This window comes from Salvia miltiorrhiza, chromosome 8, assembly GCF_028751815.1.
Source record: "Salvia miltiorrhiza cultivar Shanhuang (shh) chromosome 8, IMPLAD_Smil_shh, whole genome shotgun sequence".
NCBI classification, from domain to species: domain Eukaryota; kingdom Viridiplantae; phylum Streptophyta; class Magnoliopsida; order Lamiales; family Lamiaceae; genus Salvia; species Salvia miltiorrhiza.
Genome location: NC_080394.1, coordinates 34,167,324 through 34,238,417, shown reverse-complemented (window position 1 = coordinate 34,238,417; position 71,094 = coordinate 34,167,324). Strand labels below are relative to the sequence as shown.

Sequence of the window (71,094 nt, the reverse complement as noted above, 5' to 3'; positions counted from 1 at the left end):
GTGCCCTAGAAACATTACTTCTTTCAACCAAAATTCGCACTTGCTGAATTTGGCGAACAACTTCTCCGTCTTTAATGTTTCCAGGATGATTCTTAAATGATTTTCATGCTCTTGGTCATTCTTAGAATAGATGAGGATATCATCTATAAACACTAAGACAAATTTGTCTAAGTATGGATGGAAAACTCGATTCATGAGGTCCATGAATACTGCCGGTGCATTGGTTAGACCAAATGGCATGACAATGAATTCATAGTGACCATATCTTGTGCGGAAAGCGGTCTTAGATATATCCTCTGGTCTGATCTTCAGTTGATGATAACCAGACCTTAAATCAATTTTTGAGAATACACTGGCTCCTTTGAGTTGATCGAACAAATCATCTATCCTTGGAAGAGGGTATTTGTTTTTAAGCGTCAGTTTGTTCAACTCTCGATAATCAATGCACATTCTCATGGTTCCATCTTTCTTCTTGACAAAGAGTACAGGCGCTCCCCAAGGCGAGACACTGGGTCTGATGAAACCCAAGTCCAAGAGTTCCTGTAGTTGCACCTTTAATTCTTGTAGTTCCCTTGGGGCCATCCTGTACGGTGCCTTTGATACTGGGGCAGATCCAGGTTCTAGATCAATGGTGAAATCTAGTTGCCTGTCTGGAGGTAGTCCTGGCAATATTTCAGGAAAAACTTCTGGAAAGTCTCGTACTATTGCCACATCTTCCACCTTCTTGTCTTCACTAGCTTCCCCGTTTAGGTAGACGAGATAAGCTGTGCTTCCTTCCTTCATCATCTCTTTTCTGGCTTGTAATGCGGATATCACTGGTACTCTTTTCTTCATACCTATGCCGTGAAATTCCGTTGGTTCCTTTCCAGGTGGTCGAATAGAAATTTTTCGTTCACTACAAAGGATGGTGGCGTGATTCTCAGCTAGCCAGTCCATTCCTAAGATTATATCTACATCCCACATAAGCAGAATATTAAGATTGTTCGCTACCATCTTAAGTTCTCCTATTTCAAATTCTACGTTCGAGCAAACATGTGTGGTGGTAGATCTTCCTCCTGAGGGTGTAGTGATTCTTAAGGCACACTTAGCTCGTTCTGATTCGATTTCTAAGGTATCTACGCAAGGGGCAGATATAAAAGAATGCGAGGCACTAGTATCGAACAGAATCATTATGGAAAAACCTTTAAGCTTGCCCATACCTGCCAGGTTTCCTTGGTTTTTCTCGGGCTGGTTTTGGGTGAGAGCAAAGGCTCTCGCCTGCTGCGGCAATGGTTGTTGCCGCCTTTGTTGCTGTTGGCGCTGTTGGTTCTTGTGTTGGTATTGCTGCTGGTATGGCTGTTGTTGGCGGGGCTGGTATTGGTATTGCTGCTGGTATGGCTGTTGTTGGCGGGGCTGGTGTTGCCCTTGAACTGCTTGCAGGGGCTGGGCATAAGTGGCCCTGATTGCCGCGCCCTGCTGTTTGTTGGGGCATTGTGAGGAGTAGTGGCCCTTCTGACCACACGTGTAGCAACTGTCAGTTCCAGCCTTACAGACACCACGATGTGGTTTGTGGCATTTTGGACAAAGGGGAATTTCATTTTGTCTTTGGCTGCCTCCAGCTGGGGCAGGACCCTGTTGCTTCCCTTGTCCTTGTTGCTGATATTGTCCCAACGGCGCATTTCCTTGCCATGGCCTCTTGTTAGTCTGGTTTTCATTTCCTCTATGGTCGTTCCAGTTGCGCTTCCCTTTAAAGTTCTGAGGGCGTGCAGGTGGGTTGGCTGGCGCTGAGGTCTGTGGTGGAGCCAACCTTTCTACTGGCATCGCAGCTTCGATGTCCAGTGCCCTGTTCAAAGACTCAGTGTATGAGAGTCCACCATGACTAGCTAGAGTCATCCGAATCTCGTGCCTCAGACCGGCACAAAATTTCTCCGCCATTTTCTCATCAGTATCCACCTGTTGTGGAGCATAACGCGATAGATCGCAGAACTCTCTGTCATACTCTGTCACCGTCTTCTTCCCTTGTTTCAGGCTATAGAACTCAGCCTCCTTCTTCTTTCTGTAGCTCTTGGGAATATACTTATCATATAATCCCGTCTTAAAGTCTTCCCAAGTGTATGCTGCCCATTGTTCGGGAGTCAGAGTCTTTCGGCGGGCTTCCCACCAAAAGTCAGCCGATCCGGCTAGTTGGAAAGACATACACGAGAGTCGCTCCTCTTCTGTGCAGTGTAGGAAAGTGAAGATACGCTCCAAGGCGCGTATCCAAGCTTCGGCCTCGGCTGGGTCGCCTGTCCCAGTGAATGTGGGCGGATTCTGTCGAAGAAACAGTTCTTCAGTCCTTCTAGCAGGGGGTGGAGGGGGTGGGGTAGGTTCCCTATCGTTTCGCCGCCCTTCAGGTATTTCATCGCGATTTCCATCATTGTTAACGTTTCTCCTAGGGGGGCGACCTCGTTTAGGCGGCATTCTGCAAATTACAAACACCCTTTTTAATACATTCTATACAGGAATCTCTAAGGCAATTAATAAAGAACTGTTTGTTAAATTTAACTTATCATAACTCCAAAACTAATATATTAACAGGAACCGTTGCATACACAAGTCACATTATTCAAAGTTACTACATTCTTAACTGACTCGTGAAGAATAAAACCCGTAGAGAAACATAAAACATACACGAGATCGTCGTAGAAAACCCATGCTAGGGTCATTTATATCTCATGGAAAATTGTCTCATCGAGGGCTTTTACATTGTCAACCCAAATTGTAAGTAAAGTCTATCCAGTAATCCCTATGATGTACCGGCTTACTAGTTAAGCAATCACAAAAGGGTTTTTATTCACGGAACGTCCTAGAGATCAACATTTCCGTACTAATGCTAGCTAGAAACAACATAAATAAAATCATAGTCATTGGAACGAATCATCGTTTCCGGAGTACATCCACAAGCTAAAACTATCAAATCTGTGAACTCTGAGTCGCGGTACGACTGCTCCTTGGTGACGTTAGGGGGTCCTCTTCTGGATCCTCCTCAGGGTCTTCCTCCTCATCCTCCTCGGGGTCCTTCTCCTCATCCTCCTCGGGGTCTTCCTCCTCATCCTCGCCCGGCTCCCAGCTGGGCAACAGAGTCTCTCCCTGGCCCTCGCCTGTCTCCCGCATGATCTGGGCTGAGCGGAAGATGTCGTTCACCATCTCACGGATCGGATCATCTCTGGTACTGATCCTGACCGTGGTGCGAGGCTTGATCGGAGCTGGAGGTGGCACGGGCTCGGGATGAGTACTCCTCATCGTACCATACGGTACTGTACCATCATCCTCCTGCATAGGGGCTTTGCCCCTATCTATGAACTCCCTCAGGTTGGACATGACCCTGTCAGCGTTGGCCATGGCAGTCGAAAGCCTTGCTTCTGCCGTAGGTATCATTGGTGGTGGAGGAGTAGCAGCCCGGGCTGATGAGTCAGGAGGCGATGGGAAATCCCTGCGAGCCCGTGGACGAGAAGGGCCTGCCTCGTCATCGTGCCTACCACGGCGCCCTAGAACTGAGGCTCGTGGTGGAGGATCTCGGGGCAAGGCCATCGAGGGCTCGGGAGTAGTAGTGGGTGCTTCCGCTGGCAAAGGCGTCCCCACCTGTACGTAGTCTCCCGGAAGGATGTAGGGCCCTAGAGGAGCACGGCCCCACAAAGTGAAACAGATCTGAAGCTCCGCAATAAAGCTAGGGAAGTCTCCCACGAGGTCGTGATAATCTTCTCGGCGAAAGATGTAGTGGGCAGAAATCTGCCTAGCCCATCCCTGCCACTCGGAAGGTAACAGTAAGATCAACCTCTGGATACCGTCATAACCTGATACTCCATGTGCACTCACCTCAACCCAGTGTCTGTGAAAACCTGCGAGGAACTGTCCGAGGTTATCCCCGTGACATGGAGCATAGGTGCGGTAGGACCGCTCGACCTCCTCTGGACTAGCCCATGGGGGCAGTGGTCGTCGTCGGGTGAAAACAGTTCTCGCCATCTAACAAAGGAAATTCTATCGTCAAAGTAGCACACGACAAGTAACTTAAGGGGATAAGGTTCTAAATATCTAAAATCGGAAAACAAGTTCGTTCAATAACCATAACGTGCAAAAACACCTCATCATCTAAATCTAGCATTTACACAAGCCATACAGGTTCTTAATACTTAATCACAGATTACCAATTCGACTATCATATAGTTCTAGTGTCGTTGTTTCCCGAACTTAGGGCTTGTTATGTGATGATGATATTTTCTTAAATCTAGCAACGAGCACTAAAAGTTTCAACAAAATAAATTCAAAAGGCCAAGCTAATTCGAGATCTCATCGTAGAAAAACACTCGAATATTTAAGCTATGCCCATGCCATCAACGTACTATTGGCGTTCGTTATGCTGCTCAATCTTCATGCTCGTGGTTTCATCATGCGACCCTTCGTGTGATTCTTCTTTCTCTATTTCGACCGTCATTGTCGATGTCATCGTAACATGAAGAAAAAGTTAAGGCATCTCCCTAAGTTCTCTTCTATGTTCCGTCGTGAGAGTGAGCATATATAACTTAACAGTTCTAAGTTCTTGTGATTCATACCATAGTCATACTTATTCATGCTTCATACATTTCAAGAAATTAATTTAATTAAAACTTGAAAGTACTTACCATAACCTCCGTTGAGCGTGACGAGATGTAGTGCCAAGCTTTTGTCAACTAGTTCAAAGTGTATTTACTTACTTAATCTAGACTCAACTTAGAAGGAATGAGTAGTACTCAGAGCAAAAGAAATGCTCTGATACCATTCTGTCACGACCGCACTTGCTAAGGATAGCAAATTCGGGAAAACCGCGACTAAGGGAGGGAATTTAGGAGCGGGATTTAGAAAGGGGCATATTCGTTTTCTTGATGACTCGACTTGTATAAAGAAATCAATCGAAATATCTAGATATCAATGAAGGCCACAAGGGGACCGTACATAATATTATTCAAAGGGGTACTCAACGAGTTTGAGTACATTATTAAATAGTACATATTGTTTTGACAGATAACATAATGTCTTAGTAAAATCAGTGTTTGCAGCGGAATAATAATTTGAATATATGTATGAAGACATATACTCTACTCTGAGGTACTCATCCTAGATTGACAGAAGCTCCGCTTGCACACTACATCCTCGATCACAGCTCAACCTGCACATTTATAAATACATGCAGGGCTAAGTACAGGAGTACTTAGTGGACACTTGCCGAAATTTACATACATGCATAATATTTTATTGTCAAGCCTTTCAATAGTAGTAAGATACGAGGGTTTTCCTTTAAAGACTCGTATTTACCAAACATAATATCATTTCTTTCATCAATAACCCGCGCAGGTATTTTATATCATTAATTACCATATCAGTAACTCGTGCCGAGAGGGAGGCCTCCCTCTACGGACACTATGATCGGCCAACCCGCTAGATGACTCACGATCACAAAGTGTACACTAATTCCGAAGGGATTTGCGGTCCCATCCAGAATCCGAATTCGATTAACATCAGATAGGCAATTAATAATAAAACATAAAGCATTTAGGCATTGACAATATCATTTAAATTCATAAGCATAAAGTCTTAACAATTCTAATATATAATTTTAGTTTATACGTAGAAAGCCTACCTGAATAGCAGACTCACGGTTTAGCTCTAACTCTGGTGCTTGACCTTTAATCCGAGAAAATAAAATAAGATTCTAATTCTCGAAAAATCTCAATAAATGAGGATGCGTGAAATGATTATGCATGACTCATATTCCTTTAATTAAATTATGAGATGCTAATCCTATTTAAGGAATTAAAGCTCGTCTTATGAGGTCGGATTATTAATCTTTAATAATCTACTCATCTTAAAATAATCTAATTCACTTACTAATTAATAATTAGTAAGTCTTAAAATCTTCTCTAATTAAATTTAATAGAATAATTATGAAGACCCAATTAAAATAAAATAATCAAGGCCCAAAAGGAATTTAATTCGAGCCCAAAAGAATAAATTCGAAGCCCAGTGCATTAATAATATTAGGCCCAACATCAATTAATTTATAGAGCCCAACACATGAGGCCCAAGATAATAAAATCATGAAGCCCAATAAGTGAGCCCATCATCACCCTTAAAATAATTAGTAAATTTTAATATTAATCTTATCTCGTCAAAACCTTAGACTCAAAACATTATCACATACTACCATTTAGGTTCGAAACTATTTATTCGAACATCAACATGCGCATTAATCATAACTCGTTCTATTTATGTCATCAAGTCAAATATTCCGTCATTTAAAAAAAAACAAAACCTATAATATTACATAGATAAATTATATCATCATAGATCATGCTTTCTCATACATAAAACAATTTAATCCTTTTCAAATAATCCATATTAATAAGTCGTTTGAAAAGAATTAATTTAAATGAGAGTTTAACTCAAAATATTTTATTTTATAATCCCTTTATAAATACTTGAAATAAAGAACTCCATTTAAATAATTAATTTAAAGGTCAATATATAATTAAATTAATCAAGCTCAATTTAAATTAATAATTAAGAGCTCAAATAATTTAAATAGATATAAGCCCAAATTAATTAGATAAATTAAGTCTATCATGTTTTTCTTTGAATAAGCCCCAAACAATTAAATTAAAATAGGCCCAAATAAGAAAGCCCAAAATTTTCGGCCCAAACCCGGCTCAAACCCGGCCCAAACCCAGCTGAAACCCGGCCCAAACCCAGCTCCCTTTTCTAACCTAAATATACACACACCAAATACACTCAAACACACACATTAGCTGCGCCCCATCTCTTCTTTCTCACTCTCTCTCTCGCCTTTCTCTCTCGGACCTCTCTCTCTCGTTTTCTGCCGTTCTGCCGCCGCCGCTGCCGTTCAACGGCGCCGTCGCCGCCGGCGAGCGGCGCGGCTTCTCCTTCTCTCTCCCTGAACTTTTCCCCCCTCTTCTCCTCTATCTCTCTCGCTCAATCTCGGCCGCTGGAAAGGCACAGCAAGCGCAACCACGCCGATGTGCCGCCATCGCCGGGCCGCCGCCTGCTCCCTCATCCTCGCGGCAGATCCGCCGCCGCCGTTCAACGCCACGGCCGCCTGGAGCTGCTGCTGTTCGCCTGAGGTCGACGGATCTGGCCTTCAGTCGTTCGTCTTGCTCGGAGTTCCCGTCGCCGTTGGCTTGCCCGGAGTCGCCGCTGGCTGGCCCGCGATCGACGGCCAGCAGCTCGCTGGAGGAGCCGAGCACCGTCTCACAAAGGTAAGCCCCGGATCTCCCTATTCTCATTTCATTTTAAATTAAAAACTGAAACTCCTCTTTCCCTTTCTTGGCAGATCGGAGACAACCGCGGCTCCGTCGCCGTCCGTCAACCGCCGGCGACGACGAGCCACCGAGGCTGCCCTCCCCCTGACCTCGACTCACACACGCAATCAGCCAACACAAAGGGTTTTTGTGCGAGAATCATATACTGTAATTGCTCAAATAAAAGTTTTAACTCTTTCCTTGTAACTTCAGTTCACAAGTACATATTTAGTAACTGTAAATCTATGAATTTGCTACTCATTTTCTTCATTTATCAAAGCATATGTAAATCTGAGTTAATGAGCATGTGTTGGTATTCTGGAGTTGATGTATACAATTGAAGGATATTATAATATATAAATTAGAAATATAAACCTTGAATGATGAAAGATGTGGTGTCGTTTCTTGGCTGCGAGAGAGATGGTAGATGAATGTGAGAGGTGGGAATTGGCTGAAAAATGGTGTAGGTTATAAAAGAAAAAATGGGGTGGCTTGGATGGAAATTCTTCAACTTACAGGTATGAACACTTTCAGCCTGCATGTAAGACTGAAGAATTTCCTTCAGCATGCGCTCCAAATTTCTTCAGCATGCTTTAGGATTCAGCATGCTTAAGATTATTCTAATTAAAATATCTAAGAGATTAATATATTAATTATATGGTTCCAAACTCATTTAAATACATTTAAGACATATAAGCCTAATTCTTATTGAAGCATAAAATCCATTTGAGCTTGCTTCTAACATAAAATAAATTACTCATGGGCTTAAGTAAACAATCGATAAAAGATTCATATTTAACACTTCAGTGTTAAATTCTCCACAATAAATTAATGGACTCAAAATATATTTTGAGTGCATCATCTATTGAAAATAAAAAAAAAATAAATCATCACATATATAAATTATCAAATTTATATAAGTTCGTATTTTATTAATGGAAGCTGAACTCTAATTACCATAATAAATCCTTAAATCAGTAATTAAAAGTATATAATCCTTAATAAAAAGTCGGGTCATTACAAAATTGTATATAGATATAACATAAATTACTATATTTCTTTGACTTTTATATCATAAATATTTATTATTAATCGTTAGAAAAAATGAAAACATATTATTATCAAATTAAAAAGTAAAGTATTAAAGTTTAAAAATCAATTATTAAGAAAGTGTTCGGTTAATCGGACCAACCCACTCGGTTTTCGGGCCAACCCTATCGGGCTCGGGCTATTTTCGGTTCGGGCCATTCGGGCTAAATATTTTTCGGGCTAAAAATTTTCAGCCCTAACCCACCTTTTTTATCGGTCTATTCGGGTCGACCCGTCGGTTTCGGGCTTTTTTGACATCCCTATGGGCTACCATGAAAATACTTTTAAGTGTATAAAATAGGAACAAATCATGGTCATTAGATCATAGTGAATTAATGGCCCAGATCAAATTATATGGAGATCCTAAATTCGTAACTGTTTCCCTTGCAATTTATACGTTTTTCTTATTACGAACCGAAAGTACTTTTGTACGAATTATATTCTATGCACGAATCTGAAGTTCTTTTGTTACGAATTATGTTCTGATTAGGCAAATTTCAAGTCACAAGATCAACCAAGATCTAATGGCTAGGATTTGTTCCTATTTTATACACTTAAAAATGTTCTTATTTTAACCCACCCCAATATATATATATATATATATATATATATATATATATATATATATTGTGTGGTTCTAGAGAAAACTACATTATTTGTGAGAACGTGAGAACCATCAAATCTAATGCATCCACTGTAAAAATTAATGCATTTGCTGTTAAAATTAATGCACTCAACAAAATAAAAAAAAAAAAATTGCTCCCTTCAGGATTTGAACACAGGATCTGCATTCATCCAACAAGATGATGTATCCACCGTAAATCTTGATGATCGAATTGCTGAAAATGGTTCTTCGTTCTTCTTTTATTTAGTGGTTTTTTCTTGAACCTCTCCCTATATATATATAGGGAGAGGTTCAAGAAAGAACCATAAATAAAAGAAGACCAGAGAACCATTTTCAGCCATTCGATCATCAAGATCTACGGTGGATGCATCATCTTGTTGGATGAATGCAGATCCTGGGTTCGAATCCTGAAGGGAGCATTTTTTTTTAAATTTTTTTAGTGCATTAATTTTAGCAGCAAATGCATTAATTTTTACAGTAGATGCATTAGATTTGATGGTTCTCCCGTTCTCACAAATAATGTAGTTCTCTCTAGAACATATATAAAGGGGAAGGATAGGCTAAAAACAGCTCTTAATAAAATAGAAATAGATTTACTCATAATTTAACGATTGAGATTTAATCTTAGGAGGTGTTTTTATTTGTATTTGTGTATATATATTTTAACTCACCCATATATATTTAGAGTCAACTTGTGAGATAGCCATATTGAGCAATGAAACTCAATATTTGGCCACGCATTTACAATTAAAACACAAAATTTGGTCATTTTTTACGTTTTAAGACTGTTTTGCCCTTAATTAGAGCGGATCGGATTCGAATTTGCGCACGGGTTAAGTACACTTGGCACTATTAGTGCCAAAAGTACCAACAGAAGAAAAAAAAATCCAAGTAAATTGGTATTTTTGGCACAAATGACAATATCAGTACCAAAAGTGGAAAAAAAAGTAAATTGGTACTTTTGACAAATTTGGTAATATTAGTGCCAAAAGTATCATTCGATAATGAAACCCTAATTGGGGAATCTAAACTCTAAATGGAGAATTTATAATCTACGGGTAAGTGTTCAAAATGGTCATATGACTGCACTCATCTATATAAGACAAGACAGTGTATCAGCACGAGTATATGACACTATTGGCACTAATATGATCACTAGTACCATTCGTGCAGCACAATAGGCGTGACATACCGGTAAAATGATAGTTTGGACAGAACGCGTAAAATATGGTCAAATTTTGTGTTTTTTAAATCAATGGCCAAAAATTATATTTGCTGATTCAAAATGGCCATATAAGTGCATATTTTTTCTATATATATATATTATGATGATTTGTATTTGTGTACTTTTGAAAGGAAAAAAAATCAAGATTCTTTTTCCATTTCATATTGATTTATCTATTTATTTTGGAATTTTTGTTAAAGTCGAAAGTCTAACCAAATAATTCCCCTAAACAAACACATCATCAAACGAAATTTAAGAATTTTATGGCAGCGTACACATTCATGAATCAAAGCACGCAAAGAAAAAAAAGCATCACAATTTCATTTTCAATTTTAGAAACCAAGAACTACACATAAGAGACCAGAAAACAAACAAATGAACATGCATCCGTACCAGAAATATTGATTCATTCTTTTCAACATTAATTTAAGTGTACTATAATTTATTATAATGATGTACAAATGAGTGATCTGACTGATTTTATTGTTAGAATTTGTCACGCCATTATTGACTTTCATTATTATAATGGGTTTACCCAGTGAGTAGAGACGACTGCGTCAAAATGAAATGGACCTTGCTACGAAACAACGCAGCACCAAACGGTCCAAACCTGGCCAGACCGCTGCATGCGATCGATGATATCTCCCAATATTTTCTAAAGTCGTCTTCCTCTCTCTCTCTCTCTCTCAACTCGGATCTGAAATGAATTATTTTAGGTAGTGAACAGTCACGTTGACGTGACTATAGTGATAGTATAGCATGGCAATGCAATATGCTACATGAATTAATTAATACAAATATTTACATTAATTCAAGGATTATGATCAAATAAAAATCTCATGTAATATTAAAATTACAATTCATTTGTACTTAATTATAAAGTCATTGCCCTTTCATAATTTTGAATTCGAATCCCATAAGGGACGCAATTGAGCCACGGAAATACAATTTCTTTATATGTTTTTTTAAAACCACAATTACTCTATATATTAATACAAAGTTAGTAATTTTTACTATAACCCAACTCATTAATTCAATAGCATAACTACATCAATTGAATATTAATTAACATAAATTGCCTCTTTACGGGGACTTGGTTATGGGTGAAAATGATATCCATTCATTTTTAAATGAAAAACATAAAAAATACTCACCTCTTACAAAATATATAAATTACACTCATTTAAGATTTTTTTACTCTTATGTCGAGCACTAATGCTTGATCATTGATGCTCGACTCGCAGTGGTTGAGTATGCCGAGCATTAATGCATTTTCTAAACAAGCTTGACCATTAATGTTCGACTGATCGACTCGCAGTGGTTCGAGCATGTCGAACATTAGTGGTAAAATCGAGCAATAGTGTATTTACCACTAATGCTTGACATTCTCGACTCGCATTGATAGAGCGTGTTGAAGAAAGTTCGCAATTCGATTAATATCAAATAACTTAAAAATCTATATAAGTAAAGGCAATTTTGTTCTTTCAAACTTAAAATAAATACTAGTTTTTATAATTTTTTATAGTAAATATTTTTTAATTTTTATCTTTGGGGATGGGTAAAAATTACCATAGACTCTTTAGTTATTAGGGTAACAGTTTTAATTATTTTATACGAGCATATGACTTTTGTAAATCTTAAAAATTCCGAAAAATTATGTGTACTATAAATGGTAAAAATTATGTAAATTTGAATGCACAGTACATCTACTTAATTAGAATTGATCGAGTATGTCGGAAAAAGTTTGTGATTCGAATAATATAGAGAAGCGTTAAAATGCAGATATCTATTTATGAAGTAGAGGCCCTTAGAGTTTACCTCTTAATTTTCGACATTGGCCCAAATATCCCCCCCGTCCATAAACATGGTGCATTTAAACCCAATCAAGAGACGGTCGTTTGTCGCCGTTTACTTAATTTTATTTTTGAAATGGGTTTAAATGCAAAAAAAATAAAATAACACACACACACACACACACACACACACACACACACATATATATATATATATATATATATATATATATATATATATATATATCCGCGAGTTCATAAGAATTTAAAGTAAAGTTTATCAAAATGTACTAACTTGTAAATTCCTTCTCACTTCTCAACACATTTGAGCTTCTCAATTGAACTTTCCCCTATATATATATATATATATATATATATATATATATTAGGTTTTATTGAGAAGCTCAAATGTGTTGAGAAGTTGAGAAGCAATCTAATAGATGAACATGTCAATTAGTTTTTATGAACACGAGTTTGATCTGGGGTTCGATCCTTGGCGGTGACGTATTTTATTCGTATGTTCGTTAGTTATATTTGGTATGGTCAAAGAATTTATTGATCTAGGGTCTAATTGCCATGTTCATCAAAATGTACTAACATGTTCATCTATTAGATTGCTTCTCAACTTCTCAACACATTTGAGCTTCTCAATTGAACCACTCCCTATATATATATATATATATATATATATATATATATATATATGTATATATATATGAGTGGATTTGAAAATAGCCACTTCAAAATAGTACATTTAAAAATTGACCACATTTGCCATTTTACCCTTCACATAAAAAATATAAACATTATCCACTCACAACTAGCATTAATTTTAGTTGTGAATTTAAGTTTTAAAAGTCGAATTCACAACTGAAAAACTAATGGTGGTTGTGAATTCGAATTTTAAAGTTTGAATTCACAATTAGAAATATTGTTAGTTGTGAATTCGAGGTTTAAAAACTCAAATTCACGACTAGCATTATTTCTAGTTGTGAATTCAAATTTTAAAATTTGAATTCACAACCGGCAATAGAGTTGGTTGTGATTTACGATTAACACTAGCAATTCAGTTGTAAATTCTAGTTTTAAAACTCGAATTCACAATTAAAATAACTAGTTGTGAATTTGAGCTTTTAAACTTGAATTCACAACCAACACTAATGCTTTAGTTGTGAATTCTACTTTTAATTGTGAATTCATAGATTTAGTTGTGAATTCATAGATCTTGTTGTGAATTCAAGAATATTAAGTTGTGAATTTAAAAATATTAAATTATGAATTTATAGATCTAATCGTAAATTCAATAATATTAAGTTGTGAATCTAAAAAGTGCGTAACAACGTGTCTAATGCTGAATAATACTACACCATGATAAAATTATTAAGAAAATCAATACAAAAAAAAAACACAAAATTACCGACGGAGAAGGAAAATTGAGAGCGATTAGAAATTTGCAAAATAATTTCGTGAATCCCCATAATCATCATTGTTAATTCATGTACCGATATAACCAAGCCGAAAAAGGCAACAAAAACAAAATAGAACCAACAAGCAACAAAAACCGTGAGGGTGAGAGAGAGATAATGAACTGCTTCCAAAGTGAATTAAAATAATTTCGTGGCTATTATCAAATTCTAAAACCATAAATATAACTAAAAAATAGCAATTAGATTAGTTTTGGGTAGGAAATGAACTGCTTCCAAAGTGAATTAAAATAAGCTGCTGCATATGTGTTTGTGTGAGGGTGAGAGAGAGATAATGAGGGAAATGATGTCGTGAGGGGGATAGAGAGTGGCCAATTTTTTTTAATTTTAATGTTAAGGGTAATTTTATATTTTTACATAAACAGTGGCCACATTTTAAAGTTTTTATTTGAGAGGATAATTTTTAAATTTACTATATAAAAATGGCCAATTTCATATATTACATATATATATATAGAGAGAGAGAGAGAGAGAGAGAGCCCGAGGGTTTTTTAGGACATTAACTTCGGTTGATTTAAAAATTATGACAATAACTTTCGAACTTGTAAAAATAGGACACTAACTAATAAGAGTTGCACCCGCAGGACATTTCTCGGCCAATTATCGAATTTTCGGACTTACCTGCACGGAGCAATCACATGACATCCTACCTGGAGCCATAAAAATGACGTGCTTGCCACATAAATCAATCCCTCCGTGCGGGTTGTTATGTGCTTGGGCCGTGCGGAAAAGTCCAAAATTTCGATAATTGGTCGAGAAATGTCCTGCGGGTGCAACGCTTATTAATTAGTGTCCTATTTTTACAAGTCCAAAAGTTATTGTCCTAATTTCCAAATCAACCGAAGTTATTGTCCTAAAAAACCCTCGGGTACATCTACTTAATTAGAATTCACTAATTAATACCTAAATAGAGTTTATTAATTATAATTAAAATTTAGTTAGCAAGTGATATAAAATTGAGTTGAATTGGCTAGAAATACGTACAGTGGAAGTGAAGGGGGGCCTTTCAAGTATTCCATATCTCCAAGTGGGTCAGACAATAATTGTCAACGGTTTTGATCATTGCATGGAAACCAGTAGCTCCCTAAAACTAGCTACCGTTTCAACTTATTTTATCCTATTTTTGCACTCGTGATTCCTTCTATATAAACACCCTTTGCTTTCTTCCTGATCCCACCATTAATTCATTACACATCCCCTTGTGATACTATATTCTTCACGTGAAATTTTTATATCCAGGTGCGCGTATACGTATATATAATAACTCCATCAGTATCACTCTCATAATTAACTATTTATCAGCGTCTAACACTTTGAGTTGCAACGTGTTGACAGATAGAAAATTATAAGCAGTAAAGTAAAGAATGTCTCCGGCAATTGCATTAATGTCGAGGGCGAGGAACGATGATCCGTCGGAAAATTTGTACGAGAAAGGTGTCAAAAACATGTACGAGAATGGAATCGAGCATGTTCCTCGCAAGTACGTACTGCCCGCTTCGGAGCGCCCGAATGTTGTAATAAGCGACAGCCCTGATGACCTCGTCGGTCTTCACCTTCCCGTCATCGATTTTGCTCAGTTGCAAGGCCCCGACCGCTCCCAGGCCCTTCAGTCCCTCGCACACGCCTGCGAAAACTTCGGCTTTTTTCAGGTTTCCTGCCGATCAGATTCTTGATTTCTTTTCTTTCCTTTTTTATTTATTTATTTATTTTAATTAATGGATGTTCGCAGCTTGTGAATCATGGTATAGCGGAGGAGGTGACGGAGAAGATGGTGAATGTGGGGAAGAGGTTCTTCGAGATGGCGTTGTCGGAGAGAGAGAAGTACATGACGGGCGATATAAAGGCGGCGGTGCGGTACGGGACGAGCTTCAATCAGAATCAGGACGGCGTGTTTTGTTGGAGGGACTTTCTGAAGCTCAACTGTCACCCTCTGCCCCAACACCTGCCTCATTGGCCGTCTTCCCCTCTGCACTTCAGGTACTTACTTGAAATACTAGTAATTAACCCCAAATTTTGATTAATTAATTTGAGTAATTAAGTTGAATGACGTAAGCAGGCAGTCAGCGGCATGTTATGCAGAGGAAACAAGAGCGTTGTTCGTAATGGTGGTGGAGGCCATCCTAGAAAGCCTAGGGCTAAACAACAAAACAGAAAAAGAATCAATTTTGAAAGAAATGGAAGATGCAAGCCAGCTAATGGTGGTGAACTGCTACCCGCCATGCCCGCAGCCTGATTTGACAGTGGGAATGCCACCTCACTCCGATTACGGTTTCCTCACGCTCCTACTCCAGGATGACGTGGAAGGCCTGCAGATTCTACACAAACATCGTTGGCTCACCGTTCGTCCCATCCCCGGATCCTTCGTTGTCAATGTGGGCGACCACCTCGAGGTACGTGCCACTGCCCCATTTTTTAAAACTCCAACTCCACAATAAAATAAGCCCAGCTTCCTCACCATTTTTATTTTCAATAGAATGAAAATAAAACAAAAATAGCTTAAATTATCTATAATAATCAAGGTGCTTCCAAAATTTTAGTCAATTAAAATAAACAAGAGATTATCCTTATTATCTATTAGTTAATACTAGCTTTTCTTTATTGCAGATATTCAGCAATGGGCAGTACAAGAGCGTGTTGCATAGAGTGTTGGTGAATTCGATGAATTGTAGGGTTTCAGTGGCTTCTTTACTTAGTTTCCCGTTCACGACGACAGTAAGACCGGCGGCCAAGCTGATTACAGAGACCAATCCGAGGCGGTATAAAGACACTGATTTTGCTACTTTCCTAGAGTATATCAAATCTTGTGACTCCAAGAACAAAAGTTTCCTTCAGTCCAGGAGATTTGAGTTAAACGATGAGTCTAGCTAGGGTAAAAGAATTAAATTAAAGGACATAGACACCGTTTTTGTTGTTTTGACTTTTGTAGCACCAATTATATAAAAATTATTAGCTGGTGGTGTAACAAGTGCCCGCGACGGTTGACGTGCAACATCTATATTATAGAGTGGAGAATTATCATGTAAAATAATAATTTATGTTTTTCCATTAAAATCATCTTTTTATTTCTAAAGGATTTCAGCGAATGAGTTAAAGAGTAAAGATAATAATAATGGTTATTGTTACCATTCCACTTCTTTGTTTGATTTCATTTCTTTTCAATTTCTCTACTTGAACCAAACAAGCACTTATAATTCTAAAATAAATAATTATAAAATATTGAAATTAATATTAAAATATAATAAATTGTGAAATATAGAATCCCATATCTGTAGAACATATGATGAGACGTGTGCTGCAAAGAGTGTATATACGTAAAGCAGGAACAACCACACGAACATAAATAAACAAAAATAGCAAAAACGACACAAGAACTTGGTAGCCTAATTTGGTGATAAGACGCCTACATCTAGAAAGCCATACCAATTGGGAAACAATCCACCTTATTACGTCAAGTAACTTCCCGAAACTCCACCAACGATAGACTGCTAGATATGTATACCACACGCAACTTTGACGTGAGTATTGACACTCACTATATACCCTTAATAAACAAGATACTCAATAATGTTTAACCTCACAAAAATACTCTACTATTTGCCCTAGTACTGGAACTCGTAATAAAAAATACACAGGCTGATAGCACTCTTCAAATATGTGAATAATATGAATGAGGTAAAGTAAATATCAACTACTCCATCTTTTTTGAACATATGATGACTTTTAAATACTATCCAAACAGTAGATCTTAATTTATGGGTTGGGTAAGATATATTCATTGCATAAAGATACGTTCCTTAAATAAAGAAGTTGTCTAGTAGAATAAATTTAGTCCAAAAAAAAAACTGTCATATATATCAGACACTGCATCATGAATATCATACTTCAAAAGGTGATGCGGAACAAAAAATTCATCTACCTACAATGACAAATTTTAAGTCAATGTATAAGCATACATTGACAGTACCCCCATTCATGAATGAAGCATTCTGCATTCATATCTATACTATATTATATTAAAAGATTAAGGTTTCAAATTGATTTCACAATTGAGTGGAAATTTTGTAATTATAATAAAGTTGAAGGTTTATTTGTAAATTATATTTTATCTTTTTTTTAGCTTTTTTTTTTGTTTTGTTTCATTCTAAAATTGTGAAATTCGTATAATTATAAAATATTTAATATGCATACCAAATTAAAGATCACGATAAAAGCATTAATTTAATACTCGCTCCTTTGCTTAGAAGTGTATCACATTTTTCATTTTCGTCCGTCCCATAAGACCCCATTTTTCTCTTTTTAACCACAACCACTCATTTCTACATAACCTCACAATCAATTCAACCACACAACCACTCATTTCCACTCAACACGTACATTATGTACCAACATTTTCTTAAAACATGCGTCATCCCATATGTGATACACACTTATAGGACAGAAGGAGTATATTTTATGTAAATATTTGATTTAAAATGTAAAATTTACATTTAGTTAAGGATTAAAATTTTAAAAAAAATCTCTCATTTGTCATCTTTTTCAGAATAAATCTATTTTTTTAGTTTTACTTTTATTTTCATTTTTTAACTTTTTTTTTTGCCTTTTCATAATATCAATTTTTATTATTGTGAATTCTTTATTTTTATTTTTTCAATATTCAGCTTAAATATATTTAGTTAAAATTAATTTTTTATATATATTTTTCATGTAAATGTTAATATGTTATTAATGTGTCAATATTTTTTGTAGGCACGAAAATTTTATTGGTATAGCGTTGATTTACAAATTACAAGCATGATGATAGCGATAATACAATTGTTACGTACATAGAAATAAGAAACAATAGGGCCGAATGGCCCTATTCAACATACAACATCAAATTTTGTCCACCATTTGAAAAAACATAAATTTTGGCCATTTTTTGTATGTCATGACTATTCTACCCTTCTCTCTCTCCTCTCTCTTTCTCATCTCCCTCTCTCTCTCTCTCCAGCGGCTGCGCGGCAGCGGCGCCGAGCTTGGAGAATTCGTCGGACCTCTCGCGGTGGTGGTGGAGGAGATCCTCCCTCTCTCTCTCTCTCTCCAGCGGCTGCCGCTCTCTCATCTCTCTTTCTCATCTTCCTCTCTCTCTTTCCAGCGCGCCGCCTGGGCAGAATTCGTCGGAGTAGAGGATGAGGCGGCGGCGGCAGATCTGATCTGATAAGGCGGCGGCGGTGGATCTGATCTGATCGTTGCGCCGCCTCCTCCATCGGCAGATCTGATCTCCGCCTCCTTCGATTTCAGCCATGGCAGATCTGCTCTGATCTGTGTGTTGCACGTATGGCACACTTCCCCCTAGGGTTTAGATATTCCATTTAGGGTTTAGATTATCCATTTGAGGTTTAGATGTTCCATTTATGGTTTAGATTATCCATTTAGGGTTTAGATGTTCCATTTAGGGTTTAAATGATGTTGTTGTTTCTGTATTTGTGCTGCACGAATGGCACTTATGGCACTATTAGTGCCATAAGTGCCCAAAATGATTATTTTACTTGGTTTTATTTTGGATTTTTGTTGGCACTTATGGTTCCGTTGGCACTTATGGCACTATTAGTACCATAAGTGCCAACGGAAATCCAAAATAAAATCAAAATAAAATCTTGGCACTTATGGCACTAATAGTGCCATAAGTGCCTAACCCGAGCCGGCACGCGACCCGCGTGCCTGATCCTACCCGGTCCGCCTCATTAAGGGTAAAAACGTCCAAATCAATAAAAATGGCCAAAAATTGTGTTTTTTCAATGTGTGGCCATAAATTGTGTTTTATGCTTCATTTTGGCTACTTCAAAATTTTACTCTAATGAAACAATAGGGCCGAATGGCCCTATTCAACATACAACATCAAATTTTGTCCACCATTTGAAAAAACATAAATTTTAGCCATTTTTTGTATGTCATGACTATTCTACCCTTCTCTCTGTTTCCTCTCTCTTTCTCATCTCCCTCTCTCTCTCTCTCCAGCGGCTGCGCTATCTCCTCTCTCCTTCTCATCTCCCTCTCTCTTTCTCCAGCGGCTACGCGGCAGCGGCGCCGAGCAGAAGTCACCGGAGCAGATCTGATCGCAGCTGATCTGGTCGCAGCGGCGGTGCCAAGCAGATCTGATCGCAGTTGATCTGATCGCAGCGGCGGAGCTGATCTGATCGCAGCGGCGCCGAGCAGAAGTCAGCGGCAGAATTCGTCGGAGTAAAGGATGAGGCGGCGGCGGTGGAGGAGATACGATCCTCTGAAACGCGTGGAGGAGGGATTGGTCAGGTGGCAGATGATGAGGCGGCGGCGGCGGCAGATCTAATCTGATGAGGCGGCGGCGGTGGATCTGATCTGATCGTTGCGCCGCCTCCTCCATCGGCAGATCTGATCTCCGCCTCCTTCGATTTCAGCCATCGACAGATCTGATCTGATCTGATCTGTGCTGATCTGATCTGTGCTGCACGTATGACACTTATGGCACTAATAGTGTCATAAGTGCCATAAGTGCACACTTCCCCCTAGGGTTTAGATGTTCTATTTAGGGTTTAGATGTTCCATTTAGGGTTTAAATGATGTTGTTGTTTCTGTATTTGTGCTGCACGTATGGCACTTATGGCACTATTAGTGCCCAAATGACCATTTTACTTAGTTTTATTTTGAATTTTCGTTGGCACTTATGGCACTAATAGTGCCATAAGTGCCAAAATGACTATTTTACTTGGTTTTATTTTGGATTTCCGATGGCACTTATGGCACTAATAGTGCCATAAGTGCCTAACCCGACCCGGCACGCGACCCGCGTGCCTGATCCTACCCAGTCCGCCTCATTAAGGGCAAAAACGTCCAAATCAATAAAAATGGCCAAAATTTGTGTTTTTTCAATGTGTGGCTATAAATTGTGTTTTATGCTTCATTTTGGCTACTTCAAAATTTTACTCATATTTAATTGACTATTGTACATGTTGGCCTCCCAATTTTTGGGTTTTTTTTTTAATTTAATTTTATTTTATATACATCTATATATGTGTGTGTATAAATAAGTAATACAAGAAAAATATAATAGATTGTTTTAATAATTATAATATCCATGTTAATTGTTTAACATTTTACATTAATTGTCTCCAATGGGACACCAAGCTGTGCAAACTCCTGTCTACGAACAGTGAGGTTCAGGGTTCAAACCCCCTCCCCCCAAAAGTCAAAAAAACATTTTACATTAATTTATTAAATTTATATGTTATTTTCATCCTATTTTTCTTTCTTAGTTAATTTTTAGTATTGAATTTAGATCCTCAAGTTAAAGTAAAATTACGAATTATTAATAATAAAAAGTAGTTTATTTGTTTAGAAGATGAAACAGTTTTTTTTTTTTTAATGCATAAAAATATACATGTCTTTATATGCTTTTAATGTAATTGATGTTGAATTAATTGAATTGCGAATAACTATTTATTATGTTACGTGACTATTAAAAAAAAGAAATACATGAAAATGAATTGTACGGACTGATAAATTTTTTTTGCTTCGTGGACTTTTGCCTCGAACCCCGTGCAAATATTTTCAGAAGCCAGAGTTCAAAAAATTCAGCCCCCCAATGTTCAATTCTGGATCCAGCCCCCTGCGCGTTGGTGCATGGACGAGTTAATCACTACAAAAAATCAAGAGATTATCGACGGCAAAATGCCGTCGGTAATAAAACACGGCCGCCGGTAAATCACGCTACCGACGGTGGTGCCGCCGGCAATTTGCCGCCGCTAATCGACTCGTCAGTAACGACATTACCGACGGCGACCGGCGGCCGCCGGCAATTAACGGCGGCACAGCCGCAGCAATTTCCGCCGTTAAACGGCGGAGCAATGCCGGCGAATTAGCGGCGGCCTATGTTGCATAGGTACGGGGGCGATACGATACGAGTACGGGGATATGGGTTTTTAAAAATTATAGGGTGCGATTCAGCAATGATACATCTAATTATTAAAATTTTATGATATAAAATGCTTATAAAATATATACAATTTAAATTTTCTTAAATTAATTATATGTAATTTACATTTTATTTTACCCAAAAGTTAAGCATTTTCAATTATATAAGTTAATTGAGCAACAATATAACGATTCAAATATTATTAGTCCAATATATAAGTCATAACTGAAAATAAAATTATCAAAATAAACTTGTGTAGGCCTTTCGTGCACGAGATACGTGAATTTCGCCTATGGAATTTGCGAATCCGGTTTATTTTTATAAATTATTTTAAAAGATATGCCACGTGGCGAATCGGGTGCGAATCCGACGAGAATCCGAGAGAATCGCACCCTAAAAGAATCTGATTCGCCGTACATGCTAATTTTTGAAGAATCCGTGCATCATAGGCGGCGGCATTATTGCCGTCGGTGATTTCCACCGGCGTCCGGTGGAGATCGCCGGAGTTGGCCGGACTATTAGCGACGGCGTTTGCCGCCGCTAATTACCGGCGGCATTAATGTCGTCGGTAATAAACCACCGCCGTCCGGTGGCGCATCGCCGGAGGGGGCCGGCCTATTAGCGAGGGCAAATGTCGTCGGTAATTAGCGACAGCATTTTGCCCTCGGTAATGTTTTTAATTTTATTTTATTTATTTATTTTATCTATTTATTTATTTATTTATTGTATATTCTCAATTTATTTCCGTATTTATACGGTATTGCATACTTTAGACGAACTTTCCAGTGGGTCACCCATCTTGCTTGTGCTCTGTGTCAAGCGCGCTTAACTTTGAAATTCTTTTCGAGTGGTCACCAGTACAGAACACTCGTATTCCTGATCTTTGTTCTGGTGGACCAACATTGCAGGTCTTATTCTTCAAGAATGAAGTTTTGTTTCTCCTAAACACATGGTTAGGAGGTAAGAACTTCCGATGATTATCAAACCACGATTATTTTCCACTCATCGGTAAAGTGAATGCTTCTGTATTCTCCATGCAGTGTGGACATGCCAATTTCCCAGCTGTACCCCACCCAGACAACATAGCGTACGCTGGAAAATCACTGATAGTCCATATCAGAGCTGCTCGCATCTGAAAATTTTGCTTCAACGATATGTCGTAAGTGTTCACACCAACCTCCCATAGAGATTTTAACTCTTGTATCAGTGGCTGTAAGAAAACGTCCAACTTCATCTTTGGGTTTGATGGCCCAGGCACGAGGACTGTGAGAAACATGAATTGTTCTTTCATGCACAACCACGGAGGCAAGTTATACAGCGTGACAATAACTGGCCAAGAAGAATATTGACGCCCTGATTGTGTAAATGGGGCAAAACCATCTGTAGAGAGGCCCAATCTCACATTTCTGATCTCCTCGGCGAATCCAGGAAAGACTGAATTCAAGTGTTTCCATGTCGGAGAGTCGACTGGGTGGCGCATTATCCCATCATCTGTGGAGGTCGCATGCCACCGCATATTTTCAGCAGTTGCAGGAGATGCAAACAATCTCTGCAATCGGGGCGTCAAGGGAAAATAGTGCATTTGTTTGGCGGGCACCTGTTCTTTCGGCGACTTCCAGATGCACACAAATTCTCCTTATATCGTGATTGGTCACAGAACATACAATTATGTAGCTCACTAGTTTCCCCCCAATACAACATGCAGTTATTAACATAGCAATCAATCTTCTCTACAGGCAAACCCAAACCACGCAGATTTCTTTTCTTACTATAGAAGTCTTCTGGACAGTTGTTACCCTGCGGTAAAGCAACTTTCATCATCGAAGACATCTGATTGTAAGTCCTCTCTGACATGTGGCTTTCAGCCTTTATGCTCATGAATTGAGTCATCCAACTTAATTGTGTGTACGTGTCACATCCTGCGTACAATGGAGTATCTGCTGCATCCAACATGTTATAATCTATTGAGCGTCATTATTGGGCGGCTGCTCCAGATTTGGAGGATCTTGATAATTACTAGGTCCAGCATGGTCATGCACCATCCTTTCGTAGGTATTGTATAATCCATCATCCTCATCCATTATAACATGTTCTCTCGGCATATACAGCGGTGCTTCGCCGTGAGAAACCCAATTTGTGTAATTCAGGACAAATCCACGCCTACTAACATGTTTTCTGACCGTAGGTACATCTAAATACACTTGATTCTTGCACTTCTTACACGGGCACCTAATGTTACCTTGTCCATCTGTGTATGCCGTTTGATTTCTCGCCCACTCAAGGAAAAACTCAAGCCCCGTTTCAAATGCAGTACGATCATTGTATCTCGCGTACATCCACATACGATTATCACTCATTCTTGCAAATTCTAATTGAAAAAAATAAATAAAATATAATAAATTACTTGAAATCTAACAAAATTTCGACAGCATAACCCCACTATCCTAACTACCAATTGCTCGACTCTACCAGCAGCTATAGTGACCATAGTGGTCCTAATTTACTAAGCCTATACTAGGTCTACCCGGCCCCCCAATGTCGAAGCAATAATACAATACAAATAAAAGCAATAAAAATCAGGGTAATTAAATTAAAAACAATCATTTGTTGGGAGAAGATCCTTAAGAAATAATCAATTTCTATCCCAAAGGGAGAAGATCCTTAAGAAATTGATTAAATCTATCCCACAATATATATAATAACATAACATTTTATAAACACATAGCACATAACATTTAATTTAACAAAATTATCCAACATATATAAATTATTCTAACAAACAACTTAAACTAACAACTTAAACTAATTGATTAAAATTAATATAATTTAAAATTAATCATGTTTAATAATTTAAAATTAAACTAACAACATATATTAATTGATTAATATAATTTAAAATTAATCATGCTTCAATTAATATAATTTAAAATTATTCATGCTTCATATAATTTATTTATAAACAAAGCCAATTATAAATTAATTATTAACTGTATATAACAAATAAATCTATTTAATTAACATATAAATACATAAATAAATTCATAAATAATTAAATAAATAAATAAGAGAAGCGTACGGTGGTGGTTTCCGGCGGGTGTCGTGAAGAAGGCGGCGAAACGAGGTCGTCGAACTACAATAAAGAATATAAGTGAAAATTAAATAATTATATATATATAATTAAAATGAGATATATAGATCTAGAGAGAGAGAGAGAGAAAGAGAGTTACCTGGGCACGGCGGTGGCGGTCGGCGGGTGGAGACCGGAAGCAGCAGCAGCAGCAGGGGGGAAGCGGGGGGGGGGGGGGTGTTATGTTCTGTTGTGCGGCGCAAAGGTGAAAACAGAAGCAATACGCGTGACCTATATTTACACATTACCGACGGCAAAATCGCCGTCGGATAATTGTGTAGAATTAAAGTTTTATTGCAAATTCAAAAATCACCGGCGGCGTCGCCGTCGCTAATTATCGGCGGCGATTTTGTCGTCGATAATTGGCGGGTAATTTCGAAAGTGCGGGTCGCCTGAAATGCCGTCACCGTGCCGCCGATAATTACCGATGGTAAAATCGCCGCCGATAATTTTCGTCGCTATTTATGCGTTTTTTTGTAGTAAATTAAAGTCGGCAGTGAACACGTTTAACAAATAAGAGAGTCTAATAGAGTTTCAAGTGTGAACAACTAAGGTTCAAGCCGCCGAAGTTTAAGGCCATTTAGTTCAGAAGTGATGGCGTCTCAGTCAAGACTTTTAACTCCGTCAAAATAGTCGTTTATAACAAGAACTTGTTGACTCTTGACTTGGAAAGTCTTGATTTGGAACCATAATGTGTTCAACTTCTCTTAAATGCATAACTCATAATCCCATCTATGCTGGGAAGCCACATCCACATGGAGATGAGTTGAACTTTTATGTATAATGGTCAGTGGTTGAAAAATCGATCTAGATACTGAGCAACAAATTTTGATTTGATCCAACATCAAATAGCTGGTTAGGTGGATGTACCCTTTCTTTTAATTTTATTATTTTTTTAAAGATTATTACAATTTTTTTTAATGTTATTTTGGTTTCTTCATTTCGTTATTTATTTTTTGTGAATCTTCTTTATAATAGGATTAAGCCTTAATCTATGTGACATGTTTAGAATTGTTTCATTTCAATAATTTATCATATATAATCTTCATCATTTATTAATAAAATTAACTATTGCATTCCATATAAAGATTCATTAATCTTAATAAATATAATTAATAATAAATGAATATATATATATATATATAATATTAATTTACATATAATCTAAATTAATAAATTTTATTATTTATTTTATCTCAATAAAAATTAATCTTAATAATAATAATAATAATAATAATAATAATAATAATAATAATAATAATAATAATAATAATAATAATAATAATAATAATAACTTACATATAATCTAAATTAATAAATTTTATTATTTATTTTATCTCGATAAAAATTAGATTTGACAAGAAAAAAAAATATAATTTATATACAATAAATGATTTTAATTGAATGTTAGTGATTAGATATATATTTGTTATTAATTTTATATTTCTCAAAAGCGTATATATTATATGTATATGTTGCAATATATTATACTGTATGAATTTATATATATATATATATATATATATATATATAATATTTATTTTCTTAATTTTCAATCAAATCAATTTTAAATTGAGTTTGAATTGAGACATGCACGTGTATGTAAATTATAAACGGGTTCGGTCATTGATTTACATGTTTGAATAATAAGGCACAAACTCAATTTAATTAGAAATTACTTTAAAATTACTTTAAAACAAAATCTTATTTTATGTCTATCAAAATAATTAAAATTTTATTTTTATTTTTTTATAAAACATATCCATACATTTTATTTGTATAGGGAAGAAAAATATATTTTTCATATCTAAAAAATTTATTTGTTTCAGTATGCATAAATGAAGAATTTAGATAAAGAACAATAGAGGATATGATGTTAAAATACATTAGAAATCTTTAATTATGTATTAAATTTATAATAATCTCAATCGAGTGAAGAATTAAATGATGATTTGTTCTTTCAAACTCCAAACGAGATGATTCTTGAAACCCAATTATAATATTTGAAGCTAATAATGCATAAAAGTTTGTCAAGATTTTTTCAAGTTCCATACAAAATAATGTTTACAAGTTAGTTATGGTATTAGAAGATCCAAATCATACAATCTCACAAGTCAAATTTGATTTTTAAACCTCCAGATAAGTGATGTTAAAAAAATTGATGCATAAAAGTTCATTTTTTGTATTTTAAGGTCTAGACGAGATGATGCTCAAAAATCTGGTGTTCAAACATTAGATGTCGTCTTTCGGGCTTTAGATGATGATATGATCCTACAAGGTGGTTCAGACGAGATGATGCTCAGATGATAAAAATTTATATAAAAAGAATATTTATTATTCTAACAAAAGGTTAACATTTAATTGAGGAATATGATTCAAATTAATATAATTTCAACTATATTACCTTAAATTAAATAAATTTAAAAATAATTTATATATAAATAATTATTTATACAAAAATAATACTTCCCCATCCCCCAAAATCATGCATGGAAGTTTGTAGTAATGATAGTGGAGAAAGGGACCCACAATGAGGGTATTGTTAAATAGATTATGAGTAATAGTGTAAGTTAAAAGAGTAAAATTATAAGAATTATATGTGGGGTAGTGTCTAAAAATAGGGTATGCATAATTTTGGGGGCCGTACCAAAAAGGAAAGGTATGCATAATTTTGGAGGATAGAGAGAGTATCATATAATTTAAATAAGGGCAAATTGCATGAAAATACCTCACTTTATACCAAATTTCGGTTTTTTGACAAACTTTTTAATTGTAGCAAGAAATTGAACGACCTTTCAATTTATTGCAATTGGCATCCCCGGTGTTTTTCCGGCCAAACGTGGCAGCCGGAATGCCAACGTGGCATCAGAAATGTCAAATCACACCCACCCTCCCCTCCCACGTCACCCTCTCTCTCTCTCTCTCTCTCTCCACCCTGTTTCTCCTTCACGGGGCAACAAACCCTCACCCTCCTTCATCGACCTCCGCCGCCATCCCTCTTCCCCCACGATTTCTGCCGCCTCGCGCCCCTTCAAACCTTCCTCCTCCTTCATCAACCTCCGCCTCTTTTCCCATGATTTTCGCGCCTCTGCAAATCCTCATCATTCTCCTTCACCAACCTCCGCCGCCCCTCCCTCTTCCCCCACGATTTCCACCACCTCGTGCCCCTGTAAGCCCTCCCTATTTCCGCCACCCTCCCAATTCCCTCCCCCACCAGCAGTTCTCAAATTTCAGATATCAAATTTCAGCAACAACAATTCTCCCATCGTTTTCTCTCGCTCCCTCCTTTTCTCAAATCGCCGGTCGTCGTTCTTCCGAGAATGAAACAAGTAGTGGCACCCAAATGGAAACCAGAGCCGCCGCCTGAGAAAATGGGGTGAGCTCTAATTCGCTCGCTCGCCGCTCTTCGACATGAGAAAACATCAGCCCTCAAGCCGTCGGACCCAAGAATTTGGGCGGTGGAAAACGGGGAGTTGGAGATGGTGATGTGGGGAGACCCGAGAATCTGGGAGGATTTGGCGGAGGAAAGGGAGGCCGCAACGGAGTGAGATGAGAGAGAGAGAGTGGCGGCCGATTTGAGCCAACTCCTAGCACACACAGGGCACTAGGACCTTACGGAGACATAACACCTTTTCGGCACAAACATTCAATTCGGCTGGTTGAATAGAGGTTTGAAAACTTGCCTAACTAGACTACAAAGAACAAGTTCTTTGCAGTTAGTTTTACCTAGGCTTTGGATAAACAATATTTGCCTAAGGTCTAAGAGAATATATGTAATCAGCAGTGACTGATTTTTGGCTTTGTGATTCTCTTCTTCGATTCAAACTTTGGAGAGGTTTGGTTTAGCTGAGTGACAAATTTGGCAGCGTTTCAACTTATGTTGTTGAATCGATGAAGATTGAAGTGATTTGGAGTTTACATTCATCATGGTGGTAGATTTGTGCATTTTGATTGTAAAGAAGTGTATGTTGGGGGTGAATGTGAGGGAAGCTTCAAACATGATTCAGATAGGTTTGGGTATTTCGATGTTGAAGAAATAGTTAAAAATCTGGGATATGCTACTTGGGGGAAATGTGCTATCAAATTCCTAGAAGTCAGTCGTTTCATGTCCTGCAAGATGATAAAAATTGCATGGATATGCTTTCTTGCCTTAATCCATATATCAGGGTTTTACATGTTTATGTTGATGGTGGGGTTATTTCGAGTGTGGATGCTTCTGCTAAGAAAGTTGCTGGTGAGAGTAGTAGTAAGGCAGGTGAGGGTGGGAAGATTGATGGTAGGAAGCCAGTGGGTGATGATGGTGAGGGTAGGAAGTCAGTGGGTGATGATGGTGAGGATGATTCTGGGTATGATGAATTGACAGGTTATGAGAGTGACAACATATATCAGGGTGACTGGGGTGGTGATGGTGAGGATGAACTTAATGCAGAGGGTGATGGTGAAGTTAATGAAGATGGAGAGAATGAGGATTTTCATGATGATGAATCTGAAGATTCAGATTACATCCCTCTAGGTGGTGAATCATCTGATGATGAGTTGGGTGATGATGAGCTTGTCTCAGATGATGAAGAGTATGAGAATGCAAGAAGTTGCACATGTAGGGAATGGAATTTGGCAGGAATATCATGTCTTCATGGATGTGCTGCCCTACAATTTGAGGGTGAGGAGCCATCTGCATATGTGCATGCTTACTACACTGTAGAAATGTATCTAGAAGCATAAAAGTATGCCATAGAGCCTTTGGTCAGTGAGGAGATGTGGCCGGAGACTGATGGATATGTTGTGAAGCCTCCACTGGTTAGGAAGATGCCAGGTAGACCCAAGAAAGTGAGGAGAAGAGGTCCTGAAGAAGATCCCAAAAATCAACACAAATTGAAGAGGTTTGGTTTGGTAATGACATGTCGAAACTGTCAGCAAAAGGGTCACAACATGAAGACTTGTAAGAATGAGAAGGCACCACCTAAACCCAAGGTATTTGACTGCTCCAAGTCTTTGTTTACTTATTCTTTGTTTACTGCTATTTGTTTACATACTCTTTCTTCAACTGGAAACAGGGGAAAAGAGGCAGGCCTATAATTCATCCAATCCAACCTCCAAAGCCTAAGAAAAGTAGGCAGGAAGGAACATCTAGTCAACAAGAGCAAACAAGCCAGAGGAGAGTAAGTATTTCAAATGTATTGCAGATTTCTCATTTGTTATATCATTTGTTGATTACTAAAAATGTGAATATCAATACTTGTAGGGTACCAAGAGGACCACATTGCAACAAGAAAATGTGTCTTCTTCCCAAAGTAATGTGACAGGAGCCAAAGAAGGGCCCTCAACTCAAGAAAGCAGGACTCAAGCTGGGAATTAGCTAGCTGATGCATGTTTTGATGTAATATCTAGGTCTTTTTGTGGATATGTTGTGGATACATTTGTGCTATAACAAATGATCTTTTTTATGTAACAGATACTGCTACTCAATAGCATTCTTTACTGTTATATGAAGAGTTTTTGGTACGTTGCAAATTTTTCAGTTTATTCTTGGCACCACATTCATTTGTTAGCATCATTAGCCAAAGTACAAAACAGAGCAAATACAAGATGTTGTTAGCATTAAATTGCACCAAATTGTTCAACACCATACCAACTGCATTAACATTCTACATACTTCATCACCAAACAGTAAAACGAGTCCAAAATGCCATCATCTACCACATCAGCTACATCTTACACCCAACCAAAAAAAACTACTACAACAAGAAGTACAAACCCAAAAAACAGTAGCTTCATCATTTTCTCCACAATATGGATTTGATTCCCAAGTATTTTGTACTCTTCACCACTTTCTGAGAGTCGTATGTCTTCTTCATCTCCAATGGAGGTGTTTTTGTTTGCCTTTTTTCCCCTCTGCCGAATTAATTCTTCAACCGCCAAGTCCCTTTCAAGATTCATCTTCAACAAGCAATCCTTGTAGTACTCCGGTAGAACGGGATCAACCCATTCCCAATACTTGCAATCACCATGACGACCACGACGACGACAGTGGTAGTAGCGCATGTAACGCCCCAATTTTCATAAACTTTTCAAACTAAAAACTTTGAAGAACTAATAGTTAAAATAAAATTTCTTGACTAATAAAGTTTAAACTAATTAAAAGAAAATCAACTTACCCAAAATCAAAATAGTAATATGAAATAAAAACGATAATTTAAAACGTAACGAGTTCACTTAAATTTCTAAGGAAATACTTAATCTCTAGTCATTCTCGACTTCCATGGCCACCTCGACTCCAGAACTGCAAAACTGAAAAAAATAAGGGATGAGCATATTGAAAATATACTCAGTGCGAAACCATGCAAATATTCACATACGCTTAAACATGCAAATACTTCACATTGTCATACACATACTGATAATCTGATGGGCGAACTGAGAGCCCCTGACATGTATTTCAACATGGCTGAATTTCTGAACATGTATTTCTACATGGCTGAACATGTATTTCAACATGGCTGATTTTCTGAACATGTATTTCTACATGGCTGAACATGTATTTCAACATGGCTAATATTCTGAACATGTATTTCTACATGGCTGAGCAAGTATAATCAAACATGAAATAAGAGCATATAAAAACATACATGAATATAACCACAAGCATATAATCCCTCACCTTAAACTTTGCTTTTGAAAATATCTGGATGAAACCCATACACGAACAAGTAAAGGAAGAATATAAACTGAAATTTGGTGTCTCTCAAAGTATGCGTTAACCCTTACATATACAAGTTTTAGAAAATTATAGATAAAGCATGAGTTTTATTCTAAGTATATCCCTTAGTCGAATGAACAACAAAAGAAAATTAGGAACATAAAGCTTTAAGAGTTTTAGTTTGATTAGGAAATCTAAAATAAGTGGACGATGGTGTCACCCTTTTATTTAAAAAAAAAAAAAAAACAAACGTGCATGTACTACAATATCAAAATATTTAAAAGTAAGACTTAAACCAAAAGATAGTAATTTGATTTAAAAACTTAAAAAAATTAATCGAATTCTTTTGTAACTAAGCTACTATTTCCAAAGCAATTATCTATGTATATTAAATAAATATATATACAACCTAATAATTACAAAAGCACTAACCAAATTGTGTTCATCACAAATAAAACAAAAATAAATTAATCTAATAAAAAAACGAACTTTGCAACTAATATAATTAATTAACACAGTGTTAAAAAAATACACACACACACACACACATATATATATATATATATATATATATATATAATGGTTGCTTGCATGTATATATCTCCTAATAAGATAAAGAATAAAGATGATAAAAGAGTTCTAGTTCTAATAAGAATCTAAATAATAATAATAATAATAATAATAATAATAATAGTCTAGATAAAATTAATGGTGCATATCTATATATCATGTAATTATTTAAAAAAAAAATAAGCTAGACAAGAAATTACTAATAATTAAACTTATATAATAAATCTAAATATTAGGGGTGTTACAACCTATCCCACTTAAAAAATAATTTCGTCCTCGAAATTTCTAGTCACGTTTCTTGAGTTTTCATAACTTGTTCTATCAAAATTGAACATAATAGTACTAGAACGTAAAATCATCATAAAAAAAAAATATCATGTAAAACATCATAACGCCGTATACTTAAACAATTAGAATACATACCTTGGAGTCGATGCAGCTCATGAGTTTCCAATGACTAGGCTTACTTAACCTTTTGAAAGCCATTTTTTTTTTAAAAGACACGAGTCTACAGGAACGTAGACCCGCTCTGATACCACTATGTAACGCCCCAATTTTCATAAACTTTTCAAACTAAAATCTTGAAGAACTAATAGTTAAAAATAAAATTCCTTGACTATCACAATTTAAACTAATTTAAAATCAACTTGCTAAAACTAATGTAGTAACATGGAAGAAAAAGATAAACTAAAAGAAAGTGACATGTTCAACTTAAATTTCTATGGAAATACTAAATCTCTAGTCATTCTCGACTTCCATGGCCACCTCGACTTCAAAACTGCAAAACTGAAAGATAAGGGATGAGCATATTGAAAATATACTCAGTGAGAAACCATGCAAATATTCACATACGCTTAAACATGCAAATACTTCACATTGTCATACACATACTGATAATCTGATGGGCGAACTGAGAGCCCCTGAACATGTATTTCAACATGGCTGAATTTCTGAACATGTATTTCAACATGGCTGATTTTCTGAACATGTATTTCTACATGGCTGAACATGTATTTCAACATGGCTAATATTCTGAACATGTATTTCTACATGGCTGAGCAAGTATAATCAAACATGAAATAAGAGCATATAAAAACATACATGAATATAACCACAAGCATATAATCCCTCACCTTAAACTTTGCTTTTGAAAATATCTGGATGAAACCCATACACGAACAAGTAAAGGAAGAATATAAACTGAAATTTGGTGTCTCTCAAAGTATGCGTTAACCCTTACATATACAAGTTTTAGAAAATTATAGATAAAGCATGAGTTTTATTCTAAGTATATCCCTTAGTCGAATGAACAACAAAAGAAAATTAGGAACATAAAGCTTTAAGAGTTTTAGTTTGATTAGGAAATCTAAAATAAGTGGACGATGGTGTCACCCTTTTATTTAAAAAAAAAAAACAAACGTGCATGTACTACAATATCAAAATATTTAAAAGTAAGACTTAAACCAAAAGATAGTAATTTGATTTAAAAACTTAAAAAAATTAATCGAATTCTTTTGTAACTAAGCTACTATTTCCAAAGCAATTATCTATGTATATTAAATAAATATATATACAACCTAATAATTACAAAAGCACTAACCAAATTGTGTTCATCACAAATAAAACAAAAATAAATTAATCTAATAAAAAAACGAACTTTGCAACTAATATAATTAATTAACACAGTGTTAAAAAAATACACACACACACACATATATATATATATATATATATATATATATATAATGGTTGCTTGCATGTATATATCTCCTAATAAGATAAAGAATAAAGATGATAAAAGAGTTCTAGTTCTAATAAGAATCTAAATAATAATAATAATAATAATAATAATAGTCTAGATAAAATTAATGGTGCATATCTATATATCATGTAATTATTTAAAAATAATAATAAGCTAGACAAGAAATTACTAATAATTAAACTTATATAATAAATCTAAATATTAGGGGTGTTACAGCGCCTCTCCGAATTAGTCACGCTATTTGAAGCCTGCAAGATGCACGGCTCTGGTTCTTTGCATTTGTAGAATTTTGGAGGTAAGGGGAAATTGCATGAGCTCAGTCATCCTGTTTGAGAAGAAGAATCCGTCAGTTCAAAGATTTTCACTGCAAAGATTTTTGCTGCAAACCAGAATTTCAACTGAGATGAGAGGATTTGGGAAAAGAAATGAGGACATTTGAAGCCCTAATCGACAAATATATAAAACTAGAAATTGTAATTTGCTTAAAATCATGGAAAACGACATCGTTTAAGGTAATTAGAGACGTCGTCGTTTGATAAGCCGGCGAGGCGTGCCACATCACCTTTACGGGAATCCACATCAGCATTAAGTTGACCGGAAAATTAATCCGGAAGTCAATTGCAACAAATTGAAAGGTAGTTCAAATGTTGGCTATAATTGAAAAGATTGTCAAAAAACCAGATTTTGGTATAAAGTGAGGTATTTTGATGCAATTTGCCCTAATTATTAATGTCAATCTACATATACTATAACTAGTGAAATAATTGAGCATAAATAATGTACACAAGTAGAGGCTCTGTATGTGTGGACATGGTGGCCGGAAAAACATAAAATTACGGTTAACTTGTAACCCGCCATCATCATCATGTCATCCACATTATCCATCTCCACCTTATCCCCCATCACCCACCATCGCCACCTCCGGCGCTGCCCCGCTCCATCACTCTCCATCAAGAACTCCTCCAACGGCAAACCGCCGCCAACTACCAAGGCCACTTCATGGGTGAGCCCGGACTGGCTAACCTCTCTCACCAAGTCACTCGGAACATTAGGCCCCAAAGACGACTCCAACATACCCGTCGCCAGCGCCAAGCTGGACGACGTGTCGGACCTTCTCGGCGGCGCCCTCTTCCTGCCGCTCTTCAAGTGGATGAACGAGTACGGCCCCATCTACCGCCTCGCCGCGGGCCCCAGGAACTTCGTCGTCGTCAGCGACCCCGCCATTGCCAAGCATGTCTTGAGGAATTACGGCACCATTTACTCCAAGGGCCTTGTGGCTGAGGTTTCTGAGTTCTTGTTTGGCTCCGGTTTCGCCATTGCTGAGGGTTCTCTTTGGACGGTAATTCTGCTTCTGTTTTCCTTTACATTTCGCCCTAATTTTGCTTCTGTTTTTCTCTTTATGCTTGCTTATTCTTCAAGGGAATTGAATTGGATTTTCGTTTATGTTTCGAATTGAAATGCCTTCAATGTGTTTGCTATGTTGTTCCCCAAAAAATTACGGGTGTTTTGGAAGAGATTTGAGTATAGCATTTTTCTAATTCGCTTTAACTCTTTGGACAATCATGTAGGTGATAACACAGACTTGATCCTCTCCTTCTCTAGCACTAATTTTTTGCAACCATTGGTTTTTGGAGAAAATCTTTTGACAGTAGATTTTACGAGTCCTCTTGTTTGTTCAATAGAAACAGCAACACATGAATCATGATGAAGCTTGATACTTTAAAACATTGATATGTCCCTGATTCTGAGTTCTATTATTCTTACTATACGCGTGTAATGTTTTGAGGTTAAAAGTATGCTTATTATAGGTAAGGCGCAGGGCCGTGGTTCCATCCCTTCACAAGAAGTACTTGTCGATAATAGTTGAACGGGTCTTTTGCAGATGCGCTGAGCAGTTGGTCGAGAGGCTGAAGCCCAATTTACTCAATGGCTCTGCCGTAAACATGGAGGAAAAATTCTCGCAGCTTACTCTTGATGTTATCGGACTAGCTCTATTTAACTTTGAGTTTGATTCTCTCACGACCAATAGTCCAGTTATTGATGCAGTTTATACTGCACTGAAAGAGGCAGAGCTCCGTTCAACTGATCTATTGCCATACTGGAAGGCAGGTGATTCCTTTGACTCTTTCCAACCGTGGTATCACTTAGATAGTAAATGCTAACTTTTCTTCTCCCTTTATGTGTATATGTCACCTTTCAGATTAATGCTTTATGTAAAGTAATACCAAGGCAAATTAAAGCTGAAAAGGCGGTTTCTATAATAAGGCAAACTGTTGAAGAGCTCATAGCAAAGTGCCGGGAGATTGTAGAAGCTGAGGGTGAGAGGATCAATGAGGAGGAGTATGTGAATGCTACAGATCCAAGCATTCTTCGCTTCTTACTTGCCAGCAGAGAGGAGGTAGTGAAATCTTTGATCAAACAAATTATTTGTGTATCTGTTTGCTATAAGTTGCTTTAGCAATTTTTTTCGTATTTTGTTCCAGGTTTCAAGTACCCAGCTGAGAGATGACCTTCTATCTATGTTAGTTGCTGGCCATGAGACCACCGGTTCTGTATTAACTTGGACAGCATATTTGTTAAGCAAGGTGCAGTTACTAATCTCCTTCCAATGGTTCATCTTTTCTGTATTGTGAGCGTGTTTTCACCAACTTAACTACAATTTCAGAAGCTTCTCCACTTCCAACTCTTTTTAGGATTCATAACTCTCAAGACTTTTTTGTATTTTTTTTTTTGTTATTGATGTAGTTCTTTACATGTTTTCTAATACAGGATCCATCCTCTTTGGCAAAAGCACAAGATGAAGTTGACAGAGTTTTACAGGGTCAGCTTCCTACCTATGAAGACATAAAGAATCTCAAGTTCTTGACACGTTGCATTAATGAATCAATGCGTCTTTATCCTCATCCACCTGTAAGCTGCCAAACTCCCCCTCACGTTGACAATATTGTTCTTGGTTTTGATCTGGAATAAATATTTCATTAGGTCTTGTTAAGACGTGCTCAAGTTGATGACTTGCTACCTGGGAACTACAAGGTCTCGCCTGGTCAAGATATCATGATCTCAGTCTATAATATCCATCGCTCTGCAGAGGTATCTTTTCACCAGATTCCAAAAGGAACAACTCAAAGTCTGATAGATATGGAAGCTGATTTGAGTGATTCTAAGCTAATATGACTCGAAGCTTTGAATGGTCAAATTATTTCTTTTAAATCTAGTGATCTCTTACATCCCCAGTAAAGCTAGGCTATTTTAGATCGAGAGGTGCAGGTGTTTCGGACTGCTGTAAATTGTGTTCTTTTGATTCCTTCGTGCAATACAGATATGAGCGTTCATCTCTTGCATCTTATATTCTGGAGCATTAAGCAATTAACTTTTTTGTTGTGTATTTTGAAGGTGTGGGAAAGAGCTGATGATTTTGTTCCAGAAAGATTTGACTTAGATAGCCCAGTTCCAAATGAAGCGAACACAGATTATAGGCATGCACGCCATCTTCACTTGTTTCTCTTGTGACTCTTAATAGTTTTGCAGCTAATTCATCTCCAAATGCTAGTATTTCAGATATATCCCATTCAGTGGAGGGCCACGCAAATGTGTGGGCGATCAATTTGCTTTACTCGAAGCCATTGTAGCCCTTGCAGTACTTTTACAGCATGCGAGCTTTGAGTTGATCCCAGACCAAACTATCGGCATGACTACTGGAGCCACTATCCACACAACAAATGTAATTCTTTTTATCAACCCCTAATTTCTTAATTATAAGGTGCTATTTTCAGTCTTTTCCATAAGGCCATCATTTTGGTGGTCGATGGCAAAGTATTGATTTTAAGAATATTTAAAAGTGAGTGATTGGCTATTCTAGAGAGAGAGAGAGAGAGAGAGGTCTCTTGCCATATATTTGGCTTGTTTTGCAGTAATTGAAATAGCATGACTCTGTTGCAGGGCCTATACATGAAATTGAGCCAAAGACAAACTGCATTCGCCTCTGCTGCTGCAAATCCCTGAATGTTAGCTCATGCAATTCATGATTTCTATACAAGGCGATATCAGTTGGTTGCATTTATTAGCTTTGGCATAATCCACAATCAGTTTTCACTTCTTCAATTCTACGTCGCTGCTTCTCGGCTAAGCTGCATATAGTGTGTAATGTATTTAAAATAATACCCTACTGTAATTCTGCATTTGTTGATGAATTTAAGCTTCTAGTTCATTTCAATTTCATGTCGTTGTAGTTGGGCTGTGTTTTTTAATTTTATTTTGAATTTCTGCTATAAATAGCTCGACATAGAGGTTGTTGTGAGAGTGACACAAAGAAAAGTAGTGTTGCCTGCATTGCACAACTAGACTGCCTCAAGAAAGCTTGATATTACAAGAGTGGAGAAAGAGAAAGTGTTGTCGTTTACATTCCACCACTAGGTCATCTCAATAATTATACATTATGAATTTGTGGCTAACTATTTACTTTACCCTAAATATTGTTATCTCCTAGATATTGTTATCTTGGAGCAGAATAGTTGGATACCATAAACCGGAGTTGGTATATAGCATAAAACCGAGTTGTTGCGTTAGTTCATATTGCTCCTCAACTTCAAGTAACAATCATTTATCACCCAACTAACTACTAGTAACTACCTTCAATTCTTGTGCAACGCAATCCACACAAATATTATTAGCATCGGATTACAATTTTAAAGATGTGTCAATAATCAAGAATTATACTCCCTCCGTCCACGAGGTGGCACGGATTCTTAGAAATTGATTAAGTGTGTGAGTGGAATAAGGGACCCATTTTTATTGTGAGTAAGTAGTGTGGGGTACACTTACCAAAAAAGAAAATGGATATTTATTTGGTGGACAGGACTAAAAAGGAAATACGAGTATTCATTTCGTAGACAGAGGGAGTAGTGTTTTTTAATTTTATAATAATATTGTATTTTATAATACCAAACATGGGACAAGTATATTATGTATTGTTGTTCATTGTGTAACTATCAACTTAAAAAAATAATCCTCTTATTGAAATCATCGATCAATCGACCTTATATTAAACTATAAAAACGATGAGACTGCAGATTGTGAAACTCCCAAGGTAAATAAGCTGTGAAATTATTAAAAACAAAGAAAACAAATTAGCTTTTAACTTGGGTAAATTAATGTATCCTCCCTCTCAAAAAAATAAAATAAAAATTAATGTATCCTCCTCCCCTTTTATGCATGATCCGTATATATTCCCTTAATTATGACCTTGAAGCTAAATAATCTCTCTTTTTTTCTTCACGAGGATGATTTTGAATATATACACATCTTTTTTATAATTTTTGTGCAATTCAAATCTAAGTGGAAGGAGCGGGAAATAAAATTTAAATATACGACCTTACTTCTCATAAGTTGGTTCAAATGCGGATTGATACGATTGAGAGTTGGTCTTGATTTACTGTGGACTTTAAAGTGCATTTATGAAAATTTTATTGAAGTTTTTAAACAAAGAATCAAATAACAATCAAATTTGATGAGTATTTAGATTTGAAAGTCAAGTGATATCAAATTTATTAAATTCTCCCTTAAAATAATCAATAAATATTTAATATGTTACTTAGTAGCATAAAACTCTAATGAAGTTGACTTTATACCATAATGAAAATAAACGACTTATTCTTGGATAATAGATTATAAAGTATTTTTAGCAAAATAGTAACAATTTAAGTATTTAATTCTTAATTCATGTGATCTTTGAACTTAAAATATAAGTTCTCGGACGATGAATCATAAACACTATTTATTCTAAAACAACTCATTTATCAATTAAACTCTATTAAGATCTAGATCTGGAGACACGGATTGACTTATATAAATATATATAGTTTAGACTTTCAACAAAAAGAAAGAAAAAATCAATAGCGTCAAGTCATTATTCAACAGTTGATCTTTGACAGACGTAATATAACTACACAAATAGGTGAACTACTAGCTAGACTTTCTTTCTAAGCATTAGCTATGAATATATTAATCTCATAGCCCAACTCCTAACACGGTAGTACTAGTAAAACCTCGTTTTCACTATTCACTTTCTATACAATTACCTTTAAATCGCACATTGATAAATCGAATTAGACGAGTCATCTATTATGTTAGTCTAAGAAGAGTTGGTGGATTGGAATTCACAGTCTTTCAAATTATAAGCCCTTAAACTCTATGGATTAGGAGGGCTTAATTAATAGTAGAGTCATTAGTTGCCTATTATGAGGGAAATTATTTGAGATCTAATCTCCAATTCCCCCAACTCAAGAAAAAGAAATTAGCATTCTAATAATAATATTACTTTTTTCTTCTTACGTATATTTTTGTGTGGAAATTAAATTAAAGCCCACTGCATGATGAATATTAATAGCACATGTAGAGTGAGAATTGGAAAACATAAATGAAATAATAGTCCTAGTATTCTCGCATTTGATTGAGGCAAGTGGTGTTTAACTTTTAGTGAATTTTGGTTGAAGCATGGAAGTTGGAAGTTGAGTGGTGAAGAAACAATGGCATATATGAGCACGTGAAATCCAAAGGATGAACTACTCACTATTCATTTCTAACATACATATAGGTTGAGAACAATGACTAGCCAGCTAACTGCATTGTTTCTATCACTACAACACTACCAATCCTCACTTTACAAGATATCTTCAATGCACTGTAGCCCACAGTGAGACACAATGTTGAAGATGCAGAGGCCAACCAACAGATCATCATCCAAACAAATTAGACACAGATTTGATTTCAAGTTCTCCAGTTTTCAAGCACTTCAGGTGCATATGTGATTTCATCGATCATGTTTTTCTTCCCACGCTTAATCTCGTTTTTCTATTACAACTTCAAATCCTGAAAAACAATATGGCACATGCACGTTTGTATTGGCGAAGAATCTCAACATAAAACACCACACTTTTCTTTGAGTTAATTATTTCAGTTTAATTTTGATTCTGCAGGTGCCAAAGGGATGGGACAGGCTTTTTGTGTCTCTGGTTTCTGCAGAAACTGGGAAGACAATAGCCAAATTGGGGAAGGCACTTGTTAAGAATGGCAGTTGCCTCTGGTCCGAGACAGTATCCGAATCTATCTACATTTTGAGATATGATTCTTCTAAATCCTACGAAGAATGCCTCGTCAAGTTTGTTGTTTCAACGGTACCGTTTTCAGATTCTACTCGAGATTACGTAGTTAGTGTGGTGGAGAATGATTATGGAAATGTGTTTCAGGGCTCAACAAGATCTGCTAACACCCTTGGAGAAGCAATTATCAATATGGCACAACATACCAGTTCAAGGGCCTCTGCTGCAGTTTCACAGCCTCTTAAGAAATGCAGCTATGGCACAATTTTTCAGGTCCAGTATTTGTGTCAATGCTTCAATATGTTATTAAAAATCATATCTACCCATGTAATTGACAGCGTTGCAGTGACTGTTTATATGGTTTTCAGGTCAAAATTCAACGCGTAAATCTACCTAGATCAAGAATCAGGTTGGTGTTTTTATGACGGATTCTGATTTCTTGGTTCTGGACTTTAGAACATCCAGCTGACATTGTTTTGGTCTTCCAGAGACGAGGAATCCAAGAACTCCGATTCTCAGGAAAAAGTCGAGGATGTGGATCATTTTGGCGCGGGGAGCAAGTCACGTAGATCAGATAATTCAAGTGAAGATCCGGCCACCTCCTCTCGTCCACTGCAATTAGACACTGAGGTCTTTCGAAACTCTCATTTTGTTAATGTTTGTCCATTTTGTGTGTTGATTTAACAAAAGGTTGCATCATGATTTCTCAGCAGGAAGCAAGTGAATCAGCAACTGTTGTGATAAACAGCATCAGCTCTATGGAGGGATCCTACGAGAGGGAAAACTCATTTGTAGAGAAAGATTCGAGGAGTGATGAATATAGGTCTCATGAGAGACGAGGCAGGGGAAGCTACGGCGGTGGTCTACTACCTGAATTTTACTCGGTTGATGATGATGGTGGTGGTGGTGGTTATGATGATTCACCATCAAACCAATCACCTATGCACTTAAGAGAGAATTTCCATAACGAAGCAGCAGGGAGCAGGTGGTCAATGTCGAATGTAGGTTCTTCAAGGAATCTTCTGGAAGCTGCAGAAGACACGATTGAGGAACTCAGAGCAGAAGCCAAAATGTGGGAGAGAAACGCTAGGAAGCTGATGATTGATGTGGATATATCGAGGAAGGAGTTCTCCGATCTGTCAAAGAAGCAAGCAGAATCGGAAGTGGAGCTCTCAGCCGCGTATGCAGAGCAGGATGGCTTAAGGAGGCAAGTGAAGACAGTGATGGAAGAGTTGCAACAGTTGGCCAAGAATGAGGCTAACAGAAAAACTCCCATCATTCAGTCTCAGAGTCTGCAAAAGGAGCTGGAGAGTGAGATTAAGTACCAACAAGATTTGAATTATGATTTGTGCCAACAACTGAAACAAAGCCAAGAATCGAATATTGAGCTTGTTTCTGTTCTTCAAGAGCTCGAGGAAACAATAGAACAACAGAGGATTGAGATGGAGAAACTTTCATCCCTCAAGTTGAACTTTGCAGATTTACAGAATTCTTTGGATCAAAGTTCAGAGGAAAACAGGACTTTGTTGCTGCAGCTGGAGCAACTCCGGGAGTCAGAGAAGAAGCTGAAATCTGATATTCAGTTGCTCGATGAAGCTTTACGGGATAAAACTGGTGAGTTGGAGAAGGAAAGGGAATCAAACAGAAGGATTCTGTCACAAGTGGAAGGGGAATATTATTGCAAAATTTTAGCCAAAGAGAAAGAGATTGCCAGTTTGGAAGGGAAGCTATCAGATTACATCAAAGATGAGGAGTTGAAAGGGAGTGCTGAAAAGGATGTGGATCTTATCAGAGAGATAGAATCCTTGAGAGAGAAAGTCAGGGAGTTGGAGAAGGACTGCACATGAGCTCACTGATGAAAATCTTGAACTCTTGTTCAAGCTCAAGGATTCGAATAAGACTGACATCAGAAAATGCCCGTCGTTTGACTCGATCACAAGTGAGAATCCGGCGTCTTGTCCTAGTGAGGAGTCTGAAGTAAGTGACCCTAGATATCAAGTTTCCAACATGGATGAAGAAGAGCTCAAGAAGGAGGTGAGTGAGGAGGTGCAGATTGCTGGCGTTGAAAGCTCTCTGCATTTTGCTGAAATTTTAGAACAAATGGATATAGCTTTCCACCTTCTGATGAAGCCTTGGTATGGAAGGTCTAAGAATGGCCGCGATTATCTTCACGGTCTCATGATTTCGGACAAGGTTAGCACTACTAGAATGTCGGTGGAATCTATCCATAGCCTCTTGCTGGAGCTCAACGAGCTCTTGGAAACGAGGATTGCTGAGTCTGATGAAATTCTTAGGAATCATGAGATTGAGATCAATGGTAGAAATGCCACTATATCTGAGGCTAGAAAGAAAATGGAAGAGAGAATTTTGGAAGTTGAAGAACTTGGAAAAATGAAGACCAAAAGTGAGGAGAATAGTGCAAAACTGATGAGGGAATTGGAACAGAAAAGATCTGAGATTGGTTATATGGAGGCTGATCTTCTGTCAAAGGGAAAGGAGACCGGCATTCTTTTACAGCAACGACAGGAATTAGAAGCAGAAGTTTCCGAACTTCAACAGAAAACGAGCCGTTTGGAGCATGATTTAGAAGTGGCATTGAGAGAGAGGAAGATCTCCTCAGAATGCATGAAGAATCTTCAAAGTGATGTCACAGCTCTTAGAGATGCTGTAAGTTCCCATGTTTCTGCTAACACTGATCTTGAAAGAAACATAAAGCAGCTAAAAATAAAAAGTCATAAATTAGAGAACAGTTTATCGGGATTGCAAGAAGAAAACACGCGGTTGCAGGAGTACATTTCTGATCAGGAAGCTCAACTGCATCAACTTAGAGATGAAAAGAGGGTGTGTTTGCAGGAATTGGAGAATTACAAATCTAGTGTAACTAGTCTCCAAGATGAGATCCGCAAACTCAAAGATGAAACGGACGTTCAAATATTGGATCTCAAACGAAAATCAGAAGATTTAAGGAAACAGTGGTTAGGAGCTCAAGAAGAGTGTGTGTACCTTAGAGAAGAAAACAAGTCGTTGCAGGCGTCTGCCGCTAGTGCTGTACTTGAAACTATGGAACATCAGAATTTGAACTCGGAAATGAAGAGGGAAAACCAAGAACTGAATGAAAAATGTTTGGAACTGGTGGACCAACTGAGTGAAATGGAGAAATGCTTGTCTGATTGCACTAAAAAGGTCGAGTCTCTGCAGGGCCATCTCGCCTCAGTGCAAGAAGACTTCGTGCTGAGAGAGAGCCATCTCAAATCAGAATTAGATGTACTTGTCAAAGAAAACAGCTACCAGAAAGAGAAACTTGCTGAAGAGGAGAGTTTGCAGCAGTTACTCTTGGAGAAGACAATGGAGTTTCTGAGCCTTCAGAAAGAGGTGGAATGCCTCAGCAAGCAACTATCCGATGCTCATGAAGAGAGGGAAAGAATTTGCATTAAGGTTTCCGGTGAAGTTTCTAGTTTGCTAGCAGAAAAGGCTGAGCTGCAAGCTTCCCTTCAAGAAGTTCAATGGGAAGCTGAATCTACCAAGGAAAAACTCAATGCAGCCCTGCAAGAATCTGAGTTGAAATGTTCAAGAATTGACAGATCAACTAGCTGCTTCTAATCAAAGTCTTGATAGATTTACGGCTGACTATGAGAGAAATATCAAATTAGTGGCAAATTACAGGAAAATCGAAGAAAAACTCAAGACGGACTTGAATGACATTGAATTGAAGCATACCATCTCTGAGTGCGAGCGCCAGCAGCTTACCAGAGAAATGAGCAGTTTGAAGGTTCAGTTGCAAAGCATGTCTGACCTTGAGGATGAAGTCTCAGTCTTAAAAAGCAAGCTCAAAGAATTCAAGCTCGATAAGGGAAAACTGGAGCTCGCGTTGCATGCTATTTCAGGGGATTATGAGGAACTGAAGGCGGAGAAGATTTCATTGTCTGAGAAAATCTCCTTCTTTGAGGATGCCATGTCTGAGTTGGAGGAACACAAAAGGAACAAGTCATACCTAGAAGAAAAGCTTCAGCAAATGGAAAAGGATTTGAGTGAAAAAGAGATTATATGCATCCAAAATGAGGATCTTAAACACGAGGTGACTGAGATGAAAAGATTGAACGTGCAGTTTCAGCAGAAGATGTACGGACTCGAGGTGGAGAAAGACGAGTGCTTGAAGAAAGTGCAAGCCCTTGAAGATAATCTAAAACTGATGGAGGAGAGAAATAACCTTCACAATGAGGTGCGTATATTATCACTTCTTTCTTTTCTTGCAGCCTTCAATAATATCACTAACTATCGCTCTTTCTCTCTTTCAGGGAGCTCATAATCTCGAGAATGGATTTGCTGAGAGGTGAGAATACGAATAACAAGTCTAGAATTGATCAAATCAACATGCATGCTAGAGGTTAATGCAGCTTTACCACTTGATATATGATTGATCAAATATTTGTGCAGGCAGAAAAAGAATGGTGCTGTGGTGGCAAGAGAGAGGTATGAAAGAACAAAGTCGTCACTGGAGACAGAGCTACGGGACCTGAGGGAGCGCTACCTAGAGATGAGTCTTAAGTACGCGGAAGTGGAGGGCCAACGTGAGGATCTTGTCATGAAGCTTAGAGCAACCAGGACTGGAAACAGGTGGTTCTCATGACTTCCCTACCTATATGTACAAGTATGCAACAACTTCTCATCAGTCTTAGTATTGCTCTTTTCTCTTAACTTGTTAATTAAGTAGTAAATGCACCAGCAAATCTGCTTCTGCATATTAGGACTAATAAGCTATGCTGTCACAGAGAGGTGTATTGTATACACATCACAGACACAGAATAAATGATCTAGCAAGTTGCACCTTCAAGAACCTGTTTCCTTTTGTTTCTACACATGTAATTTGTTCTACATTGATCACTGTAAAATCAGGTACTTAACCAAGATTAAGTTAACAACTTCTAACTTTTAACTTGTAAAATCAGTATAATTATTTAAAATAAATGTGATGGATCACATAAGTCTTATGCGCTTGATGATAGATCACCTAGCCTTTTAATTAAATAAAACAAGGAAAGTCAACTTTATATGCCATTGGTTCTGACTAATCTACAACTAATTAAAGGCCAAAATCTGTTTGCTTTAAGAAGTAAGTAGTAATCAATGAAGCATAAAAGAATAATCCGATTCTCAGCTTATGTCACTAGCCATGAACTTGAAATCTCAGTCAGATCAAAACGGAAAGAAAAAGAAAACGCGATATATATTATATACATATATGTATATAGTACAAGACTCACTAAGCTATGCAGTACAATAAACACAACCCCTTATAACGCCCCATATATATAAAATATAAATATTAAATGAAAAGTGGTGGTGACATACTTCTTCAGCCTTTAATCCGCTGTTAAACAAAGAAAAAAAAAAAAAAGAAAAGTAAAAAAGGAAAGGAAAGGCAGTGCATGTACGGCAGCAGGAAATTGATCAAAGTGAGCAACATTAATAAAATAAGTGGGAAATTAATAAGAGAATTAGATTACAAGTGTGTGTGTGTGTGTGAATATTGAGATGCCAACATAATGGCATATCCGATGGAAGATACCTCAAATCACTTCCTTTTTGAAAAAGGTAGTTAGTCACACCTCGTTCTTTTATTGCTCCCACGACCTCATTCCCAATCCCTCTTCCTTATAACACGCACACCAACTTTCTTCATCAAACTCTCTTAATCTTCGCCCACCACCACCATGGCCGCCGCCGAGGTCGAATCGCCTGCCGCGGCGGAGAGGGAGAAGCTGCATGGATCATGGACGGCCGGGCCGGGCCGGGCTTGATTGAATGTGGTGGGCCTTCTTGTCTTATAGGGCAACTTCTATCCTTTGGCATGTTCCAGTTTCCTGCTCTCTCTCTCTCTCTCTCTCTCGTGAGAGCCTTTAATATCGCTACTCCAATCTCAAGGGTGAAGCAGATTATTATAATAAATGTATGCTGCTTTTTTCTTTGAAATTAAATTTGTAATGCGCGCACAGTTCTAGGTTAATGGAAATAATGTGTGCTCTTTGCTAATTTACAGTTGCAGTTCAACGTTGTTTGTTTCCTTGTTGCTTTATTAGTATAGTTACTATTTACCTGCAGCTATATTCCACGCACAAAATTCATAAATTTAAGTGGTTTCTTCTTCTTGTAATTAATTTTTTTTTGAGAAGAAAGACGAACTTATATTAATGAATTTAAGTGGTTTCTTCTTCTTGTAATTAATTTTTTTTTGAGAAGAAAGACGAACTTATATTAATTTAAATCGGAAATAGCAATATTTGAAAGCCAGGTAGGAAACCCCGACTTCCAAATCATTACATCAGAAAGAGATAAAGCAAAACGAGCAAGCTCATGAGCTGCTCTATTAGCCTCACGACGAGCATGAAAAAACTCTAAAACCACAGTATCACGGGCATGAGCAAAGGTTTCGCATAAATCATCACAAAGCGAGTCGGAACCATGTTGAGAATCATGGAGTAAATGTATAGCCAAGAGGGAATCCGTATAAAGAACCACGGGACCAATATCATGCGAGAAGCAAAAACCGATCGCAATGAGCATAGCATGAAGCTCACCTAAGAGAACCGTTTCCGTGTAGCCAATCGGCTGAGTCATTCTTGTAATTAATTTTAACGTTACCTTTTTATTTTAGGTATTCAAATTAAACTTGTTCTTTAACATGCCAGCTTTATTAATTGTGGAAGCCGACGTCGATTTTGTGGGTAATATGGGGGAATTATGTGCACATCACTTATTCATTGGGCATGCGTTGTAAATAATATAGAATGTCGGATAATTTAGGGCCATAAGAAAAAGGTAACTTGGTGTCATCGAGAGTACCCTCATCTTGCATACAATAACATATTTGTTGTCCTAGGTTTGGTTATCTGTCCCACTAATTTTGAGTCATATAGTCTCACGAATCTTGAGTCATTCTTATTTATAATAAAAATTAGGCAAAAAAATAAGGGATGCATAATTTAAGTTAAGTTAATTAAATCTCCTAATTGTACTAAATTAAAATCTGCTTGATTATCCGGAAGCTTTTCGAAAATAAATGAAAATGTATTTTAAATTTAATTTAAATTAAAAATTAAAAATAAAATTTATTTTTTTTAATTTTTTAAAATTTATTTTATTTAAATTTAAATTTTATTTAAAAATATTAAATTTATTTAAAAATGAAAATTTTAATTAAATTTTATTTAAATTTATTAATAAATTTTAAATAAAATTTGTTTAACTTTTTTCTGCATTAAAAAACGAAAATATAATTTAAATTTATATATATAGTTAATTAAAAATCATTTCGAAAAATAAAATAAAAATAGATTAAAATACAAAGCTTATATAATTATTTTTCTACTTTATTACCTACACACTTAAAACACTAATCTCTAATTCCTTAAATTTCGTGTTCAAAATAAATAACTCAAGATTCGTGGGAACGAATGGAGTAATATTTTGATTATTAAATATCTCAAACTCGAATCTTGTTAAAGCATCAATGTCTTTTAGATTGAGCCTATCATATTTAATTTTCATGTGTAATTTACATTTATTATATTGTTTGTAAATGAATTTATATATATTCGTACAAACTTCAATAACGGCTGCATATATTTCCCATTTTATAAAGGGTAAATATCATTTTAAACCTCAAATTATTTTCGCACTATTAATTATAACCTAAACTATCGAAAATAATTTTTTAAACCTTGAACTATCAATTTTGTATCAATTGTACCATTCGTTCACTTTTTTAGCTTCAAAAATTTGACGTGCCTTACCGGAATACCGGGTGTCACAATGTATTTTGAATCATTCTTTTTTTGACCTATATTATATAAAACGACGTAATTATATGCATTACTCATTAAAAATTCAAAAGATGAAAAATGGATAAAATGTACAATTGATATAAAATTAATAATTCAAGGTTAAAAAAAATTATTTTTAATAATTCAAAATATAATTAATAGCTAGAGTGCGAAAATAGTTTAGGGTTTAAAGTGATATTTACCCCTTTATAAAAGACAATATCCTTGTCAAATCAACATTAACTAACTTTGAATGATCATGACTCATGAGGAATAAATTTCAAATCATGAAGTTATGAGATTTTCGCAAATCAAGATGTAGTATAATATAACTTTGACACTTTAATATTTTATTTGATAAAATTAGTAAGAAACACACAATTCTTTATAAATCCAAAAGTAGAGCTATAAACGAGTGTTTAAATATTCGGTATTTGAGCTTTTATCTTGTTGATCGAGCTTCACTCGTCACTCACTTACCGAATTTGAGCTCAGCTCTAGTGATGCTGGATAATATCGAATTCGAGCTTGAACTCAAGTTCGGCTCGTTAGATATTCATATATATAGTATTTAAACTCGAACTAGTTAAAAATTTACGAAAAACTTCTTAATAAATGAGCTCGAGCTCGAGCTCGACTCGTATAATGCTCGTGCACTAACTCGATTGAAGGCTCAACTGAAGATTCGTGAACAGGCTTGCGAACTAATTGAATCCGAACATGTTCGCGAGTTCAACGAGCCGAGTGCTATCAGGCTCGAGCTTAAAATCAGATTCAAACTTGGCTCGTTTACTATCGAATCGAGCTCCGAACGAGCTTTTTTTAGAGCCGAATCTCGAATAGCTTGCAAGTAGCTCTATTTACACCCAAATTCAAAAGTCAGATGAAATTTCTCAAATTTGTATGATTATCCATATCAACTCTGAGGCATTATACACAATACTACCATAAATTATAATAAATACTTTCTCCGTCCCCGAAAAATGGAACACATTTTTGGGACACATATTTTAATAAGGGTTAAGTATCAAATTCACCCCTAACATTGACACTTTTTTCACGTCTAGCTCCCTAAACTAGACTTTGGTTCAACTAAACCTCTAAAGTCTTAAATTTGATTCAATTACACCCTCTGCCATAACGGTTGTTTAACTTCATTCAGTATTTTAATTTTTTTTATTTCATTGGTGGTGGGACCCACACCTTTCTTTTCCGCTAAGCTCGCCTGAAACATGCTCGGCGGCGGATCTGCGACGGCCATGGCAGCAGCTGAACCAAGCGTCCCATGACTTGTGTTTGTCTTCTTTACCGCTACTATTCTACCGTCTGATAGCATTCATTTGTAGACCATACCTATCATTTCTTTCATTAGAATCTGGCTTTCGCTAAATTTATATGTCGCCTTCTCCAATTCCTCAGTCTGAAAAAGTGTCGGTTCTTGCAATACACTTGCTCTATTCAAGGATATCTATTGTTGCAGCAGTAATCCTTCGTTTCTCTTGAATAATCTCTGCTTCACTTTCCTCTTTTTGATAATTTCAACCTTTCTCCAAATCCAGAAGCTGGTAGCAATTAAAATTACCAGGCGACTGCAAGGTCGATTCATGTTTCGTTGGAAGGATTAACTAAGCACGAGTATGAAAAATGATAGATACTTGAGAAAAACTTACCTAATGGAATTATCAGTGCTAGCCTCTGATGCCTAGTTCAGTTGCTGTTATGGCCATCGCAAATCCATCACCAAGCGTGTTTTCGGCGAGCTTGGCGAAGAAGAAAGGCGTGGGTCCCACCACCGATGAAATAAAAAAAAATTAAAATACTTAACGGAGTTAAACAACCGTTAAGGAAGAGGATGTAAATGAACCAAATTTAAGACATTAGAGATTTAGTTGAACCAAAGTCCAGTTTAGGAAGCCAGACGTGAAAAGAGTGTTAATGTTAGGGCTGGATTTGATACTAACCCTTTTAATAAAACTAGTACGCCCTCTCGTGCGATGTATCAGCAGCAAGGAAATTTTCAGCCTGCTCAACAATTTTAGAATGCTCCACAGTATCAAAAGCAGAAACAGTCTCTGGAGGAGACGATGCAATCGTTTATGGAGATGACCAAGCAAAATATGGAGTCTCAATCAGCTACGATCAAACGCCTTGAGACTATGGTGGGGCAGCTGTCGGGAACTCTGAACCAGCTGCAGCAACAGCAGCAACTGCCAGGGAAACTTCACGGTCAGCCTTTGCAGGCTCATCAGGCTCTAGCTTTTACTGCTCTCCCAGAGAAGACAACACCGCCAGCGCTGGCAAGGATGCCAGAGCTGTCAAGGATGCCAGAGCAGACAAAGGCTGCCAGAAATGAAGAGAAGTCCAAAGTTGAAAAGGCTGTCAGAGCTGTCAATCAATCGCCAGATCTGTCAAAACTGCCAGCGCTGTCAAGAAAGCCAGAGCAGACAAGGCTACCAGCTCTGGCGGGCTCCTGCCAAAAACATGCTGACGAAAAATGGAAGAGCAAAACTGTGGAAGCCTTCAAAGCTAGCCAACGTCCCAGTCCACCTTTGCCACCGGTGATTGTTGATCCAACCCAACCACTACCGAAGCAAGGAGATCCAGGCAGCTTCATTTTTTGTATTGGTTTGGGTAGAGCTGGGGAGGTCTCGGGCATGTTAGATTTGGGTGTGGCAGTCAATTTGATGTCGTTTGATATTTTTCAGAAGTTGGGCAAGAACGAAGATGAGCTGAAGTGCACTAATATGAGACTTCAGCTAGCTGACGGTGCTATAAGCAGCCCACGTGGACTTTTGGAGGATGTCGAAGTCACGGTGAGAGGAATCAAAGTGCTGGCAGATTTTGTGGTGCTCGATGCAGGGAAAGGCATTAGAGGAGAGAATGGCCATCTTGTTCTTCTTGGCCGGCCTTTTATAGCTACTACCCAGACTCGCATTGATGTGGGATCTGGAACTTTGAGTATGGCTGGGTCAGGTAGATCAGTAACGTTTTCTATTTTTGATAAGAAGCCTACTAATTCCACTTCTTTATTGCATATCCGTTCTTATGTTGAGATTTCTAACCATGTGGAAGAAGTGGAAATTTTCAGTGCTGACAATCTTTTGTCAGCTCTGACCAACCCGCCAGCTCTGCCAGCTCTGGTGAGCACTTGCCAAAATTATGCTAAGGAAAAATTGATGAGCACCTGCCCGGAAGATGACGAAATAATGCAGGAGTTTCTTGATAACCTGCTAGATGAGGTGGCCATTGAAGACGAATTTTTTGACAAGCTGCAACTCGACGTTAATGCAGTTCATAAATTACCGACTAACTTAAAAGAGGACGCAACCGTTGAAGAAGAATGGGCTGACGTGCTGAAATACAATGATGGTGTCGTGCAAGGATTGCAGGGTGTACTGCTCTTGGAGGAGAAGAAAGAGGGGAGCTTGCGATCTGGCTCCTAGGGTCGAGAGAGTGTTGAATGTGATGAGCGTTGTTTGCTCATTAAGAGGACCCGTATCTGAAATGGAGAAGGATGTGTTTTCACAGGGATTAATGCAGCTGATGCTTCAAAGTGACTTTGGTTAAGGGTTTCTCTAAGTCGGGTTGGCGACTTTAAAACTAGCGCTGCATGGGAGGCAACCCATGTTGTTCTTCTTAGTTTGTTTTTCGTTTCTTTTTGTTATGTTGTTTCTTTGCTTTCTTTTGTGTTTCTTGTTTTGATGCCTTTGGTGTTGGTTTAATCTTTTTGGAGTGTTCTTGTTTATGTTAGGTAGAAGAGTCATTTCCCAGCGCTGAACTTCCACTCTGGCGCTGAATTTATTCTCTGAAATCCCAGAGCTGAATTTCCACTCTGACTAAGCCGCCAGCGCTGACGCTGACGCCAGCGCTGAAGAGAGCCGCCATCGCTGAAATTTCCACTTTGCCGCGTCCTTACAGCCAAAGACCCCAAACCCTAAATTTCGCCGCCTCTCACAGTGCTTATGCTTTTTAGTGCCGATATTCAGGGACGTTTTTCTAACTCTATCTTTTGCCCTGAGGACATGGCATACTTGCTTTTGATTGGGCGATTGGTGCGTGCATTTTGCTTTTGATTGGGCGATTGGTCCCCCTGTTCTTAGCTTGTTCTTTGGTGCTTTGCTAATTTTTATGAATTTGAGGAAGAGATGGTTTTTGATGTGAATTTCGGGTTAGTGTTGAATGGTGGTTATTCTGGTTTTACTCTTGATTGTGCAAAGAAGTATGAGTTTTGTTGCAACACGGTTGTAAGTAAGTAAAACGTGATTTGTCTGGTAGATGCTAGATGGAGTGTTGTCATTGTGATTCCCTACGATCGTATCCTTATATGTGAATTATAGACAGTTCTGAACATCTGGCCAGCTCTGAAAATCTGGTCCAGCTCTGAAAATGACAGCTCTGAGTCTCTGCTCCGCTAGTTTAACTATGAGCATGGGAAACCACGTGAGAAGACTTTGGATTACATCCAAATGGTTTTATTTCACGAATTGTGGCTTAACTGTCAAAATTTAAGTGATTAAACACACAAAGTGTGAGAAAGGAAAAGTTGTGAAATAGAGATACTAATTATAAAGGCGATCACATTAGGGAAATTCACTTCTAGCGGAGAATTGGGTCTGATCGAATTATTTGCATTACTGCTGTGTTGCTTCTTAAACTTTAAGTTACTTGCATGATCTGAGAGATATGTGTTAATTGGAAAATTTTGAACTGACTTGTTGAATGTTTGGATGGAAATAATCATCGTGGAACGCTCTCTTCCTTATATTCATACTGATTTTACTTGAGGACAAGCAAAAGGGTAAGTGTGGGGGGTTAATTTATGCCTAATTGTTCGTATTTTGGGGGTTTGATTGTGCTAATTTTGAGTTAAATATTCTGGAAGTTGGTGCGTTTATGAGTTTGTTTAATGCTTTGTAGGAGATTTTGATATAATAAGAGGAAGAATGCTTTGTTCGAGTTTTTGGATCAGAAATTGCTTATTTGGGCTCAAAGTGGTACCAGCGCTGACGGCGCATACTCTGCTGCCTCGCCAGAGCTGACAGAACTGAAGTCTATTCGTCAGAGTGGATTTCCCGTGCCAGAGCCAGATCTAACATTCCCAAGCCAGAGCTAAATTCCAGAGTCGACAGAGTTGAGTTCCAGAACTGACCAAAACTCCAGAGCTGAAGATTCCAGAGCAGACTACAATTCTCCAGAGCTGACCAAGCTGAGTTCTTGATGCAGCCCAAGGTTCGTTAGTACAAGATCCAGTGCACGTGCCTGTTGGTCCAGTCACAAGAGCCCGAGCCAAGAAGTTTAAGGAGAGTTTTATGGTGTTAGTCCAAGAGATTTGGATTCAAGAGTTGATGAAGAAACCAATTGGAGATAGAAGAATTGACGATTTGGACAGCGCACTTTTGATTACTCTTGTTAGCTGCGAAGGAGTCCAAGATTGAAGACTTTTATTTATGTGGAAGGCATATTATTAATTTCGAATTTAATCTTTTAGTTTTCAGTATTTATTAGTTCGAAAACAAGGGCCTTGTTTGGATGCCTTGTGATTTTCGAAATTAGGGTTTTTTTGCTTCTTAGTCAAGTTGTTTCCTTAATAGATTAGGTTTAAGTTTTGCCTATAAATAGGCCTCTATGTAATGGACGAATTTCAGCCTATTTTTATCAATAAACTTGTGAAGTTTTTATTTCTCTCTTGAGAATTCTGAATTCCTCTTGATTATTCCAAGACGAATTCAATTATCGACGTAACGGCGAGTCAACCAACCCTCGTCGGGTGTCATTCAGCGTCCCCGAGTTGCTGTATCAACTTCACGTTGGGATTTAGGGATTCATTCGCCTAAATCATTCCGTGGGTTAGATTCAGAGGTTTTGGGATTCCATCTTCTGTTCGTTTTTCAAGTCTTCTGTTTGCGTGGTGTTCGATTGGTCGGCAAGGATCGTATCATTTGGCACCAGAGCCGCGTTTCGTATCCAGGTTTCATTTTTTTTTCTTTGTTTTTGTGTCAAGGGTAGAATTTTAGGGTTTCCGTTTTCTGCGTTTTAGGGTTCTCTATGTCCGAGTTTTCTGTTCCGCTTTCTGCGGTAGTTTTAATTCCTAGGGTTTCGATTTTACCTAGGTCTGCGTCTGATTTTGTTCTGTTGTGACTTCAATACCATAATATCTTTCGAATTAAGATATCTGCGTGGTCTGAATTACTCATAAACATACACGCTTATACACATCTATCATCATACGACTTACACACATCTATATAAATCCATACATCATAATTTCGTTTGGTTCTTGATTTTTTTTAAGAACCTATAGTCTGTTAGGGTTCCAAAAAAAAAGAGTATAGAATTTCCGAAAATTTTCTTGCAGCATTTTGTTCCTACAGTTCACTGGCGTCGTATAGAGCCTTTTGGGGCCGTTTCTGCGTACATTTTTTCCGATTTTTGATTATTTCTCGTTGTGTTTTCTGGAGTCCTTGGGTAGTATAGAGCCTTTCGGGGCAGTTTCGGCGTACACTTTTCCGGTTTTCGATTACTTCTCGTGTTTTCTGCGCAGTACTTTTTGGGTTGTTCAGTCTGCGTTTCTGGTTGTCTTCGATTTCGTTTGGGGGTTTCCCACATTTTCGTGTCCGTTTAGTGTTGTTGGTGTGGTCTCTTGTGGGACGTTTCGTTGAGTGCTCTCGTTGAGACAGTTTGGCAATCTCGTTGGTGCAGTTGGTTTTTGAGTTCAGTTGGTAGATTGAGGAAATTTTATTCCTTGAGAGAAAAATTGAGCGGAAAAAGGCAAGAGTGGTGAGACTATTAGAGGGAAAAAAGCCGTGATTGTGTGTGATACACGAGCGCTGAGTGATTTCATCTTGAGTGATACACGAGTGTTTGTGAGGTGGTGAGGTCCTTTTATTTTGTTTCACTAACCGTTTCTTGTTTTCTGTCTGTGTCACTATGTCTAAGAAAGATGAACAGGGTGCGGATTTGAGCGATAGCCCTGTTATGGATCCAAAGTTTAAACTCGTGATGGAGGCACTTCGCTCAGAATTTGGCAAGATGCTACACTCAGAAATCGAGGGAGTGTACGACAAGATCTAACAGATGGAGCAGTCTCATTCTCGAGAGATCAATTTCACACGAGGAGGCCGAGGCGGGCGAGAAGGCCGTGGTGGTAGAGGAGGTCGATTCCACCGTCCGTATGAGGAGCATGTAGATGATACAGGATTTGAGGAAGAGGACGATGGCGGCAGAACGTGGCAAGATAACAATATGGGCAACATCAAGATGAACATTTCTTCCTTCCAAGGGAAGAATGACCCCGAATTGTATCTTGATTGGGAGAGAAAGGTGGAGCTTATGTTCGATTGCCACAACTATTTAGAGCTCAAGAAGGTGAAGTTGGCAACAATTGAGTTCTCAGATTATGCACTTGTTTGGTGGGATCGGATGGTGATGAGTAGGAGGAGAAACAGTGAGCCACCTATTCAGACTTGGCAGGAGATGAAGGCTATGATGAGGAAGCGTTTTGTGCCGAATCATTACTACCGCGAGCTTTTCAACAAGTTGCAGACTTTGAGGCAAGGCAGTCGGAGTGTAGATGAGTATTATAAGGAGATGGAGGTTGCCATGATTCGAGCCAATGTGGTGGAGGAGCGAGAGGCGACCATGGCGAGATTCTTAGCTGGTTTGCATTGTGATATTCGTGATAAGGTGGAATTGCAGCACTACGTTGAGTTGGAGGACATGGTTCACATGGACATAAAAATCGAGAATCAACTCAAGAGGAGGGGCAACAACAGCAGCAACCAGCGCCAGAATCAGGGCAATTGGAGGCAATCGCAACCAGTTTCTAGTGGTTCCTCGTCAAAAGGGAATCAATGGAAAAAGGAGGCACCGCCGAGAGAGGAGAAGAAGCAGTTCGTTAGGTCCCGACATGAGGGATCCGGTGCAGCAAATCAGGGCATTCCGACCGTTTCCAATGGTCGAAATCGAGATAAGAAGTGCTTCAAGTGCCAAGGCTTCGGGCATATTATGAGTGACTGCCCGAACAGGAAAATTATGATCATGAGAGATGACAGCGAAGTCGTGACGGATGGTGATGAGACCGATCCTGATATGCCGAAATTGGAGGATGTAGATGGTGCTGATGATGAGGAGTGTGAGGAGATTTTCGCGCCCAATGGACAACTTTTGGTAGCTAGGAGAGCCTTGAGTGTCCAAACTCAACCCAATGAGCGAGAGTAGCGGGAGAACCTCTTTCACACGAGATGTCTTATTCAAGACAAGGTATGTAGTGTGATCATTGATAGCGGGAGTTGCACGAATGTGGCTAGTAGAGCCATGGTTGAGAGATTGGGGCTGACCACGGAGAAGCATCCCAAGCCGTATCGTTTACAGTGGCTGAATGAGACAGGCGTCATCAAAGTGACGAAGCAAGTGAAGGTTCCGTTTCGCATTGGGAAGTATGAGGATGAGGTTGTGTGTGATGTGATCCCTATGCAAGCGAGCCACATCCTGTTGGGGCGACCGTGGCAGTTTGATCGCCGTGCTATTCATGATGGCTTCACCAACAAATATTCATTTGAATACAAGCAGAAAAAGGTGTCGCTTGTTCCTCTTACTCCTAAACAAGTTTATGAGGATCAAGTGCAATTGCAAAAGGAGGCGGACAAGGTAAGGTCAACGGAGCAGCCCGTGGAGAAGAAGAAGAATGGGTTGATTCATAAGTCCTTTCTTGCTAGGGCTAGTGATTTGAAGTGGTGTGTACAGGAGGAGAGGCCGATCATGCTGTTGCGATATCAGGAGAACTTGGTTATTACTAACAATCTCTCTTCTCTACCCCCTTCTATTCGTTCTGTTTTGCAGGAGTTTGATGATGTTTTTCCCAAAGATACACCTGCCGGTTTACCACCAATTCGAGGGATTGAGCATCAGATTGACTTTGTGCCCGGCGCTACACTGCCGAACCGACCAGCTTACCGAACCAATCCAGAGGAGACAAAGGAGTTGGAGAGGCAAATTGGCGAGTTATTGGCCAAAGGGCATGTGAGGGAGAGTTTGAGTCCTTGTGCGGTACCCGTTCTACTTGTACCAAAGAAGGACACGTCTTTGAGGATGTGCTGTGATTGCCAAGCCATCAATAACATCACGGTAAAGTATCTCCATCATATCCCTCGTTTAGATGATATGCTAGATGAGTTACATGGTTCTTGTGTTTTTTCTAAGATCGATTTGCGTAGTGGATACCATCAGATTAGGATTAAGGAAGGTGATGAATGAAAAACTGCTTTTAAGACAAAACTTGGTTTGTATGAGTGGTTAGTTATGCCTTTTGGTTTGACTAATGCGCCTAGTACGTTCATGCGTCTTATGAATCATGTTTTGCGTGCTTTCATTGGCAGATTTGTTGTTGTCTACTTTGATGATATCCTCATTTATAGCCAGAATCATGATGAGCATGTTGAACATTTGAGGTCTGTTATGGATGTGCTTCGAAAGGAAAAGTTGTTTGCTAACCTTAAGAAGTGCACTTTCGGTACAGACAAGCTTGTGTTTCTTGGTTTTGTTGTTAGTGCACAGGGTGTACAGGTTGATGAGGAGAAGATACGAGCTATCCAAGAGTGGCCAACGCCGACGAACATTGCAGCAGTTCGAAGCTTTCATGGACTTGCTAGCTTCTACAGGCGATTCGTGCCTCATTTTAGCAGTGTTGCAGCACCTTTGACGGAAGTCATCAAGAAGAATGTGGAGTTTAAGTGGGGAAAGGCGCAAGAGGATGCATTTCAGCAGTTGAAATACAAATTGACCCACGTCCCAGTATTATCTCTTCCTAATTTTTCCAAATCTTTTGAAATTGAATGTGATGCTTCTGGTGTTGGTATTGGTGCAGTGTTGATGCAAGAGAGACGACCCATTGCGTACTTTAGCGAGAAGCTAAACGGGGCGACGTTGAGTTATCCCATGTATGATAAGGAGCTGTACGCATTGGTGAGAGCTTTGCAAACGTGGCAGCACTACTTGTGGTCCAATGAGTTCGTCATTCACACGGATCATGAGTCGTTGAAACACTTGAAGGGGCAGCAAAAGTTGAACAAGCAGCGTGCGAGGTGGATGGAGTTCATTGAGACGTTTCCCTACGTCATCAAATACAAGCAAGGTAAAGAGAATGTTGTGGCTGACGCACTTTCTCGGAGGTATGCCTTGATCTCTACCTTAGATGCTAAGTTGCTTGGTTTTGAGTGTATCAAGAGTTTGTATGAGCATGATGATGATTTTGGTGAGATTTATCTAGCATGTGCGAGAGCTGCTAGTGGAGAGTATTTTAGGCATGATAACTATCTTTTTAGGAAGAATAAGTTATGTATTCCTAAATGTTATTTACGTGAGTTGTTATTGCTTGAGTCTCATGGTGGGGGTTTGATGGGACATTTTGGCATTGCTAAGACTTTAGATGTTCTGCATGAGCATTTCTTTTGGCCTCATATGAAACGTGACGTTGAGAGAATTTGTGGTCGATGTGTTACATGTAAACAAGCTAAGTCTAGGGTGAGTTCCCATGGATTGTATATACCATTGCCTATTCCTACAGCACCTTGGATTGATATTTCTATGGATTTTGTGTTAGGTTTGCCTAGGACTAAGCATGGTCGAGATTCCATCTTTGTGGTTGTTGATCGATTTTCTAAGATGGCACATTTTATTCCATGTCATAAATCTGATGATGCATCTCATGTAGCTGATCTATTCTTTAGAGAGATTGTTAGATTGCATGGCATGCCTAGGATTATTGTTTCTGATAGGGATTCGAAGTTCTTGAGCTATTTTTGGAAGACTTTGTGGTGTAAGTTGGGTACTAAACTTTTGTTTTCTACTACTTGTCATCCACAAACTGATGGTCAAACAGAGGTAGTGAATCAGACTTTGTCTACTTTGCTTAGAGCTATTATCAAGAAGAACATTAAGTCTTGGGAAGATTGTTTGCCTCATGTTGAGTTTGCTTATAATCGTTCTGTTCATTCTGCTACTCAATTTTCGCCATTTGAGATTGTGTATGGATTTAATCCTGTGACTCCATTGGATTTATCTCCCTTACCTGAGCATGAGTATACTAACCTTGATGGCAAGAAAAAGGCTGATTTTGTGAAGCAGATTCATGAGAAGGCAAGGATGAATATTGAGAGGCGCACGAAGCAGTATGCCGAGCGAGCTAACCAAGGACGTCGCAAAGTAGTGTTTGAGCCCGGTGATTGGGTATGGCTGCACATGCGCAAGGAAAGGTTTTCATTGCAGCGTCGATCCAAGTTACTTCCTAGGGGGGATGGACCATTCTAAGTGTTGGAGCGCATCAATGATAATGCCTACAAGTTGGACTTACCAGGTGAGTATAATGTGAGTGCTTCTTTTAATGTAACTGATTTGAGTCATTTTGATGTAGGTGACGATTTGGATTTGAGGACAAATCCTCTTCAAGAGGAGGGGAATGATGCAGCCCAAGGTTCGTTAGTACAAGATCCAGTGCACGTGCCTGTTGGTCCAGTCACAAGAGCCCGAGCCAAGAAGTTTAAGGAGAGTTTGATGGTGTTAGTCCAAGAGATTTGGAATCAAGAGTTGATGAAGAAACCAATTGGAGATAGAAGAATTGACGATTTGGACAGCGCACTTTTGATTACTCTTGTTAGCTGCGAAGGAGTCCAAGATTGAAGACTTTTATTTATGTGGAAGGCATATTATTAATTTCGAATTTAAGGGTTTAGTTTTCAGTATTTATTAGTTCGAAAATAAGGGCCTTGTTTGGATGCCTTGTGATTTTCGAAATTAGGGTTTCTTTGCTTCTTAGTCAAGTTGTTTCCTTAATAGATTAGGTTTAAGTTTTGCCTATAAATAGGCCTCTATGTAATGGACGAATTTTAGCCTATTTTTATCAATAAACTTGTGAAGTTTTTATTTCTCTCTTGAGAATTCCGAATTCCTCTTGATTATTTCAAGACGAATTCAATTATCAACGTAACGGCAAGTCAACCAACCCTCGTTGGGTGTCATTCAGCGTCCCCGAGTTGCTGCATCAACTTCACGTTGGGATTTAGGGATTCGTTCGCCTAAATCATTACGTGGGTTAGATTCAGAGGTTTGGGATTCCATCTTCTGTTCGTTTTTCAAGTCTTCCGTTTGCGTGGTGTTCGATTGGTCGGCAAGGATCGTATCAGTTCCAGAGCTACCAAAACTTTCCAGAGCCTGACTACTTCTACAGAGCTGACTTTCCAGCGCTGCCATGACTCGTCAGAGCTGCCAAGACTTGCTGAGCACGTTAGCCATTGCAATCTCCTGTGTGCGCACGACTCTATCCCTTAGGCCCAGTTTGGCTGGGCCGTTCTTGATGGTTTTTAGGGTTTGATGAAAGGGCAGTCTATATAAAGGGCTTAATGTTCATCATGAGAAATAATCCTTCAGCCTTCAGACCAAGAATAGCTTCGACCTTAGGCAATCAAAACAATCTTTAGTTTAATTCTCGTTTTTCATAGTTATTTAGTTTCGAGTTTTTTCTAAGTTAGCATTCAATTCAGTTTTAGTTAGTTCTTTGTTTAGAGTTGTAATCAAGTGACAGATTTGCTTCTCGAGACTGATTTCGGTATTTATTAATTATATTTATTTATTAGTTTCTACTTGAATTATGTTTCGCTTTCAATTATGCAATTTCGTTTATGTCAAATTAGATTAGAAGCTTTTAATTAAAGTTGTTTAAATTCTTAGCGTAATAGCGTTTAAATTCTTAGTAGCTTTTACTTGATCGTTTAATTCTGCCTAGGGTTTAATAGTTTATTTCTGCTTAAGTATTTATGTTTTGTTCTTTTTCGCCTAGTTAATTTTAAGTTTAAGTTTTAAGTTGAGTTTTAATTACAAGCATTAGTTTAATTCTTTTCCGCCTAGTTAATTCTTAAGTTTAATTTCAAGTTAAGTTTTAATTCCAAGCTTTAGTTTAATTTTACAGTTTTCAATACAATCTTTACCGCTTTCTTGTGATACAATTAGAAGCCCTTTAAGATCTTCTTTGAGAGATGACTTTGGGTCAACTTACCATTGCTAGAGTGTCCTTATCCTATTGCAAGTCAATCTAGAGGTGTTTAGGTTGAGTCAAAGAGAGCAAATAAAGATCAGACAATCAGAATAACTGATTACAAGAACTCTCTTAGAATCACTAGGCAATCAATAGATATATCCGTAGCCTAGTTGATGATTACTTGAGAGCATGTTCACAGTAATCCTAGTTAGTTATTACATAACCTTTTTATTTCTAAGAAAAGAGTGTTTGTAATAGAGTTTGAGACTAAGACCGAACTCAGTGGTTGTTTAGTACCAAGAAACTAAACAGACGGTTCATTGGCACCAGTTAAGCCAAGTGACTGTTGTTTAGTACCAATAAACTAAACAGTACGGTCCCTTGGCACCAGGCAAGCCAAGTGGTTGTTGTTTAGTACCAGAAAACTAAAGAAGACGGTTACCTTGGCACCAGTTAAGCCAAGAGGGAGTTCAAATTAAAGGTTCTGTCTCCAAATACCTTAGCATTAGCTGATTGGACACGACAGTGTCAGGGCGTGCTAAGTGTTAAACCCAATTCAGAGTGGATTGGTAGGTTTGTTGTGCACCTTTAAGCATAAGCCTACAGACTAATCATCTGGCCGTGAAAGTAGGAAAGTTGTTTCCGAACCACGTAAAAATCCTTGTGTTCTTTATCTGCTTTCAGTTATTCCCTTACTTGTGCTAAACCGTTTTCAACTAAACTGGATTAACTGAAAAGTGTAACTAAGGATTTTACAAGTGACAACTCTTTTCTAAAGGCTATTCGCATTAAGTTTAAATTCCGTTGCTGAGTTATTAATCCTACTGACTGACTCAATAGATAGTCAGAGAGATTAATAACTCTACTATGTTTTACAAACTAGATTGAAGCCTTACTTGGATATCAGTTAAGCCTAGTGCTCGACTGACGTTATTTTACTGAAGTATTTTCAGTATCAGTCTACAACCTATTTCGAACTGAAATCTGGTTAAGTTTGTTTTGTTCGCGAAAAATAACCCATAGGTGTATTCTCCCCCCCATACACCTGTAAGTCAACCCTCCGGGACCCCAACACTCCCCATAAAAGGAAAGTAGATTTCTGCTTTCTTTTGTCCTTCAACTAATGGGCGCGCGCTTTGCCCTTGCACGCCAGATTTTGCCCAAAGTCAACATCATATTTCTGCTCAGTTTTTGCTCGAACTCTGACTTGCCACTTTGCCCTTGAACATCAGTTTTTGTTCCTATCTCGACACTTTGCCTTTGAATGCCAATTTTTACCGCTTTGCCTTTGAACACCAGTTTTTGCTCTTGTCTCACCGCTTGCCCTTAAATGCAACTAGATCCCGCACGGTACTTGATCTGAAAAAAATGAGTATGATTATTGTGCCCATGAATGATCTCAAGTCCTTGCCTCTTTTGTGAAATGCAGTCTGTTTTGCCCAATATCCCGTTCACTTGTCCTATTGCCCAAAATATGTCCTCTCAAACACAAAAGACATAAAACACACAAAAAGAAACTCAAACTAGACATAAACGATGTACAAAAAGAGCACGAAAAATGAGCTCGTCAATTACATGTAAGGCTATCGTCCTCAGATCACTCTTAAATATATAACTCCTAAAAATTCGTGGGACTAAAGTCCTCACACAAAACCCAAGTTCACTCGACTAATATTGACAAGCGTGTTCTATGTTCTTAGTTCATGCAATAATAATCATCTCCCGATATCAAATTAATACCAATAATCATGCAAAATTGGTGGCCAATCAATAAAGCAAACAATAAGCATAATAACACGAAAAGGATAAAACAAGTCTTGATTAATCGAATTAAATAAATTCATAAAATCATCATCTGTTTACTACCAAACCCTAGGATAAAAAACGTACTAGCCACATATAGATATCTGAACTAGCAATGAAAAATCAAGAGTAGAATAAATCATCCAACAATAAAACCGTGGAACTTATGATGAGTGAGTCTTCAGTTCTTGCTTCCAATCTTCCAATCTGTCGTCTCTTCCAGTTCTTCAAGTGTAAATATAGTAAAAGGTTTCTTCAAGTTCTTCAAGTGTAAATATAAGCAAAGGTTTTGGGAGTATTTATTTGCTCTAAGCCTCAAAATATAGGTCAAACCTATGTAGACTCGGAAAATAGGTGGAAAACTAAAAAAATGTGCAAAAATCGAGTGAAGGCGCCGCCGAGCACGTGGCCATGCGACTAACCTGCGCTCATCACCGAATCGACCGTGGTCAGGCCCGCGAGACCGCTGTCTGCCTTTAACCCGCGGTTGTGGCTGGACCGCAAGTCCCTGGGAGCCCGCCGGCGAACGCGGTCGCGTCTCTTCATGAACTCTTCAAATATCCAATCAAATTCATCCTAAAACGAGTCCAAATACCTGTAAAATTGCGCAAACACTGACGAGTAGTCTATTACATAAAATAATTACAATTAAAGCTCAATTAACTTTCATTCACCTAAATCCGCAAAAATAACATCAAATTCATAATTCATAGGAGCAAAAAATGCATGTTAATCAGGCAATTGGAATTTGATTTTTATTCAATTCGATGTTTTTTCAATTCTAACTGCCTGAATGATCAGCCCCAGTATTATTAGGATGTGTTTAGTATCCATGTTTTGATATAATTTGATTAATAAAATCAAGATAAATAATATAAAAAAGATGAGATCAATTATTTATTTATTTGTTTGGTAGATAAGATAAAATTCTAAGATAATTAACATTATTGTTTAGTAGAAAAAATATAAGTATAAATTAAATAAACAAATTACTAGTTTAACCTCACATAAATTTAAATAAATAATTTAGAAAAAAAAATTAAAATAGAATAAATTGTGGCAGCCTCCATGTGCTCCCCACCCTCATTTACACCAGCCTCCACGTGCTTCTTTCCTCCGCCCCACCCACAATTTCTTACACCACCGAGCAACCCCAAGCACTGGTATGCTCCCACAAGGAAATTGTTGCAGAGCAGGCTCCCCACCGAAGAAGGACAACATATATCACCCTTTCCCCTCTCCTCCGGGTAGCGATAATTCTTGCAGAACCCCACCAACGCCTCCAAACGGCAGACACCCCAATCTAAACATCTCGCCCCCAAAAGAACAATCATCGCCCCTCTCCCTAGATTTTTGTAGAACCACCAACCCCTCTGACGAGATTTTGACAAATTCTAAACCATCTTTAGGTCGGATTAATGCAATTCCCAACCTCTTTAGCCATCACATTACGTTCCATAAAAGAATCAAACAAACTTGAAAAAGTTTAATCACCCAAAATTTGATCTTGAACAATAAATTAAGACGGTGGGTATGCGGTATGCCTCCCACTGGAATACCCCCTGTCTCCCATCTCCTTCCATCATCTTATCGTCGACCACTGCCCCCACCCCGGAACACCTTCGACGTTGCTATAATTGGACGAAGATGGTAACTTTGTCTTTGCCCATCTAATTTAGACTGTTGTTCACGAAAAGATTACATATCCTAAGGTGGAGTAGAGTTTGATAATGTAAAGGGAATAGTGAATTATTGGCGGGCCTCTTCCAATTCACAGGCTTTTCACTTTATTTATTTTAGGCACCAAATGGGGTGATTAGCCCAAATTATTTGTATGTCTTAGCTTATCACCTCTATCAAACAAGGCCATAATCTACTGATCTTCTGTCAGCCCAAAAAATTACTATGACGTCTCTACCATTTCCCTAACTATATGCATAATAACACATTTACCCTCAATAGTTAAGAATTTATATAAGCCTACTTAAATACATTTTTTATACTACTCCCTCCGTCCCATTATTGAAGACATACTTTTCTTATTGGGTTGTTCCCAATAATAAAGACACACTTCCAAATAAGAAAATAATTCAAGGCTTAATTATAACTAATTAATTGAACTTTTCCTCACACATCCGCCTACTCCCTCACACCATCAACACACCGACCTTTTCCTTTCCCCATTTTAGAGAGAGAAACAAAATCCCTCAACCATTTTCTCTCTGTATGCATATAGCTTTTTGCATATCAATTTTGGTGGGGTTTCTCGCACTGACTAATTCTTCATTTTCTCGATTCAACTTCGGTTTCTTAATTTTTTATGATTTTTTTTTTCTTTCTGAAATTGGGGGATGGAATATGTGGCAGACGGGTGAGGAAGGAGTTGCCGCCGTGTTTCCTCTAGCACTGTGGGATTGCTTTCAGAATCAGAACTCGTCGGATTTTGGAAGAGAGGGGAAGGCGGAGGCGGCGGAGCTTGGGGGGGGAGAAATTATGGCTTGATTTGGGGAAGAGGGATTCCGTCAGAGGAAAAAGAAGGGAGCACCCGCCGGGTTCAGGGGGTGGCTATCATGGTCAGCGACCGTTCAACGTCCTTCTAGGGGTCAGCGGCGGCGGTGAGTTTTGAGGAAGGAGAGGAGACGTGAACGCCTGTGTTTTCTCCATCCTGAGAGAGAGACGAGTTTTTTTTTTTTTTTTTTTTTACTACAGGGCTGATGTAAAAAATATTTTAAATGTAATTAAATTAATTTAAATTTTTTAAATTTATAATTTATAAATTTAAAAATGTAAAAATCAATTTGAAACTTAAAATAAAAATAAAGAAATTCATTAAATATATTTAATCAAATACACTAATCAAGTGAACCACAACACTTTATCATCTAATCTAACTCGCCTTAATTCCCGTGCCCAAATGAAGTGTGTCTTTATTATTGGGACGGAGGGAGTATAATTTTACCCTACTTTGTAGTAATTTTTAAGCCTACGATATCATCAACTCACTAAATGATGCCAACAAATAATTTTAGATTATTATTTGTAAAACAATTATGTGGAGAAGACATAATATTTATATGTATAGTTTTTGAAGTTTCAAGTGAAAATTTTCTTAAAAGAAAAAAAAAATCTAAAAGTTTAATGAGAAATGGTTAACGGTTTTTTTTTTTTGATAAATTACATAAGTAAATAAAAAAAATTTAAAGACCGCACGATAAATGACTCAAATTTAAGAACTCAGGTCTTGGACTTAATCTCCTACCACTAAGCTAACATACGTGCACATAATTTAACAATTTTTGTTTTTTATGAGGTGGATCATTTAGTAGGAATGTCCCCAATGGTAGATGGAGGGTTTCACATTTAGATTGAAACCAATTATTGAAGCGATTTAGGGTGAAATAGTATAGAACCGCAGGCCAGAGTAATGTAGAGATTATGATGGAAGCAGTAACTACTACTGGTTGCAAAGTCGAGTACCAACTCATTCACACCCGAAATAATTAATTTTTTTAATATCTATTTTCCAACCAAAAAGATTCTCTCACAATCTTATTTCACTGCAAATTTTCTTCTCCCCTCTCACACTTCATAGGGTTTCTCTCTCTAGTATCCTTTCACATCCCACAGAAAACAAATTCCAGATATAACCCTCTTTCTTTTCTTCTATGCATGCAACTGAATTATCTAACTCGCGCAGATCCATAATCAGAATTGAGTTTCCTCCTCCTCCTCCGTCCGCTTCTGCAGTGTTCGCGAGCGGAGAATCAGCAAATTCTAAGAATTCGAGGAAAGAGGCGGATAAACGGTAATGAAGCCCGAACTGGGTTTGGATATCAAGTATCCGAGTGAATTGATTAAGACTGAACCAGGATTCGGGTCAGGAGATCCGAACCGACCCGAATCGAACGGTTCGGGTTGGATGGATCACTGCTATGTGCGCAGGGTGAGGCCGAGTGAGGCGAATGGTTTCGCGGTGTATACGAGGAATAAGAGGTTGAAGAGTACAAGTGTGGATAGAACTGCTTGTGCGGCTAAAATTGAGGGAGATTCTGCAGTATCAGTTAAATTTGAGGATGGTATGAGTTTGAAAGATGAATTTGTTGTTAATGGTGGTCATGCGTTGAATGTGGATAAAGCTGGGGTTAATTTGGGGTTTTTGGGAGGGGAGAGTGAGGAGGAGATGATGGAGATTGAAGTGAAAGAGGAGCCTATTCCTTTGGCGGCAGTGAGGACCGATGGGAGACGGAGGTTTACGCGCTCTGTGCTTGTTGACTCTGAATTGGAGAATGGGGATTCAGGTAATCTGAGGGATACGGTGATCTTGGAGGCAGATGGATTGGTGAGTGAAGAATTGGCGCTGTTGGGTAGTACCAAGACTAGGAAATTGGAGATGAAGATGTCGAAGAAAATTCTTATAAAAGGGCGGCCGACAACAGTTAGAGAGCTCTTCGAGACTGGGCTGCTAGAAGGATATCCAGTTTTCTACAATGGTGGCAAGAGGGTATTTAGCTCACCCATAATATCTCTTCTTAATACTTCTGTTTCTGTGGTTATATTAATCATGTGCTGCTACTGTTACTACTGCTGCTATCACGGCTTATTCTACCACTATCGTGTTACTGAGTACTGATATTAGATTGCTCCTTTTCAATTGCTGTTTCGATGGTGTTGGTTTGGTTATTTTATATTTATTTTTATTTTTAGTTTTGGTCTACTATTACCGTTTCCATTGTTTCTGGATATCTTTAATCAATGTTCTCGTTGATACTATGTATCATATCATTCTCGCCATCATTAATTGATTTTAGGCATGTAAGGATATATTTCTTACATAAATTCATATGTTATTCTCTAAAAAAACTGTCAGTATCATTTCATTGTTGTAATCACTAAATGATTATTGACTTTAGGCATGTCAGAATGTAATTCTCATATAGCTTTATATGTTCTGCTTTTGCAAATTTGATACCATTGATGCAAGATAAGAGTGATGCACGGGTGGTTTGCGTCTGTGGGCAGGAGAGAGAGAGAGAGAGAGAGAGAGATAGAGAGAGAGAGAGAGAGAGAGAGAGAGAGAGAGATGTAGGGACTATGAAGAGGATGCGAGCGAGCCTGTGTTTAACTGTCTTACCTTCTGCCCTTCACGAAAGAAGGGAATAATCTGACCCCTCTTTCCCGAGGAGTAATCACATATTAAAAGCATCTTTGTTATTGTGTTGTTATTATATCATTATTTCCTTTTAAAAATAAGTATCATCTTTTAATATTTATGTAAATTAGTTGAGCAGCAATTTATATTCCTTTTGCACATGTGATATAAATATCATTTATAATTTCAAATATTAAGAATCTTTTCAAGGTTGCCTAATTGGATCCTGTACTGTGGTTTATTACCTGAATCAGCTGTCATTTTCAACTTGGACCGTTATGGTATGCTATCTGCTTCATTTTCAACTAGAAAAACCTACGGCATCGATTTGCTGAGGATTATATTGCAACATTGAGGATTGGGGATAAGATTGATTGGTTGAGCAAATCATCAGATGCTTCTTAAGGCACATTCTGTTTCTGACTTTCTTCTCACAAATGCCTTTTAGGATTGTAGTTGTTGAAGGCGCAAAGGGTGACTTGTTTATATCATCTTTAATGACTTGGTTGAAGACTTGTTTAGCTCTTGCGTAATGTCAGATCATCTATATTACCCCACTTTTTAAGTGAATATGATGACGAGGCAAAGGTGAGTGTGGCTCTGTAATCTAATTTAGGGATCTTGGTATGAAGTTTAACCCTTGATGCTTCCTGTCAAAAAAAATTATGTGATGAAAATACATTAATAAAGTTCAGATCAACATATTACACGAATCGGACATCTGGGACACTGGGTCTAATCAGTCATGCACTTATTTGGATTAACTTGTTTATGCTCAAGGATTAGGGATATATCCCTTAATATTCCCAGTATTTCTTTTATCTTAATATTGTTCGTTAAGATATTAATCTAGCAGCTCCATCTGATTGTCTCTTATAAACTTGAGCACCATCAATGTGTAAAGTTTTCTTCAGGATACTCAACTGATTATAACATCCTCCCAGGGATTCCCACTACGTGGTACGATAAAAGATGCTGGAATCCTATGTTCTTGTAGTTTCTGCAAGGGAGTACGGGTGGGTGCTAATCTTGAGGTTCTCTTTGTAGCCAATGCAGAATAATCTGAATTTGTCACCTTTTGTATACTGTACATATCACCTGAAGCCAGAATGGTTCTCTTAAAATTTTCCAGGTAGTTCCACCCTGCCAATTTGAGATACATGCCTGCAAATCATATAGACGTGCATCACAATATATTTGCTTAGAGAATGGGAAGAGCCTACTCGATGTGGTCAAAGAATGCCGAAAATCATCTGTTAAAACTTTAGAAGAAACAATACAGAACTTCATAGGTCCTATGCCTGTGAAGGAATCTGTCATCTGTAGAAATTGTTCTGGTAAGCAATATGGTTTGTTAATTCTTTTCTGTCATTTGTTAATCTTCATATACACATATACATCTAGATAGTTGTTATGCTTAATTTCTAGTACATTCTATACTTGGTTTAAACTCTTATAAACGACAGCTTTGTATTTTGTTTTTACAGGGTCATTTCTTGCGACATCTGCTGCAAAGGTGGAGCTACTCTGTGATTCTTGCATGGTTATTCTAAATTCAGATTTTGATGCAGAAAGTGTGAAATCAAGGTGCTATATCATTCTGAGTAATCATTGCTTTTACGTTTTCGAGTAATCATTGCTTATAAGTTTTCTCCTCGAAAACTCAATGTTGATTGTGTGAAATCTACTCATTGCTATTTTTGATGAACTGTTGATAAATTTGCATAACCAAGCATGATAGGAGTTGTTGAGGACGAGTTTTCATCCCTTGATTTTTTTTGTCTACAAGTTATACATTTTTGCTGTTATGTTAGTGATATCTAGATGCTATGGAGCCTGGTGAAACGCAACTCAGAACCTACTAAAGCTTATGGGATGTTTCTTGCATGATCTTGTGGAGTGAAAATGCAAAACTCTAAATTATACTTGACCTTCAACTATAATTTTTCGTTTCTGCACAAGGACTCTACTCTTAGCTCATGTTTCATTTAGTTTCAAGATGCCTATGCTGATAGTTGAACATCTATACCAACTATCTGATCATAATAGTATGTTTTTTCATCTATAAATTTCTACTATGAATGTCGAGTGATCGTTGAGTCTCTCCGGCTCAAAAGTTGTTTACGATCTTGTTATAAATTTTTCCTCTTGATTTTACTTTTTGTTTTGTTTTTGGTATCTCTTTCAGGCCTTTGGAGCCATTATTAGGTTTATCAGTTTCTGAAAATGGTGAAGTACATGGCACTCCCCTAAAAAGAGGTCGCCGAGGAAGAAAAAAGAGAAAGTCTGTATCCTTTTTACTTTCTAGTGCTTAAGATTGTCTTTTCCTACGACTCCCTGAAAAGAAAAGAAAGTAAGGATATGACATTTGTCCGCTTATTTGCAGGCATTCAGAGCTCAGGGCCTGTATAAAATCATCAGGAAAATCCTCGTTGCGTGGTGCAACAAGAAAGAAGGGCCAAGTGAAGATAACTAAGATGTGGAGCTCTTAGGCTTTCTTACTCTCTCTGTCATGGGAGATTTTATGCTCATTAATTGCTTTGTTCTTAGATTTAATGTTACCCATACAACTTTCCTTCTGTTGTTTGGCTT

At 37.7% G+C, this 71,094-nt stretch overlaps 6 protein-coding genes and 1 long non-coding RNA gene across 13 annotated transcripts in view; all 7 read left to right on the top strand.

Moving 5' to 3' along the window:
* The first annotated feature begins 7,179 nt into the window (after positions 1-7,179).
* On the top strand, positions 7,180-7,681 carry LOC130997869 (uncharacterized). The gene is made up of 2 exons (XR_009093235.1): positions 7,180-7,265; positions 7,340-7,681. It is a non-coding gene; the product is annotated as an uncharacterized LOC130997869 (long non-coding RNA).
* Positions 7,682-14,594: 6,913 nt separating this feature from the next.
* Positions 14,595-16,601, top strand: LOC130997868 (probable 2-oxoglutarate-dependent dioxygenase SLC1). Its single transcript, XM_057923299.1, has 5 exons — positions 14,595-14,762; positions 14,859-15,172; positions 15,253-15,500; positions 15,580-15,913; positions 16,128-16,601. The coding sequence occupies exons 2-5, from the start codon at positions 14,888-14,890 to the stop codon at positions 16,389-16,391; spliced, it is 1,131 nt and encodes a 376-aa protein (XP_057779282.1). The 5' UTR covers positions 14,595-14,762; positions 14,859-14,887; the 3' UTR covers positions 16,392-16,601.
* A 17,753-nt stretch (positions 16,602-34,354) lies between these two features.
* Positions 34,355-37,819, top strand: LOC130997867 (carotene epsilon-monooxygenase, chloroplastic). Its single transcript, XM_057923298.1, has 9 exons — positions 34,355-34,945; positions 35,415-35,711; positions 35,807-36,004; positions 36,090-36,191; positions 36,376-36,516; positions 36,589-36,696; positions 37,000-37,082; positions 37,165-37,327; positions 37,546-37,819. Exons 1-9 carry the CDS (start codon positions 34,472-34,474, stop codon positions 37,606-37,608), a joined length of 1,629 nt encoding a protein of 542 aa, XP_057779281.1. The 5' UTR covers positions 34,355-34,471; the 3' UTR covers positions 37,609-37,819.
* A 2,198-nt stretch (positions 37,820-40,017) lies between these two features.
* On the top strand, positions 40,018-43,238 carry LOC130997865 (nuclear-pore anchor-like). 2 transcript variants are annotated; one of them, XM_057923295.1, is made up of 6 exons: positions 40,018-40,400; positions 40,581-40,778; positions 40,851-40,976; positions 41,072-41,112; positions 41,192-41,333; positions 41,417-43,238. In XM_057923295.1, the coding sequence occupies exons 1-6, from the start codon at positions 40,308-40,310 to the stop codon at positions 42,548-42,550; spliced, it is 1,734 nt and encodes a 577-aa protein (XP_057779278.1). In that variant the 5' UTR covers positions 40,018-40,307; the 3' UTR covers positions 42,551-43,238. The 2 variants fall into 2 exon arrangements, with proteins under 2 accessions (XP_057779278.1, XP_057779277.1); XM_057923294.1 differs by having other exon boundaries at positions 40,054-40,400; positions 41,414-43,238.
* LOC130998377 (uncharacterized) lies at positions 42,711-44,303 on the top strand. The gene has a single exon (XM_057923797.1). The coding sequence runs from the start codon at positions 42,711-42,713 to the stop codon at positions 44,301-44,303; it is 1,593 nt and encodes a 530-aa protein (XP_057779780.1).
* A 154-nt stretch (positions 44,304-44,457) lies between these two features.
* Positions 44,458-46,733, top strand: LOC130997866 (uncharacterized). The gene is made up of 3 exons (XM_057923296.1): positions 44,458-44,922; positions 44,999-45,033; positions 45,138-46,733. The coding sequence occupies exons 1-3, from the start codon at positions 44,458-44,460 to the stop codon at positions 45,328-45,330; spliced, it is 693 nt and encodes a 230-aa protein (XP_057779279.1). The 3' UTR covers positions 45,331-46,733.
* A 20,108-nt stretch (positions 46,734-66,841) lies between these two features.
* Positions 66,842-71,094, top strand: part of LOC130997863 (uncharacterized) — a 9,581-nt gene continuing 5,328 nt past the window's right edge. For 3 of the 6 annotated variants that reach the window (XR_009093234.1, XM_057923293.1, XM_057923292.1), the window contains exons 1-6: positions 66,842-67,854; positions 69,447-69,518; positions 69,635-69,839; positions 69,990-70,089; positions 70,691-70,786; positions 70,889-70,981. Coding sequence is in view for 4 of the 6 variants with exons in the window: in XM_057923293.1 (XP_057779276.1) it covers positions 67,162-67,854; positions 69,447-69,518; positions 69,635-69,839; positions 69,990-70,089; positions 70,691-70,786; positions 70,889-70,981 (1,259 nt within the window). In the remaining 2 variants the exon portion in view is untranslated. Of the gene's footprint in view, positions 67,855-69,446; positions 69,537-69,634; positions 69,840-69,989; positions 70,090-70,690; positions 70,787-70,888; positions 70,982-71,094 lie in introns of all 6 variants that reach the window. The other 3 variants (XR_009093233.1, XM_057923290.1, XM_057923291.1) reach the window with 2 other exon arrangements.

Coding starts and splice junctions, on each gene's coding strand:
- LOC130997868 (XM_057923299.1), top strand. CDS start 14,888: ATGTCTCCGGCAATTGCATTAATGTCGAGGGCGAGGAACGATGATCCG. Junction 15,173..15,252: donor AAAACTTCGGCTTTTTTCAG/GTTTCCTGCCGA, acceptor GGATGTTCGCAG/CTTGTGAATCATGGTATAGC. Junction 15,914..16,127: donor ATGTGGGCGACCACCTCGAG/GTACGTGCCACT, acceptor TCTTTATTGCAG/ATATTCAGCAATGGGCAGTA.
- LOC130997867 (XM_057923298.1), top strand. CDS start 34,472: ATGTCATCCACATTATCCATCTCCACCTTATCCCCCATCACCCACCAT. Junction 36,517..36,588: donor GTCTTTATCCTCATCCACCT/GTAAGCTGCCAA, acceptor ATATTTCATTAG/GTCTTGTTAAGACGTGCTCA. Junction 37,328..37,545: donor CCACTATCCACACAACAAAT/GTAATTCTTTTT, acceptor ACTCTGTTGCAG/GGCCTATACATGAAATTGAG.
- LOC130997865 (XM_057923294.1), top strand. CDS start 40,308: ATGTTGAAGATGCAGAGGCCAACCAACAGATCATCATCCAAACAAATT. Junction 41,113..41,191: donor CTACCTAGATCAAGAATCAG/GTTGGTGTTTTT, acceptor TTGGTCTTCCAG/AGACGAGGAATCCAAGAACT. Junction 41,334..41,413: donor CACTGCAATTAGACACTGAG/GTCTTTCGAAAC, acceptor ATGATTTCTCAG/CAGGAAGCAAGTGAATCAGC.
- LOC130998377 (XM_057923797.1), top strand. CDS start 42,711: ATGGATGAAGAAGAGCTCAAGAAGGAGGTGAGTGAGGAGGTGCAGATT.
- LOC130997866 (XM_057923296.1), top strand. CDS start 44,458: ATGAGCAGTTTGAAGGTTCAGTTGCAAAGCATGTCTGACCTTGAGGAT. Junction 44,923..44,998: donor GAAATAACCTTCACAATGAG/GTGCGTATATTA, acceptor TCTCTCTTTCAG/GGAGCTCATAATCTCGAGAA. Junction 45,034..45,137: donor GAGAATGGATTTGCTGAGAG/GTGAGAATACGA, acceptor ATATTTGTGCAG/GCAGAAAAAGAATGGTGCTG.